This window comes from Cebus imitator, unplaced genomic scaffold, assembly GCF_001604975.1.
Source record: "Cebus imitator isolate Cc_AM_T3 unplaced genomic scaffold, Cebus_imitator-1.0 Scaffold134, whole genome shotgun sequence".
NCBI classification, from domain to species: Eukaryota; Metazoa; Chordata; class Mammalia; order Primates; family Cebidae; genus Cebus; species Cebus imitator.
Window position 1 is genome coordinate 2,725,835 of NW_016107449.1, and position 65,000 is coordinate 2,790,834.

Consider the following 65,000-nt stretch of genomic DNA (forward strand, 5'->3'; position numbering starts at 1 on the left):
AAAAAAAAAAAAAAAAAGAGGAAACATGACATATAATGAGTAGCAGTGCAGGGGTACAGTAGGTGAGCTGAGCCTGGGTGGCAGGAAGGTGACACTTGGGCTGGGACCCAGAGCCAGAAGGAGCCCAGATTACCCACTAATTGCCATGTCATCCCCACTCTCCTTGCTCCCAGGTCACTTCCCCCAACCCTCAGGATACTGGTGGAGGACATGAAGAGGAAAGGCTGGAATTAATCTTCCAACACAGGTTGGCATCATCAGATGAAGCCTAGAAGAAATGGAGATATAGGAGTGAGCACAGGCTGGGTGAAGAGTGGTCGAGAAAGACTCCAAGGAAGTCGTAAATAAGTGAAGAGATGCGAAGACTCTTAAAGAAAACCATCCTTGATTATTAGACTTTCCTGATGGTGTTCTTTTTAGGCTGCCCGAATGTCAATCATACAACTTCACGACTGTGGCTGATTCTAAGGTGACCCCCAATTACTCCCACCTCCAGCCATTTACAACCTTACATAATCCTCTCCCCTTCAGCGTGGGTGAGACTCATGTCTTGCTTCTAACTGGTAGATGGTCAATGTCAAGATTATATACAATTGGAACATCCATCTTGCTGGTCAATTCTCTGATTTGCTGACTTTGGTAAATTAGCAAGGGGTATGTTGGGGGCCATGTTGGGAGGCCCATGTGAAAAGGAACTGAAATGGCCTCACCCAGCTAGGGACAGGTCCTCAATTTAACAGGAGGCAAGGAATTGAATTCTGCTAACAGCCTGCTGAGCCTCCCCTGGCTGAGCCTTGCAATGAGATACCAGCCCCAGACAATACCTTTAATTCAGCTTGTTGTGGGTCCTAAGACAGAGGCCCTACTAAGCTGTGCCAGGATTCCTGACCACAGAAATTGTGACATAAAAAAGCATGTGTTTCAAGCCCCTGAGCTTGTGGTAATTTGTTATACAGCAGTAGAAAATGAATACAATGGCATTCATGAAGGTTGATACGGCAGCTAAAGTGTTCAGAGGACCAGGAGAGCATCACAGAGGTCTGGAGCCCAGGGAATTTCACAGAACATAATACTTTTGATATGACAGGAAAGACCTGAGCACAAGAATGCTAAGAATTAAAACTTCTCCCTAATGCTTAAGAGATTATCAGAGAGACTGAGGTGACCAGGTGGTAAACGAGAAATAGTGTGGATTAATTCAGGAAATATAGAGTCATGGCCACAGATGGATTTTTTGCTTATTAAAAAAAAATAGGCTGGGCACAGTGGCTCATGCCTGTGATCCCAACACTTTGGGAAGCTAAGATGGGCACATTCCTTGAGGTCAGGAGTTCCAGACCAGCCTGGCCAACATGGTGAAACCCCATCTCTACTAAAAATACAAAAATTAGCCAGGCATGGTGGAGGTTGCCTATAATCCCAGCTACTCTGAAGGTTGAGGCAAGATAATAGCTTAAACCCAGGAGGTGGAAGTTGCAGTGAGCCGAGATAGCACTACTGCGCTCCAGCCTGGGTGATGATACATCGAGATTCCATTAAAAAAAAAATTAATAAACAAATAAAAAAAAAAAAAAAAAAAAAAAAAAAAATATAAAAAAAAAAAAAAAAACAAAGTCATACAAAAGGGTATAAAATAAAAAGCAAATTCTCCCTCCTCCCCACACAGATTCTCAGTTCCACGCCTGAAAGATTGCAAGTTGTTATAATTTCTTCTCTATCCCTCCAGAAGTTTTCTACATATATCTATGCATATGTGTGCCTTTGTATACAAAGAGGAGTAAACTATATCTGCCCTTTGCTTTTCTCCTGGCACTGTGTCTTGGAGACCTCTCAATGCCTACATGTTCCAATTAGCCATCCTTTTTCATGGTTGTGTAAAATTCCTTTGCATGAGCACGCTTTATGTAACTAGCCTCCTGCTGATCAGCATGATGTTTCCATGTTTACACTCTTACAATAAATGTGAGATGTAAATCTTTGTTCGCTTCTATAGTTGTAGGATGAAGAATTAGAAGCAGAATTGTGGAGACAAAGCACGGGCTGCCAATTTGTCCACAAAAGCTACACTCATTTTATTCCCACACCATCTACAAGGGCACATTTTTTAGCAAAACTTTGGCCAGCACTGGATGTTAACAAATTTTAGAATCTTTGCCAATTTAGCAGGTAAAACTGGTATCTAGGGTTTTCATTTGTATACCTCTGATGTTTTGAAACTTCTCACAGGTGGGATCTATTCAAAGGATCCAGAATCCAGGATAGAAGCTAGACATTAAGAATGAAGCCCTTGGTCAGGTGCGGTGGCTCATGCCTGCAATCTCAATATTTTATGAGGCCAAGGGTGAAGGGTCACTCAAGACCAGCAGTTTGAGACCAGCCTGGGCAACATAGCAAGACCCTGTTTCTGTGAAAACAAAAACAATTAGCCAGTACTCCCAGCAACTGTACTCCCTGCAACTCAGGAGGCTGAGGTGGGAGGATCCCTCAAGGCCACGAGTTTGAGGCTGCAATAAGCTATGATCACACCACTGCACTTCAGCCTGGGCAACAGAGTGATACTCCAATTCAAAAAACAAAAAATTAAAGAATGAAACCCTTTGGGATAAAGGGAAAGAAGAAACAATGTCATTTCAGAGCATCTACTCAAGGGTCATGTTGTACCCAGCACCCCACAGGTGCTCATCTTGGCAGCCACCTCAGAAAAGCTCAGAAACTTCTTTCTGATCTCAAAATTGCTATACACTTTGCTTAGAGTAAGATTAGTGCCTTATTAAAGAGGCAATATGCATTAGGCACAATTAAAACATATATTCCAGTACTTGATGAGTGTCAGAAATGATTTGTAATCAAAATGTCCTTCTACAGAGTCTTCAGGAAAGAACCTATGATTCTCAGCTGATCATCCTCCCGAGTGTGGCCATACTGGAAGGTTAGAAGAGCCTAGACACTTTCCTTCTATTTTTGTTCTTTCAGCTGAAACGCCATCCAGTGAAAATTGCTTAACGAGGTCCCTCCATATAAACCAATAGATGTTATTTTTTAAAATTCACAGATTTATATAAAAAAGGAAATTCTTAATTCACATGTATTCAATTTCTGTTTTGACTGTTTTCAACAGCTTTTGAAGTAGCCTATGAGCTCACAAAGCCCTCAGCTCAGGGCAACACAAACATACAGCGAAAGCAAAGGGGCTACTCAGGTCTCCTCGTCTCAGAGACACCGTGCCAAAGACTGGATTATTTTTTAAATCTATTTTTGCAGTGAAAGGAAGCCACAGGCATCTGAATACTGGCTCTCTACCTTGACACCTAATTTCTGCCAGGGCATGAAGAGCTCCCTTCTGAAACTGCACCTCTGGAATTTGGGTTGGTTTAAAACGAGATTGGAGCATTTGGGTGGCTTTTGTTTTTGTTTCCTGGTTCTCCTTCAGGCTGGTATTTCTTGCCTCCAAAGGACACTATGTACTCACCACAGGGACTCCTGATTATCCCAAAACACAAATCCTGATTCATTTTTTAAAGACTCATGATTGAGGGCTCATCCTGTATTTTTGTTTTCCCCAGCTATAGTCTACCTGAGCCAACAAAATGAGTGTATTCATTTTATTTTTAAAAACCTCCTGTAAATCTTCAGTGACTCTTTGAGTATAAAATATTCATACCTTGACTCCAAATTACAGTTGGGAGCATAACCACTCAACAAGTACTTTTAGTTCAGATTCATTTTAGATTCATACAAGCAGAAGAAGGAAACTTGGGAAACACAAAGTCTCCTTTGAAGGAAAGAAATCCTGAATGAAGAAACAGGGGGATATAACGCCATCTTAAACCAACCCAAACGCTTCTGCCGCAGTCGCCGAGTTATTTGGGGTGGAGGAGCGGGTTCTGGCAACTAGAGAAGGCGGCCGCAGCATGGGGGCACCCGAATTGGGGAGCTACATGGGCAACAAGCTGATTTGGAGAAAAGGTAAGTCAAGCAAATGTGACTGCATTCCAGCTACATCAACTTTTATCGAAAATGTTCAGCATTTGTGGGAGCTATTCTGAGATCTTAGTCATGTCTACTGCAGACAGCTAGAAAAGTGATTTTACTATGAATTTGGATGCCAAAAAAATATGATCTAGATATTCAAAACCCACTTTTTGGTTTCCGTGAAGCGCTACCTGGCAGGTCTGGTTGCAAATCATTTTGCAAATGCAAATCCCATTCTCAAAAGTTTTAGGAGCTTTTCTTGTTAGTCATCCTCATAATTGTTGTAATCCTGGTGTAGATATTTTTAGAAGGAAAAAAACGAAGCAAATCTCCTGGACTTTTAGAATGGAGACATTCTGCTAATTGGAGATGAGAGGCCTTATTCGACAATGGTCTGAAAGAAATTCTCCACCATTTATGAAGTCTCCTGGGCTATGAGGTCTTTGAAAGGTACAAACACAGTAAAACACAATTCTTTCTGCCACCAAGGTTAGACTTTACTAACATTTTAGCCAACCTAGCTAAAGCGTTCCTGGGAAAGCCACACGTGGATACCTTTCAGGGATCACATAACCAGAAGTCCAGAGGTAGGGAAGCTTTTGAATGTGGTCGATACTGAGGCCCAGTAAGAATGTCAAGCCCTCTGGATTCTGCTTTTCTCATCTTCTTTCTGTGTGGTCAGTGTCACGCAGGGTTCCAAGTGGATCCCAGCAGCTCTCAGGATTACAAGTTCCTTCCACCACCTTCAGGAAGGGAGAGCAGAGGCCACTTTTCGGAAGAGTACTGCAGCTTTTTTTCTAATACCTGCAGCCTGTGTGGCTTACGTGGCATAGAGAGTTCACTCTTGAGTTTATACCTGTGGCCAGGGGGTGAAATTAAATCTATTAGCTCAGGTGTGGACCCAAGACACTTGCCAGAACCAGAAACTTCAGGCAAAGCCTTCTTCTTTGGCAGAAGTCTTCTTCTTTAGGGCTGAGCTAAAAAATCCTAACCAGGACACCCATCCATTCCAGGGCCCAGAGGAAGAACAACAATTTGTAACCATCAAAATCTTCATCAAGAAATTAGAATTTCAGAGTAAGAAGCACAAAAATCCAAGACAGCCAAGACAGCACCCTGGAGGCCCTGTATGAACAGGCTAATATGAAATAGATGGATTCATCTCAAGGGGCTAGGACCAGGTAGACCCCAGGTCCAAGGCCCTATCCCAGCCGGTCCTGGAGAGTCTTAGTTCTCATTCCTCAGAAAGGGCATTCACCTCTCAAGAGCTACAAGACCCAAAGCATAATCTCTGTGCAGTGGAACTTCAGCCAGTGGGAAGACAAAACATATGAGTGCGAATTCAGTTATCCCAACACCATATCCCTTTGTGCCAATGCTGAGAGTAACCAGCATGACAATTGTCACTCACTGTTCCAGTCCTTCCACTGACCCATTGATTTCCCACTAAAAATCACACTCTCCATCTTGATTCTCAAGTGCTCCTATCTGGAACTGAGTTCTAATATAACTATGCTAATGATGCTCATTCAGCAGTACCAGTGAGGTTGGTCCCGGGCAGCCACAGAAAAGGCAGAGAGCCCCAGCTTTTCACTCTCTCAAGCCTGGCAGGTAGCAGCACCATGAAGGGCATCAAGTTATGGGAAAGTATTTTATTTACCTATAAATTAAAAAAAAAAAAGAGGCTGCCAGGTCCCAAGCATCCTCTCTTCTCTGGCTCCCAGATGTCTCCCATTCCGGCCCCCTTCTCAGTTGCCTTCAGTCTGGATTACTGCAAAGTCCATCCATTTTCCTATTTCTAGTGCACCCTCACTCTGCATTCCAGATGTTTCTAGGAGGTTAATCTGCCAGATGTTTCTAGGAGGCTAATCTACCACTTTAATCATGCAACTTTCCAGCTTCGAAAAATTCCATTACTCCTCAATCCCTGTTTAAAAAAAGAATCCAGGATTTTGGGCCTGGCTTTCAAGGCCCAGCACAATCTGGCCAGTGCCTGACCTCCCTGACTGTCTCTCACCCTCCCCTTATGCTCTGCCCATATTCCTGCCCTACTATCCAATCACAATATCTACCTTTCTGCTCCGTATTATTTCTCATGCATTCCTCCCAAATGGGATGTTCTTCTGTCTCTCCCATCCAAACCCAGCTTAAATGCTACTTCGCTGAGCTTCCCGTCTCAAAAGCAATTTGCATTCATGTGTTGGGTGAATTTACAGGTGTACATGTGAGGCAGCAGATCATGTGCACCACAGCTCATCCACAGAAGGTCCCCAATAAATATTCAACAAATGGGTGAGCAAAAATTTACAGTTCTAAGTCATCCCTTATTAAATTACTGCCGAATTCATCATTTCCTATAAAGGGAACATTGACATGTGTATCTAATAGATGTATTACTCTCTGTATTCAATCGCTAGGGCTGCCATAACAAAGTACCATAGACTGGGAGGCTCGAACAACAGAAATGTATTTTCTTACCATTCCGGGGCCACAATTCTGCCATCAAGGTGTCAGCAGGTTGCTTTCTCCTGAAGCCTCTCTCCTTGGCTGGCAGATGGACGCCTTACATGCTCTTCTCTGTGTGTCTGAATCCTAATATTAAATAGGGTCCCTCCATTAAATGACCTCATTTAAATTTAATTACCTCTTTGAAGATTCTATGTATCTCCAAATGCAGTCACCTTCTTGGTTACTGGGGGGTTAGGACTTTAATACATAAATTTTAGGTGAACACAACTTTGCACATAGCAGCATATATATCACATACACAAAGCATATACCCATGAACACATATTTGCCATTTTTCACACTAAACGGTAGCAAGGTTGAATATGCCAAAATAAAAAGTAAGAAATCTAGACAGTATATGGAAATATGTCTAACACAATGTTCAATTTTAAAAGACAATAAAGTCTCCAATTTACTGTCATTGTTATTAGTTAAAATACATAGCATAATGCATATGAATTAAATAATTTAGCATGATAAGACTTAGTTTTGTGTATTGATTAAATGGTGCTATGACAGGACTGACATTCTACACCGTTCCCATGTGCCAAGAACAAATGACTTCTTTTTTTCCTATAATTGGACTCAGCTTTGAGGTGCCTCCCACCTTTTTCCCCCTGATGACTGGGAGAGGCTGTACGAGTCGGCTTGTGGAGAGAAACCGCCTCCTCTGTGTAAGCTGCATCTGCCAGAAGCACCTTCCACCTCAGCTGTTTATCCTTCTTCTGCCTCTTCAAGGTGCTTCCAGGAAATGTATTAGGAGAGGCCTGGTCCCTCTGCAGGGCTCCTGTATTTGTGACTTCCAGGTAAAGGGCATCTCCTCTCCCCTGGTTGAGACATTATCTTCTGGTGCCACTGCAGGGTGACAGTTCTGTCTGGTTCTTTGGGAGCAGCTGTGCGAGCTCCCTTTGCTGAAGTGTCTGTAGAGCATAGGCCTAGATCAGGACTGTGGGGGAAGAGTCCACATACATGGACCCCTCTCACCTTTGGCGGACTTTAGATCCAACCCACAGCAGGCACGATGATCTCACCCCTCAGTGACTACACTCACCCCCGCAGCGCCCACAGTGATGCCCGGCTCCCTTCCTCACCGTGGAGGAGGTGAGGAAAACTCAAAACACAGTGTCAAAGCCCCGCATCCCAATCCCATGCCCATCTTTGCTGTAGAGCTGCTGTGTTGGGGAGTCGGGGGGTCGTGCTGGGGAAGGAAACAGGAGCATGTGTTCAAGTGTCTCTGGAGTCTCAGAAAACACCTCCCAGATGTTTCCACACCCTCCCTCTTCCTGACATTGGCCCTAAGGAAAGCTAGCCAGGGCCCCGCCTACTCCTCTCTGTCTCCCTCTGGCCCTCCTCTCAGAAATCAGGGCATTGTTCCCATCTGCTTCTTGTTGTGTCGGTGCTGTCACGTGGCCTCTTGTAACTTCTCCTTGCCATGGCTCATGGAAAACCTCTAGGGTCTAAGTCTGCCAGTCCTCATTCTTGATATGTAAGGGAAGATTTGGGAGTTTAAAATTTCTTTCTCTCTTTCTCCAAAACCTGATTTTAAAATTATTTCTCTGCTGTGGACTCAAGAAGGAGAGATCCAAGCCTCAAAGTAGGTCAAAGGCATTTTGTTCTTAGCCTTAGACTCTCAAAGAGGGGTCCTTGGAATAGGAGATTAGCCCCGCCTGGGGGTTTGTAGGAAATGCAGGCTCTCAGCTGTCCCTCCTCACCGAAGACCCTCTGAGTTAGAATGTGTAATAAGACCTCCGGGCGGCTCCTGGGCATGGATGCACTGATCTAGGCAAAGCTTCTCAATCTGTCCCTCGTGGATTCACTTTCACCTTCATAGTGGATGAGTTGAAAGAGAATGTGACCGATGAGGCGACAAAGGCACTGGTTTAATATTTTCAGTAATAAAACTTTGCTCTCCTATTCATCATCAACAGATGTGTACCTTTGCAAGAACCAAACCCCTGGGAAGAACCAAGCCCTTTCCCTGCCCAGAGAGGTTTGTGGGTTTTGAGGTGAGCTCTGACACCTGTTCCGTGATCATTTCCCTGTGTCCATGGCCCCCAGGCTGTGGGACAGCCAGAGCCTGGCAAAACTCCTACCCTCCCCCGATCTCACGCCACCTTCACAGCCTGGGCAGCTGGATATGTTCACTCTATTTTAAAAGGTTAAGCTTCTGAGGCTCAGTCAAATTAGCCAACTCACTCAGAGTTATCCAGCTCCCAAGAGACAGAGCTGGGTCAAAGCTGGCTCATTTGAGTCTCGGTCCAATGTCTTTCCCAAGCTGTTGAGAAGGAGAATGCCTAGAGTAAGCCTGTTCCCCCTTTTTTTAAGAAATAACCACTGAAAAAAAAGAAACGCTTGCCTTGAGTCAGAACAATTGGTGTTCTGTGAAAATCAGGATTTTCTGTGGGAGAATATGAGTGCCCTCTAAGATATCAATTTAAAATGTTAGAATTTTCCCTCATATAATAATGGTGATGCTGATGACATAACAACTAGTTAAGCATCCAGTTTTACTGGAGGAAACATTAATCACCTACAAAAGAAATACACCCTTGGCACCTTTTTCTCCTCCTGGAGCAGGCACCTGTGCAGTCAGGTGGGTGGGTGCTCTGGAGTGTCAAGGCAAGGCCTGTAGCTGCCATGGATGACATCTGCTTCATTATCCTCCCTGGGGAGCTTATCAGGCACTACACAGCCTGTGGTATAAGTCAGTACACTTCCAAATCGAGTGAAGATCCATTCAGCGACTCTACACCCTGCAATAGCCAACATACAGAGGAACCATACTGAGAGTTCTGGGTACTGGGTAATGTCTACACCAAGCGCACTCTGAGTCACCACTGTGTGCATTGTAGGCGTGATCTCCATGAGACCTGGAGAAGGAGCAACCATGATCTTATTTAAGGAAGATGAAGAAACTGAGGCTTAGGGAGGCTAAGTACTTGTCCAATGCTACTCAGCTCATAAGTGATGGAATCAGAGACTCAAATCAAGGTCTTGATTCTAAAGATCATGTTCTTTCCCACTACCATCCATCAATTTCTCTCTTCAACCAGTGAATACTGTAGGTTTAGACCACCTGTTAGGCTAAATGAGAAGTCTCAGGGAGGAGCAATTACTAACAGAATCCTGAGGACAAAGAATGCCTAGCAGGGGGCTGATAAGAGACCCTTGGGGATGGAGAGAGAAGCAGAGCTCCCAGACATCAAAGGTACTGACTAACAGAGAAGGTCCTGCCCACTGTTGACACAGTTGCAGGGGAAAGGTGGTGTTGATGAGTAAGACCAAGCTAAAGCAGAGCCGAGGCTTTTCCCAGCCCAGTCCCAGCTCCTTCTCACACAACCCTTTGAGAAACAGTGGTTTCAACATGCAAGACTGGTGTGCCTTCACCTTTTCTTGTCAAATTTTAAGTAAACCCAACCCATAGCCCTCCCAGGTACTCAGAATACACTGCAGTTTTAATAAAGACAGACCTTGGAACGTTGTAATGTAGAATTTCTTACCAATAAGGCGGCCAAAGGTTGCCTTCCCAGTTCAGTTACCTTCACATTTTTCTCACAAGAAAATGTGATGATCCATGCAATTGCCGACTTAAAATCAGGAAATTGGATCCCTCTGGTTTTGGACTCCTAGGAAAGAGGGTGCTCCGTAATAAATTATTTAAGGGAAGGAACCAACTTCATCACCTATTTCTCAACACCTGCACACACCATCTGTCCACCAGTTGGTGCAGTCTGCAAGCCACTCAACCTCCCCTCTTTAACCTCCCAAGTCCAAGCAAGATGGAAGCCTCTGCCCATATACCTTATGATTGGCTGCTGCTGAGCACTGGTGTCCACTCAACATCCCCAGAGAACGCAGACCCCGCCTCAGACATCAGTGGTGGAGATGATTAGCAATTTCTCCATGAAGACCCTTGAGAATTCATTATGTGGGTTGTTCTGAACACCTCTTTAAACATGCAAATCCCTTCAGCACTGCTGTACTCATGATGGAATAGAATATAAATCAAAGGCTCAGCTCTTGTTATGCTCAGATCATAAAGTCTGAAACGTAGCAGGTTTGTGTGGGGGGGTTGGTTTTCAACCAGAGGACATAGTTAAGGCTTTACCTACTTAGTGCTGTCCCAAAGAAGCTTAGGAAAAGGAAAGTAGTCCCTCAGATATTATCCCTTTTTAAAGTTAAAATGATTAATGTCTAGACTATGACACTCAATTATAGAAAAGGCCATTGGGACAATGATAAAAATACAGAGAGGGTGGAATCTGCAGCTAAATTCTAAAGAGTCTTGTGATGGATTTAAGGTTCCATTAACCTCATGGGGATCTAATCAAAGGCTTTTGGTTAAAAGTAAATCTGAGACTCAGGAGTGAGAGTTCTTACAAGGATGGGAGAAATTACACCAGTACTTTGTAGCAATGGTCCTGGAAACTGGATGACTCTTCTCACACATGGTGGGAAGTATCACAGTCCTGGCATTTTGCACAAAAGTGCTTACGGTCACATTGTAAGTGCTTCCTCTGTAGTCTCTTTGAGCCCCCAGGTACAGTCCACTTTCTGGCCTCTGGTGCGCGGGGAACAGCTAGATATCCAGCCCTTCTTTGATGATTTCCCATGGTGGTAGTATCTTATCAGGAGTCCCCATTCGCTACAAGTGAATCACCACACCAGGAAACTCAAAGCAAGGCAATCATTTACCTTCTATTTAATAGGGAACACAGTTCACCATTACTCAACACTCTAGCTGACTCTTTCACCACTGAGCATTGGAAATGCATAGTTGTAGAAAGTTTCACTTCAAACTGGGCATTTCCATCTGCCTTCTTTCAGGTAATTAAAGGAAAAGCCTTGACTGGGCACAGTGGCTCACACCTACAATCTCAGCAGTTTGGGAGGCCGAGGCGGGGGGATTACCTGAGGTCAGGAGTTCGAGACCAGTCTGGCCATCACCGTCAAACTCCATCTGTACTAAAAATACAAAAATTAACTGAGCATCATGGCGAGCCTATAATCCCAGCTACTTGAGAGGCTGAGGCGGAAAATCACTTGAACTCGGGAGGTGGAGATTGCAGTGAGCCGAGATCGTGCTACTGCACTCCAGCCTGGGCGACAGAGAAAAAATCCGTCTCAAAAAAAAAAAGAAAAGTTAAAAAAAAGCCCTGGGCTCAGTGAGCATCAGAGGGAGGAAGGAGGGTGCTCCTTCTGGCATTCAGCTGCTGACCCTCCAGGTGACACTGACCTCGCTGTTCCTAAATATTATCCCTAAAAAATAGGTCAGTAACATTTCTGAATGCTGGGATATCTTTCCTATACCTCATTGAATAAATAGGTCCAGAGGTAGTTGGCAGAATATTGCTTTTGTTAAATGCAGGTGACTCACCACCCATGATTCTGAAGATTCAAATTTGGAAGGTTGTTTCTATCCTAAAGGAGTTGAAGGGGACTTGTGGCCTCCCCACACTTGGGAATGCAGTTTGGAGGTTCAGCGAATGTGATTAATATTATGTGTCTACTTGTCTCTCCTTTCAGCCATTGTTTAAGATATTATTTGACAATTAAATCAAAGTCACATTTAAACCTTACAACAATTAAAAGTCAGGCATCGTTATCCTTGTTTGATGACTAAAGAGCCGCGTGGATGAGGCCTCTAAGCTCTTGTCATCAGGAAATGGAGACAGTAAGGCTTAGATGATAGCCAAGCCCCGGGTGTATCCGCCATGCCCACCTTCCACCTGCCAGCATCTGTGCCTTTGTGGTTCAGCAGAACTGTATCCTACCCACAAAGGACTGGAAGTGCCTGGAGAATTAAACCCCCTGAGTAGCCACTGTCAGTCAGTGACTGATCGGCATTGATGCGTAAATGCCTCAGCTCCCCCGCCCTTGTGAGTGACAGCTCTGAGGCACATGTTCTACTCTGGCTCCCAGAGGTGCCAGCAGAGGTGTAAGTGCCAGTGCCCATGTGTCATTCTCCGCCTGGCAAACTCTTTCTTCTCTTCCAGTGTTTGGCTTAAATATGAGCCCCTCAGGCAAGAAGCACCCCCTCTTCCAGCCGTGTGGTGAGCCCCAGAGCTAGTTCTCAGAGTAGTAACCTGCCTGATGGCGGGCGTCTGCCTGGCTGCCTTCCCTTCCCTCTCTTACCTCCTCACTCCCCTTCCAGCATTTCCTGGCTAACTATCCTGCTTGCACTCAAATCTTTGCATCAGGGTGGATTTCTATGGGATCCAAAACTAAGACCCAGAACTTTTGAGCCCAGGGCTTGTGTGTTCATTTCACCTGATACTTTCTGATCCGTGTGGGTTTGGAGTTTTCTGGAGAAGCCATCAGAGGCCTGATCTACCGGAGAGGTAGATCTCTCCTTCCAGAGCTGAGCTGTCTCCACTGTGTGTGGAAGCTGGGGAGGACATTCCCACACGCATCCTCTCCAACGGAGTTAGTGCTACAGCCTCCTGAGCGGTTGTCTTAGCTGGGCTCCCAAAAGGCGGTCTCTCCGTTGGAGTTTGGCATGTGGTGTGTTTATAGTTAGTGGGATCATTTGGCAGGGGTGGAGGGAACGGAAAGAAGGCAGGAGTGAGCAGATGGAGAATCTGTCCCCAAAGCAGCCTTGGCCAACCGTATGGTGAGCCCCAGAGCTAGCATGGTTCTCAGAGCTGTCTGAGATTGGCTGAGGTGGCCAGGCCCTTGTTGACTCTCAGCCATCAGGACTGGATCTGAATCACCCCGGAAAAGACCACGACCTCAAAGGAAGGGCTCTCTGCAGCTGAGATGACCCCTGAAAGGGCTGACAGTTGAAGGCAGATTGTGGTCTGCACTCCCAGCAGCAGACCAAGCCCGGTGGCACCTCAGCGCCCACTGAGTAGAGTGCTGGTTTCAATCTCACTTTCCCCCACCTTACTGAGAGAGGAGCTGTTGCAAACCCGTCCTGGGCATTTCTCTCCTGCTCAGAACACTCTGACTCTTCATTCCCGAGAGAAGAGGCCAAACTCCCAAGCCTGAAGGCTCCCCAGATCACCTCTCTCTGGTCTCCTAGCTGCTCCCACTGCCCTTCCCAGGAAGCTCCTGCCCTAACACCCACTGCCCAGTTGCTCCCCTGTTTATGTGCCGACACTCGCCTCCCCACCCACAACCCCAGGAGCCCTGTGTTCCTCTCGGTCTGGCAAACTCTTCTCTTCTGGTGTTCGGCTTAACTATCAGCCCCTCAGGCAAGAAGCAACACCCTCATTCCAGCCAAGGAAGAGTGAATTGCTATTATCTCAGAGAAGCACAGCCCTGCTGCTGCAGTGATGAATTTTGTTGAGTTTATACCTATTTCTGATCTACTCCCAGCCATGTGAACTCCTGGAGGACATTCATGGTGCCCCATAAGCTGTGATGTGAGCTCATGAGACATACTAGGGATTTGGTGTTTGTCAAAGGAATATTGGCTGAGCTTCTCTGGGAAACGAATGTGCCTTTAAATGAGAGCTAAGGCCACGATTAGTTCACACCCCTGTCGCAACTGTGGTTGGAATTAGAAAGGAGAGGGCCATCTCCTTTGGGGCTTTCAGCAAGCTTCTGTACCTGCAAGCTCTTCATCAGAGACTGCCTTTGGGGGCCCAGAGCCTCGTGGTATACTCTCATAGACAGCTCCATGTGCCTGGGATGTGTGAGACCCCTGCCCCCAGAAGGGCCCTTAAACCAATGATGGGTGCAGCTCTGAGCCTCACTCACACACCAGAGTCGCCTTCAGGACCTGTCTGAAGCTCCTCTCTGCCGGGCATGGCCTGAGATGGCCCACACTGGGCTTTCCTGCCTTCCCCACTCCCTTACAGACCTCTCTGGGAAGCATACTGCCTTGGTAATTCTCATGCACAGGAGTCCTCTCCTCAGGCTCTGCTTCTGGGGAACTCACCTGAGACACCAATAGTAGCAGACCGACTAAAGAACTATGGAATATACACACTGTTAAAAAGAAGAGGTCATTCTATACATGTGAACCTGGGAAGACCTCAAGTCATGCTTTTGTGTGGAAAAGCAAGTTGAAATCTGATAAGTGAGCTAAAGTACCATTTAAGGAAAAGAAAGTACTGAGTAATAGCATTGTAAAGTTAAGAAGTGCATTCTGCTTCTCAACACCTGCCCCTGTGCTCCCGCCCTGGGCTCTGCACCCCCTGTCCTGTGATCAGCCTTTCTTCTGTGTTTCTCAGTAATGAGCAAACCAGCTACTGATCATGGGGACCTCTGCTCCCACTCCTCAATTAACCAAGTCTCTTGGAAAAGGGAGGAATCGTTTTTATGAACTATGTAGCTATGTTGGTGAGCTTAAAGACTATGACTTTCTTGGTTACCTGCAGTGAATCTAAGTGGCATTTTTTTAGCTAATGGGTGAAACTTGACAATGGTTCCACCGCCAACCCAGGCTGTTCTGAAGCAGCTGGTATGGAAGAGGGTGTCAGACTGGCTCTGGCAACTGAGGGTCCTTCTAGAAAGATGGATGAAGGAAGCTTCTGCCAGATTCGGGTCATCTGGAGAACATCACTTGGATGAAAGATTGCTTTACAGATGGGAGAGGAGGGGAAGTGCAGAGACTGTTATTAAAGGAACAGAAAAGGAAATCAGAAGGGAAAATGGTGAACAGCATATTACTGGGGAGGGTAAAGGGGAAGTTGCAAAAATATTTGGAAGCTGATGCTTCTAGGACCACGAGACCTCAGGAAGAGGGCAGGGAAAATAATGAAGACAGTATTAGCATGTAGTAGAGTTTAGAAAAAATGGGAAATATGGAAAAGTTGAGAATTATTAACAGCAGTAAAAATGAAATGCTGCTTTTAACCTTCAAACAAAGGGAAAGCCACGGAATTGAAGACAAGGCATGGCCCTTGGCTACAGAGAGTCAGAAGTGAGTGGAACACGCTTGCTAATTCTGGAGCTCAGGGCTCAGCACAGCTATTATGTTACGTATAGAGATGAGAAAGAATCTTCTCGAATGTGTGGTGTCATTTTGGGCAAATGTGTTTATTTTTAAGAGGATTGTTTAAAGTAAGAGTTGAGAGGGCAAATTATAAAACATAGTATAATGTGTCTCTCTGTGTTAAATGTCGAGATCTTTCTCAGCTATAATGCTGAGAAGCTGCAAAGGATGCAGGAGAGGAAAAAAAAAAAAAAAACAAAAAAGGAAACATTAAGTGTTCTCACTATGCCAAATGCTGGGCTAAGCTATCACCGTGAGCTCCTCTCAAGTCATTTTTACCCAGTCTGAAGAGATGGCTTCCGCTGTTACCCCCCTTTCCAAATGAGAAATCTAAAGCTTCCTTGCAAAGAGAGCTAATTGGCCTTCAGCCCCCAGTATATACGGTCTCTCAGACTTTCTGGATGAGAACCCACAGTAAGGAATGCATTTTCCATCTTGATGCAGATACACACACGTTTATAACAGAAACAGGTTTTCCAAGACTCTGTTTACTATGTGAGATGCATTGAGAACTTCTATTCCATTCTTTTCTTTTCCAATACTTGTAATGAAGTAAATTGCTGTCGCACACATTAATGGGTCACCAACGGAAATTTGAAAAACTTCCATCTAAGATTTGTTGTTATTTGATTTTATCCCTTCAAAACCAATGCTCACAGGTAAACTGTGGGTTTTTAAATACAAGTAACATAGAATCTGTGTTCTATTCTCCCATCCACCCGACCATTCACTCATACATCTACCCAACCATCCATCCATGCATTCAATAAACATTGATTATCACACAAGACTTATAGTCCAGAATCTTCATTACAGGAACTGATGCTATCTCATCAACGCTCCGCTCCCAAAATAGAAAAACTCAAATCATCAAGCCGTACAAAGAAGTCGGTAAATAGCAGATATACATCCTAAAAACGCCCATTGAGAAATTATAGATAGTTCCAAAGCTAACACCTTTGTGCATCCCCCATCTCTCCATCCCCAGAAAAAGAAACTCTTCCTTCAGACAATCAATAACAAAGACAAAGAAACATGCAAAACATGATGAGTGAAAACAATCACCATAGCACTCCAAGATGTTGGTACTGGAGGTCTCACCCAGCATAAAAAATGAAAACTGAAACCACACATGCCCAAAGTGTGCTCACTTTTTTTGCTTCTGAATGTTTTGTGAGCCCTGCTAACCAAGACCACAGACTGTTTAAAATTACACCATTTGCCTTATTTAATTTTCTTCTGCAGTCATAAATATTAATTAAGTGAAGCCACATAGAGCCTGCATTTCAATCCTTTCACTTCCTGAGGACCATAAGCAATTAAGAGCCACAGCAATTTAAGTGCTAGCTGGTTCTTTAGGTCTGCCCCATGACATCCACTTTTTTTTTTTTTTAATTAAGTCAGATTTATTAAATCGTAGTGGTTTCCTTTTCCTACCTGACCCTTACCGGCCTGTGGGTGTTCCAAATTTAATTTATCTTTTTATAAATAGGAACCATTTTCCTGCAGAGGAGGGGCCTGCTCATCTTCTCTAAAAGATGATGCAGGAAAGCATATGTTTTGATTAACAAGAACCAGAAATATTTCTGTGCAGCATGTCAGCGAGCTGGTGGCCAAGACCACACTTCTCAGTGTTTGTTTAGAATTCTTTTATCACAAAAATGAAAGAGATTACAGTACAATGTAAAAAAGATATAAAGTAAAATGTGGAAATCCTCCTAAGTCCAAAGTTCTAGGTGTATTATTATAGTTTGATGTGTAAACTTTAAATCTTTTCCATGCAGTGACATAGTAAGGGTTTATTCTTATAAAAATTGAATCAAATTACTCATTTCCTGCAACTATTAAGCTCTTTATTATAAAATCATCATACTTTTTATATTATTTCATAGAGATATCACTGCTTGTAATAGCTAGATGATACTCTGTAATAAAATTGGGTTATTGTTTATTTAACTATATTTCACTAGCATTAAGATGTTGAGTATGTTGTAAACACACACACACACACACATATATGCATACACACATGTACAAATGCACATTATTCCAGTAACCTGGAAATGTTACCTCTGAGTATTTTCTTTTCTCCCAGGTTTCTGACAACTTCTTCATCTCACTAAAGGAATGCCTTTTGGGAAAAAAGAGAAAATTATAAAATGAAAACAGGTCAATATTTGGGTCAGAGGGCCTAGGTTGTGATCAGAAGGGTTGGGTGAGGCATCAATGTTTCTCACCCCAGTTTTCCCAGAAACAAAATGAGCTCCTTCATGTAAAAGGCCTGCATGAATTATCAAGTCTGAAGAAAACATTAGCCCCTAACCTGACATCTCTTTATTCTTTAAAGGCTCAGTGATTTGGCGGAGGGGTAGGTAGAGGAAACTCTTGGGTAATGTACATGAGGAAAGAATTCTGTATTTCTAAATAATATGTTAAGAAGGAGAAAAGAATAAAAGAAAACAGGGGAGTAGACACAAAGCAGCCTCTTTTCATTTTCTACCTAGGTATGAGAATGCTGAGAGTGGGTGTCGGGGCAGAGCCCCCGCCCCAAGGGACCCTGACCCGTGTTTCTCAACATTGGCATCTACTTAGCACTTTATTATGAAGAATCAAAAGAATGAATTTACCAGATTTCACACTTAAAGGGCACATCTAAACTCCCAAACTTTTGAAAGGTGTAGACTTATTCATGCAGGTCCTCCAGAGATTATCACGTTACTTACATCGTAATTTTTCATATAACATAGTACAATTCATCCACAGACAGCATCACATAGTCCAACCTTTTAGACTAACACAGGCAGCCTATGGGGTGATTCAGTAGCCAGGTGTGGAAAAGACAACTGAAAATTAGTTGTTTTATATACAGTTATAATAGCTTAATATAATTTTTTACCAGTTTTATTATTCCCAATCCACACTGCCTTAAAAGCACACATTGATTAATTCTTGGTCTAAATTGTTTCGTGTTTCTACATTAATTATTTATGTGCATCTATAAATATGGTAGGAATTTTTTTTTAATTTGCCCACAGAAAGAAATATTTTCCCTCTCTTTTAGTAGTTCATATGTGAAAGAAAGGAACCTTTCCAGAATGAACACTTCATTTAAATTCCCTCAAAGGAAAAAATTATCTTATCACTAATTATGAATGTATATTGCAAATTAAATACGTATTAAGGGAATGGCCCAATTTCAAAACTTCTTCCATCTTTGAGACTCAAATTTTAATTTCTGAGCATTTTCTGTTATATACATTGGAAAAAAATTGGGTGATATGCTAAGGAGAACAGTTGCATTTCTTAACAAAGGGGTTAACTGTGATGTCTATGGACTCAGTTTTAATTTTTCCTAATAATGTTATATTCTCATGCATTGATAGGGAGCACCAAGTCAACGTCAGTCTGTATTTTGTGGAAGAAAAATCCAATTCCCAGTTGCCTTCACCAGAGACTCAGGTCTTTTCCAGGAGGACCATGAAAACCTCATTTGAAACTCAATAAGCAGGAATTTCTTCCTCACTTTCCCGTCTTTTTGATCTTTCTATTTTGTTTCTGAAGTGCATATTGGGATCAAGGAAGAGGTTCAGGGGATGTTTGGGAGAGGTTAGTCCTATGCCTTTTTTCTTTTGACTGGGAAGTCCTGCATAGCCTTCAGGGCCAGCCCAGCCCCAGAGGTGGGCAACAGGGTGCAATCAGCCTGCGTTCTCTGGGGCCTCTTCCTTAAGGAAAACATTTAAAAGAGTCTTGGTGAGTGTTTGCTGATGCAGTGAGATTGCAGCTGACACTACTCGGTCTGGCTTTTTTATATACTTGAAAAATGACTGTTTCCACATTGCAAACTGATCATTGCCACGGGTCCCCTTTCCTACCCAGGCAACCAGGGAGGTCCCTGTCTCCGGAAAACACAGCCTAGGAGGGGGAGTGTGGGGTGAGCTAACAATGCACAGTAGGGGGTATGGGGGGTGGACAGCTCTGCTTTGCGGGAAGATGGCTACGCTGCTTGGGCTATACAGACAGGTCTGACTTCTGTGGGCTGGTGACCATGGACTGTGGCTGCGAGAAGAGTCGTTGTGGCTGTGGCAGCTGAGAGGGGAGGGACATAGACGCGCTAGGGAACCGGCAGAAGTTGAAAAGGAACCTGCACTTCTCATTTTATCAAGTCACGTATCACCACCCAGCTAGGGATAGGCTGCAGGATGCACGAGAGAAACAGGTCCCTAAAGCTGTGCCATTCCACTTGTGGTCCGTGGACCAGACTGACAGCGTCAGCATCCTTTGGAAGCTTGTTAGGAATGCAAAACCTCCAGCCCTTCCCTGGACCTGCGGAATCAGAATCTGCATTTTAATAATATCGCCAGGGGATTCCTATGCACAAAGGGTATGAGGGGCCATCACTGGCCTGGTTAACTCACCCAGTCCTAGTGGGTCACTGTGGCTGTCATAGGGTACCCCCTCCCCGAAGCTTTCCTTTTTGCAGAGAGCTCCGCAATCCTTCCTCTGGAATTACTTTTGAAGCAAAATTAACAAAGAGCTGAATAATACAGAAGGGTGTATTACAAAACTTTAGGAGTTATGTGCAAGCCAGGACAAGGATGCCAAGCAGCATCCACCACGTGCAGCATCACCTCTTGCCGCCTTCATCCTTCTTCCTCCTGGAAGCCAGAAACCCCTAGCATCCCTTTGATAGGAAACTAATATTGCAGAGGAATTGTCAATGGCGACAGGACAGAATCGGGCTATCACAGGGATGCTAGTCTACCTACAGCTGAACCGTTGGTTTTTCTATTGATTCTGGGTCAAAACAGGCACCTCACCTTGGGCTTTAGTCCATCTCTGCCAGTAGCTAGACTAATTTAGAAAGGTGAAATGTATAATTTTCCCTTTGGAATAGAATTTTAGCACATTCCAAGGTCATGATTGGAAGAAGACTTGAAAGTAAGGAGGCTGGGACCTGTGGAAAAGGGGAAAATGAGGAAGTAAAAGAGGAAAACAGACATTCTCTGGAAGCCTATGGCTTTCCCTATTTGCCCACCATCTGGAATATAGTAAGTGCTCATTAAATATTTGCTGAATGAATCCAAAACATATACACTCCCCATCCTTGTCATTGCTTAATATTAGAGCAAGTTATATATAGCTGTTTTGCGTTGATTCAGAGCCTGTGTATCATTTGAGATGGAAATGAGAAGCAAACAACTGCTTCCTAAGCATCAGCCAGGAAACCCAGTACCTACCGGCTTCTTTCTGATCTCCGTGTCTCTCATATGCTTCATTGTTTCGTACTTAATGAAAGCGCATTTGTTTATCCAACTAAGTCATCAGCAGCTCATAGACCTAATGGTCTCACTTCTAAATTACCTCCCTGTATGACACAGAGGGTTCCTAAGAAAGAATGCTTGGGGTTGTTTCCTCCAGGTAGTCTGTGACTGACGCTCCTTGATTTCTGTCCTTCATAAAGCTTACTGCTTGCCTGTTTGGCAGGAATAACTGACATTTCTCCCAAGAATAACATCCAAATGTATGAAATAGCTCCCACGGCCACAACTGCAGATGCATCTAATTTAAGCATCGCTCAAAGGGGAGTTTATTCTCACTCACCTTGGCATGTTGTTATTGCTACTAAAAGTTGTCACTTTTTATTTTTATCTCTTTCAATTATTTTAATTACCTGCTATAATAGTCCCACATACCAGAAGTGTGCTAAAAACGCAAGAATGGTGAACAGAATGTCAAGTATACACCAGAAATATTTGTCAAACCATGGCCCGGAATGGGCAGAGCAGTGGCTTTCTTTGCAGACCTATGCACAGATGGGAGCGGAATTCTCAATTGCTCAATCCATCCACTGAAAAATCCCATAAAGATGGTGAATCCATAACTTAAACCCTACCTTCTGCACAACGGTCAAATTCTACATGCATAAAGCAAGAGACCTGTGTGCCAGATCCATCTCAACGTCACCCCAGCCAGAGGACAGAGTCCGTCTCCTTCCCCTAAACAATGCACAGCGACCACCCTGATAAGTCTATACCTGTGGTTGACAGGAATATTTCTTCTCTTCCTCTCTCAATGGAGGGAAGATCACAGTTCATCCCCTGATACCGGTAAGACAAAATAGTACTGATTTGCTTTTCAGAACTCAAACCAGTCAGTCGTCAGTTTGGATGGTGGCTTCTCTGATCTCCTTTCAAGGATAGAACTGAATGGATGTTTGTACAAGTTGTTTTGCCAAAGTTTCCTTAACATCAGATCCAACATCCTTATTACATATTTCACTATAAGATAGTAAAAGAAAATGTAATAATAAAGTAATGATATAAAATGATACAACCCATACTACAAAAAATGTAGACTGAAGATATAATGCCAACCACCCACACATAATCAAGGTTACTAACATTTTATTTTGTCATTTAAAAAATGTATGTTTCATCTTTTCCTGTGGATCTTGCCGGTGGAGAGTAGATTACACACAGGTGCACAGAGTATTAAACTTAAAAATGTTGCACCTTGTCTCCCCCTTTCTCAGCATTTTCTTGAACTTTTGCTGAAGACTGCAACATGCTGAATCTTTACTATTTTACATAAATAACCTCTGATAACATGTTCTTAGCTAATCACCTTTTCAATTGCCCTCTCCATAAACAACTGGTGTTTTGACCATCCAAGAACTATGAAAGCCAACATAAGTGTTTGAAGGTGTGCTCAGTACCAACTAGACAAATTTTGATGATCTGATTTTACAATACATTTCAGAAATAACAACCCACCCACAGAAAGTTATTTAACTTTGATACATGATATGCCTTTTCTTCATTGAGCCTTGAGAGTCATCCAGAGAATGAATAAGGGGCGTTTGAACATTTGATATTTTTTCAGTTAAAAAGCTTATAAGAAAGTAAAAATGTATATTTTTCCAAGACTCTGTTGTCACTTTTCCATCCCCTCTGCCTTCATGTCGCCTACATATCTGGCTTATGTTGCCCTAAATTCATTGGGGAACTTGGAGCAAGGCTTTACCTGGGCATTTATTCTCTGAAAGATTTTAGGAATCGGAGTATTGATCAGTCCAATGGGGCTTTTATTGTTTTTCTCCTTAGGTATTTCACGAGTTCTCACTTAGGAAAATTGAGTTCTGTTCAGTGATGCCCCTTCTGCACTGGTTAGTTTCATGTGACAAAGAGAGTTCTAGGGAGGAATTTTGCTAGGGGAACGCAGGATTGTTCCAGCAAGGTGAAGGCTTAGAAAATCTGGATGGCCTGGGTGTTTTCTTCCCAGGGAGTGCAGAGGAGGCCTGGATTTGAACTTAAGTCTCATGAGTTTGCCACTGAGGCAATATCCAGAATAAAAATAGCGTGCTAACCCCAAGCACAGACCCCAGTTACAAAGCAGTTTTACTGTAGAAGCCGGCGGTGACCTAACAAAATGGAAAGGAAAGGGCTTTGTAGGTCTCAGCCCTATGTGAAGGTAGACTAAAGAGGAATCGGGCGAGACGTCTGCAGCCCGAGTTCCCCGCGAACTTTTTCCTGGAGAGAAACTCCGGGAGCAATTTTCAGCATTCAAGCGTGAGCCAGAACTCTGGATAACCCTTTAGAAATCGGAGCTCAGGGAAGGAGGAGCTCCAAAGAGCGCTGAGCTGGAAGGGCACGCGGACCCCAGCCTGCCTGAACGCCCCTCCTTTCCTCGCAGCCCGTGGGTGTCCGGCTCCCCGCTGCGTAAAGCGCACCGCAGACGCAGCTCGCCTTCCTTAAAGCGGGGCGCAGGGAGGGTGCGGGAGCGGCTGCTCCGAGGCTCCAGGCGGCGTCACCCAGCCCGACCCTACCGGAGCTCCCTCCCAGAGCCTCACCAGGGTGCAGGAAGCAGGCTAGGGTTTGCGCAGAACTTAGGGGTTGGGGGTCCAAAAAGGCCGAGTGCCCCCTCCCGCGTTGCGTTTTCGGAGCGACTGGGAGAGGCGGGAGCAGGTGCTCGGGCGCTGGAGGGGCAGGGCTGGGAGCGCAGGGGGGAGTGAGGACTCGCGTCGGTCCCGCGGGCCGACAGGGGGCGCCCCGTCACTGCGGAAGCCCCCGCCGAGCGCTGTCTAGTGTCCCTGGCCCCGGCCACCAATAGGGCTGGGGTGGAGGTGGGGGCTTGCAAAGTTCCCTCCTTGGGAGGGTAGCGCCCCATCCTCCCGCGGCCCTCCAGGCTCGCTCCTGAAATAATTTATGGTACCAAATTTTCAACCAGGAGCAAAAACAGAAGGAGCAACAGTAGAAGGGAGTGGGCACGCACACGAGTTCACACTCACACAGCACACGCACAGACTAGGTTAACCATAACATTATTTTCAGTTTTGAGTTTTGGTGTGTGTGTGTGTGTGTGTGTGTGTGTGTGTGTGTGTGTGTGTGTGTGTGTGTGTCTGCCCTGGCCTGCGGAGAAAGCTTTCAAAAACTGCTCATTCTTTGAGCTCCAATGCATGCTCCTCTTTCCCTCACCCTCGGTGGAGCATTGAAGTTGCTCCCATCCACACGCTAGGTGGGACCCAATGGGAAATGGATCTAGCCCCTGTGACTCCGCTGCGCACACCTCCACGTTCACTACGTGGCCCTATACACCATCAAGCCCCTTCCCTGGCGCACCGGGCTGGCCTGCCCCTCGTGGGAGTCTTCAGCACTCTGGGGTCCGAAGGGCACGGCTTCCACGCAGAAGCAGATCCCTGACTTTGTGGGGGGGGGAATCCCGCCCTGACATTCAGCGGCCTGATTAGTGTCCTCTCTATGAATTGTCCAAATCATCTGCATTTCAGCAAGGCGTCTGCCTCTTGGGTCCCATACGGCGCAGACCTGACAGGCCTGGGGTTGGGGAGGCCGTTCCCCTGTGCCTACTACTCCCTCCTCGCTTGGCTTCCAGCCTCACCCTCACTCAATCTTCAATGCGAAGCTCCGTGTCTGCCATCTCGCTTGTCTTCCGCCGCCATCGCCCCCAATTTTGGACAGGTGGGCTGGATGCCCACCAGTTCCTATGCTTTCTCTGTCTCTGATTGGGTGGGTACAGGGCTGGATCCCTCAGGGTCCAGCCAGGTTTTTAGAACCAAGAAAGAGCCTCCACATCCAAACACCTGCAATACTCCCCTACTCCAAATCTCTGCTCACAGATGTCTTGGTGGCTAACACAGTGCAGAAGACAATTTTTGAACCCAGGAGCTGCAGAGGAAATAAAAGTATACGATTGCTGGAGTTTCTACTTTCTATAAAGCAGTCCCTCTGGAAGGCAGAGAGGACAGAGACCCTCTTAAAGTCAACTCTATATGCCCCATCATTGATTCCTGGATTTTTCTCTCCTCATCCCTCCCTCCCCACCTCTTGCCCTGTTTGTTTTAGTTACGAAATGCTGTGGGCACCTCGGTTGTGACTGAAAAGTAACCTTGAAACACGCCGGCCTGAATGTCAGAGACAAATCTCAGCCTCCCAATCGTCGGCCGCTGCTAGAGGGGTTGAGTGCACCAGGAGCCAGCCGCCCCGCTGCGGGTCGCGGGCGGCGGGGCTCGTGGGAAGCGGAGAGCCGAGGCTGCAGGACCGTGCGCTCCGCGCGTTTCCCCCGGGCCGCTCAGGGTCTGAACTGTAACAGGGAGGACCCTCGCAGGAGCAGCGGCTGGCGAGTTAAAGGTGTGTACACTAAATACGACAGCGCTTTGTAAATTGGCTCTGTCATTCGCTTGTTTTGACAGGGAATGAGCACTGAGAACCAAGAAACCCGGTATAAATAAAACTGGCTTTCCTAGGGTTCTGCCAGGCACGGAAGCTGGGCCGGCCCTCGGACAGGCGCACCGAGCTCCCCGCGCGATGGGACGGGGCGGAGGCTGGAGCCTGGAGCCGCCCCCGAGGGTGGTCTCCTCCCAGGTCCCTCCTTCCTCAGGGGACTCGCCGCGTACCCGGGAGGAAAGGGGGCTAGACCTGGGATCCCCCGTGCCGGATCGCCCGCCTGGCCCGCTCTCCAGGCCAGCTCAGGAGTGCCGGGCGCTGCGGCAGCGGGGCGGGCGGCAGGCGCCGAGGGGCAGGTGCGGGGCGCCCGCGGCAGCTCCCTCTCACCTAGGTGTGAGCTGATTATTCAAATGGGCTGCCCGGGGTCTGGGGATTGGAGGCCCGCGCCAGCGCGCCGCGCTATATCACCAGCCGCCCACGTCACTGCGGCACTTGTCCGCTCCGAGGTCCACACCTCCTCCTCCTCCTCCACCTCCTCCTCCTCCTCTTCCTCCTCCTCCTTCTCCTCCTCCTCCACCTCCTCCTCCTTCCTCCTCCTCCTCGTACCCCCCCACCAGCCCCCGCGCCGCGCGCTTCCCGCCGCCTCGGGGCAGCTCGGCACTGCCAAACTCAGCCGCCACCCGGCAGCCCGTGAGCGCGGCGGCGGCGGAGGGCGCTCCCTACCGCGGGGCGCTGGCCCGGGCCTCCTCCGCTTCTCGCCGCCCCCCCCCCTCCCGCCCACTTCCAACTACAGTCCCTGACCGGCCCAGGGAGAGAGAGGGAGTGGAGCCCAGGGAGAGGGAGTGCGAGAGAGGGAGGGAGGAGGGGACGGTGCCTCGGCTGACTTTTTTTAAAAGAGGGTGGGGGTGGGGGTGACTGCTGGTCGTTTGTTGTGGCTGTTAAATTTTAAACTGCCATGCACTCGGCTTCCAGTATGCTGGGAGCGGTGAAGATGGAAGGGCACGAGCCGTCCGACTGGAGCAGCTACTATGCCGAGCCCGAGGTAAGCGCTTGCCTTTTCCAGGGGGAAGTGGCGCGGCGGCGCTAGCTCCTTCCCCAACCTCAGGACCGCTTCCCTCGCTGGTACCCCCCTCCCCACCCCAGCCTTTCTGGGCAGCCGCCTTTTCCGCCCTCCTTCGACTCAAATGGGTCTCTTTTTTATACGACACACTGTTAGCCTTGAGATAATATTAACTTTGTGATCAAATATTGACTTGCGGCGCCTCCAAATCCTCTTCGTGGCCGAGCCACGCACTATCCTAACAGAGTTATGTTTGGCAGCGCGCGGCTGGGGAGGGGTGGGAGGTCGGCCGGCGAGGGGGTGGGGAGCTGAGGAGGAGAAGATGGGTAGGAGTTGGGGGCCGAGGTGGAGGCAGAGTCAAAGACCAGCGGACAAAGAGAAAGAAAGTTTGTGCCGGCAAAGCTCAGCCGCCTGTAGTTCGGATCTCGGTTTCTTCCCTATTGCCCCATTCAGTGCCTCCCGCCGACCCTGCACTCCGCACAGGCTCTGCCTTTCAGTCCCCCTGAGACAAGGGAGGGGGTCCCGGGAGGGAGGTCGGACAGAAGGGGCCCGAAACAGTCTTCGCTGGAGGCAGCCCGAGGCACCCCGCGCGGTGTCCCGCAGGTTGCTTGCTGAGACTGGGAGGTGGCGTCCGGGGACTTCGGGCCTCGGAGCCACCTCAGTATGCTGGTAGGAGAGTTTGGGGAGACTCTGGGATAGGAGAATGCGTTTGGGGTTCTGGCTTGGGAGTACTCCATGGGACCCCTGTTCTAGAACCTGGGCGAGGTGGAGAAGGGCTAAGAACGGGCCATATGCCCAGGCAGCCTTCCCAGGGCAGTCGATCGTGGCTCTCCTTGGATGAAACAGACTCGGAGTCCGGAGACTGGGCCACAGGGGAGGAAAGGGCTCCGGAGGCGGAGGCCTGGGCGGCGGGTGGGAGGTCTGGGCACCCTCGAGCCGCGGTGCTAACGCTGTCGCCTCCCTCCCGGGGCTCTGTCCGCAGGGCTACTCCTCCGTGAGCAACATGAACGCTGGCCTGGGGATGAACGGCATGAACACGTACATGAGCATGTCGGCGGCCGCCATGGGCAGCGGCTCCGGCAACATGAGCGCGGGCTCCATGAACATGTCGTCGTATGTGGGCGCGGGCATGAGCCCGTCCCTGGCAGGCATGTCCCCCGGCGCGGGCGCCATGGCGGGCATGGGTGGCTCCGCCGGGGCGGCTGGCGTGGCGGGCATGGGGCCGCACCTGAGTCCCAGCCTGAGCCCGCTCGGGGGACAGGCGGCCGGGGCCATGGGCGGCCTGGCCCCCTACGCCAACATGAACTCCATGAGCCCCATGTACGGGCAGGCGGGCCTGAGCCGCGCGCGCGACCCCAAGACCTACCGGCGCAGCTACACGCACGCCAAGCCGCCCTACTCGTACATCTCGCTCATCACCATGGCCATCCAGCAGAGCCCCAACAAGATGCTGACTCTGAGCGAGATCTACCAGTGGATCATGGACCTCTTCCCCTTCTACCGGCAGAACCAGCAGCGCTGGCAGAACTCCATCCGCCACTCGCTCTCCTTCAACGACTGCTTCCTGAAGGTGCCCCGCTCCCCCGACAAGCCGGGCAAGGGCTCCTTCTGGACCCTGCACCCTGACTCGGGCAACATGTTCGAGAACGGCTGCTACCTGCGCCGGCAGAAGCGCTTCAAGTGCGAGAAGCAGCTGGCGCTGAAGGAGGCCGCGGGCGCCGCGGGTGGCGGCAAGAAGGCGGCCGCCGGGGCCCAGGCCTCGCAGGCGCAGCTGGGAGATGCCGCCGGGCCGGCCTCCGAGACTCCGGCGGGCACCGAGTCGCCTCACTCGAGCGCCTCCCCGTGCCAGGAGCACAAGCGAGGGGGCCTGGGGGAGCTGAAGGCGACGCCGGCGGCGGCGCTGAGTCCCCCGGAGCCGGCGCCCTCTCCTGGGCAGCAGCAGCAGGCCGCGGCGCACCTGCTGGGCCCGCCCCACCACCCGGGCCTGCCGCCCGAGGCCCACCTGAAGCCGGAGCACCACTACGCCTTCAACCACCCCTTCTCCATCAACAACCTCATGTCCTCGGAGCAGCAGCACCACCACAGCCACCACCACCACCAGACCCACAAAATGGACCTCAAGGCCTACGAACAGGTGATGCACTACCCCGGCTACGGCTCCCCCATGCCTGGCAGCCTGGCCATGGGCCCCGTCACGAACAAAACGGGCCTGGACGCCTCACCCCTGGCCGCAGATACCTCCTACTACCAGGGGGTGTACTCCCGGCCCATTATGAACTCTTCTTAAGAAGACGACGGCTTCAGGCCCAGCTAACTCTGGCAGCCCGGATCGAGGATAAGTGAGCGAGCAAGTGGAGTCGAGACTTTGGGGAGGCGGTGTTGTTGCAGAGACGCAAGGGAGAAGACACCCATCACACCCCACCCCAACCCCCCGAGACAGCAGTCTCCCCTCACCCGCTGCAGCCCTTCCGTCCCAAACAGAGGGCCACATTGATATCCCGCGTTCTGTATAAGGAGGAAAACGGAAAAAAATATGAAGTAAAAAAAAAAAAAAAAAAAAAAAAAAGAGCCTCCTGTTTCCACTACTGTGTAGACTCCTGCTTCCTGAAGCACCTGCAGATTCTGATTTTTTTGTGTTGTTCTCCTCCATCGCTGTTGTTGCAGGGAAGTCTTACTTTAAAAAAAAAAAAAAAAAAAAAAAACTTTTGTGAGTGACTTGGTGTAAAACCATGTAGTTTTAACAGAACCAGAGGGTTGTACTATTGTTTAAAAACATAAAAAAAAAAAATGATGTAAGGGTCTGTTGTAAATGACCAAGAAAAAAAAAAAAAAAAAAAAAAAAAAGCATTCCCAATCTTGACACGGTGAAATCCAGGTCTCGGGTCTGATTAATTTATGGTTTCTGCGTGCTTTATTTATGGCTTATAAATGTGTATTCTGGCTGCAAGGGCCAGAGTTCCACAATCTATATTAAAGTGTTATTCCCGGTTTTATCCTTTGAATCTTTTCTTCCAGATTCGTTTTTCTTTACTTGGCTTAAAAAATAAACAGGCTTGGAAATTATTTCAAGAAGGAGGGAGGCATACTCTGACTGGTTGCAGGTGGTATTTTATTTTGGGCCTGGGAGTGTTGCTGTTTTCTCAGTATATCATTATTGAAATTTCCAGACCTACCAAAATTGAATGAATTTTACAGTAAGCACGCATGGACCTGCAGAAATTCTGCAATTAACATTTCATTATACTTGCTTTATCACATACTTGTCCATCTATCCGCGCCTCCATTGGTCAACCCAACTTATTTCTCTAAATTCACTTCAAATTTGCAGATGCCAGTACACAGCTTCCTAAACACTAAAGCAAGCACATCATTAAATGGAGCTCAATATTGTCTATGGTTACTTTTTGAATTTTGGGGTTAACTGTACACACAATAAAATACACAGATCCCAGGCAGACCATTCCAGCAGGTTTGTTTTTAAAGCCAGTAGAAAATCACCCTCCTCATAATCGCAATTTTCCTTCCACCTTGGCTGTTTGAATGAGCCCTGGTGCTGTGCTCCCTTGGGCCCCACAGCTGGCCTCTCTGGGGGGAAGCCCCGATGTCACATGTTTTTGCTGTACTTATGATCTTTAGTCTCCCTTCAAGTCAATGAGCCTAGAGCAAACTTGCAAATTTGTGGTGCAGCAATTTGCCTGTTGACCACTGTGAACAGTGGTGGAATTGGGACTCTGCCTGGATCCTCCAGCCTCCTCTGTGTACAGGCCACCACACTCTACCGCCCTTCTCCCTCAAGCAGATATTTTGCACAACCATGGCCGACCTTGCTAACCCAGAAATGGCGAGACACTTGGTGTAGGGAAACATTTAGAAGATCTCCTGGAATTGGTTTGGAAAGGATAAATCAAGGTAACAATCCAAGTCTGTTTTTTTAAAAATAGGGTATATTTGGAAGTGAGAAGGAGGTGACGGGTTTCTAGCCAATTGACAATGACAGTGGTGGAGATGACACTGTCTGCAAATTTGCACCCATCTTTCTCCAAAACTCAAGGCGCTTGCAAAGCCTCCTGTAAGTTAGATAATGTTGGCAATCCAGGTTTGCAGGGCCCAGGGGATATGCGGGTATTTTGTGAGCCTTCAAGGACACTCTAAAAGTATAAAGAAAAACCCAGAGTGAATTCTTATACATCGTGCTGCCTCTCCCCACAGACGACCTTGCTGGCCTCAAAGGCGGCCAACCGCAGTGGAAACCAAGCCCAAGAGCGCAAAGGGGAGTCTGGCCCGTTGGTTTTGCCCGGGACTTTTACTGGCTGGGAGAGGGCAGAATCAGCGTCGTCTAGGGTCCGGCAGACTCCGGAGCCGCTCCCGTGCGCAGTTAGCTTGCGGTGGGTAAAAACACTCTGAAAGCCTCGAGGCCTGGACTTTTTGCTTCAGGTTTCTAAGCTCAGGCTCCTTTTTCCAAGATTAGATCTTTGGGCTTCTAGATCATCCAAACCAGGAGTGTCCCAGCTACGCCCCAGACCTGGAGACTGCCTTCACGTGCTACCTTGAGGGGGTGGGGGGAGTCTCTGCCACCCCATCCCCCACCCCGCCGCCATCCCCAACAAGCCTGGCCTTCCCAGGAGCTTGAGGGGGGTTTGGCGTCGCCTCCGCCTTCCATCCTCCCCACTGTCCCCCTCCCGCCTCCAAATCCCTTTCTTAACTGGCCACATTGTCCCGAAGAACACAGGGAAGAGAAATTGGGGAGGGGGGATCCGGAGGCTACAGCCAGCAATCAGGCCGTCTCTCCCCCTGGCAAGGACACACACGTCGTGAGCCTGGCCTGAAATGTGTTTCATTATCACATAAAAGGCTCCCGTGGCGAAGGAGCCGAGAGGCAGGGCCGGGGCCGAGTGGGGGACAATGGAGGCTGAAAGCGCTGCCCTAACCTGCTATGTTTCGTATGGCACGCCCATTGTGTGAGGGTCGTTTTAAACTACTTAGCGCGCCCCCCTTCACTGATCCGGGCCGATAAGATATAGTTCTGCCCGAATACATAAAAAGGATGTCGGGGAGCAGGCGCTTTCGGAGGCTTTTCTGTGCTTCTTGGGTCTTTCATGCCCCCCTCCCGCTTAACTCCCTCTCCTAGCCCGAGTTCAGAGCCTACGAGTTCACAAATCGCCTCCGCCCGCTTTCCCCAACTCTACGCATTGTGGGGTGCAGCGGTTCTCCCCCCTCCTTTTTTTCCTTTTTTCCCCACGCCTCCCTCACGCCGGTTTAAGCAACCGTGATCTGTGAATAAACAAAGTCTGTAAACAACAGAAAAAAACATTCTAGATCCGAATTCCAGGAGGGTAAACTTTCCATGACACGTCACACTTCAGCAAATTTGCACAGATATTATATTGCCTCCCCCCTCCTTTATTATTCTTTTTTTTTTTTTTTTTTTTGCCAGGATCCCATTGTACTTAACTGAATTTTATAACGCTGATCGATATCTTGGTAAAATATTCATTTTTAAACTAGCGGGCAGTGAAATCTTTGCTTTGTGTGCTAAAGTCAACAGTCGCTTGGTTTGAGCTCAAATAAATGCGGGGATGCCTCGGCTCGGAGCAGTCGGCCGCCTCCTTCCGCTCGCTGGACGCTCCGCCACCCTCCGGTCCGACTGCCCGCCGGCTGCCGCAGGTAGGGAGAGCGCCCACTCGGGGGCCGCTTGGAGCTCCCCTCCGCAGCGTCCGCACCCCACTCCCTCCGCGCGCCGCCCCTCCCCCAGCCAGTGCGTCTCCTTTTCAGGGCTCAGACGCCCGGGAGGGCTTGGCGCGTGGTAAGCTTAGCTGACAGAGACTCAGGGGGCTGGGATTTTTGTTTTGTTTTGTTTTGTTTTTGTTTTTCCTGAGGTTCGGAAAGTGCAGGACTTGGAAGGATGAGGGATCGCAGAGTTGCAAACTCAGGCTCTGAGCTTAGTTAGAGGAGGTTGGTAGGGCCCGGAGGAAGTCACACGGGCCCCTGGTGCAGGTCGGGTCTGGGGGTTCCATCTGAGAGCAGCGTGTTTCCGGGGGACAGTGGAGGGTGGGGTGTGGGGAAAGCCCTTGGCCTCAGAATCTAGGGCGGGGGTAGGTAGGAAACGATGTACGTGGTGCAGGGGAGTCTGGAGAGGCCGAGGCCCAAGCGAGGTGACGCACTCCCCTTGGCGCGCGGCGGTTCGAGTCCAGCCTCGACGCTTTCTCGGAGGCAAGCAGGTCAAAAAGGCGGTGGGAGTAGGCGTCCAGCAGGACCAGGGGAGGGGCTGCGCCTTTCCAAGAGGCGAGTGAACCTTAGCTCTGGCTGCAGGAAGCGCCTGTGATTGGCGGCAGGCAGGTTGGGGGGCCTCTGGGGTTATGAGCTAGGTCCGGGAGAGAAAGTCAGAAACCAGACTAGGGGCCATTTATCATCCCATTCTCCCTGCAACCCAGTCGCCAAATTCCCACTTCCACGGCTGGCCCTAGGCAGGAGCGCGCTTGGGCATGCCGGGCTTGAGCTCAACAGTTCAGGAGGACCCAACAGAACCAGCCAAGTCTTTCCGTAGCCTGCGGAAAGGCGTGGACCTCGGAAAAATAGTAGTTCTGCTGCTGCCCCTTGAAACCTCAGGACTCTCGGTTTTCGAGGGTAGGGTATGATAAAGGTGTATTTCCGCAGGTGTCTACCAGGTCACCCCCCCCCATCCCCACCCCCGCGACAGATCCACATTCTCCCTGGGGTATTTGCCTTAAACACCTGGGTAGCAGGCACTGTGAGAGGCCCGTGCCAGGATCTATTACTGTGGGTCTTTGGCCTGACGCGACCGGGAATTGGCACATTGAAATTGCCCGCTACCCGCTACTGGAAAGCTTTTCCCATCTGCGCCGCAGTAACTAGACTTCGAACCCAAGGTGGGCAGAAATCGGTTTCGTTCTTTAGCCCGGTCAGTGTTATGTGGTCATGTTCCTGTGTGGGGAACCTGAGTGGCCCCTCCTTTTCTTCCCCGGTGCCTTGGGCTGTGCGCCCGTGTCCACCGCACCCGAAGCCTGCTGGGGAGCGCGCCCGCAGCCCTCCGAGTCACGGCTCGCCTCGCGTGGCTGGTTATCTTCCCTGAACAAGATGGAACGCCTGCAGGACACACGGCAAGGCTAATCGTTTTTAAATAATTAATGCCTCCCGTTCCGCTGGTAATGCGCGGCGTCGAATCCGTCAATTACTCGTCATTAGACGGGTGTCTCCCCACGGCCTTCCCTCGGGCCTCTGATGGCTCCGGGTCCCCTCTCCCAGGCCACTCCACGGCCGAGTTAAAAGGTGCCTTGCCTTTGAAAGCTGTGTACAGAGTAGCCACGACCCTCAATTCAATGCGAGTTTTGAAAGAAAGACCCTCGCTGAAGAGATGTAATCTTCCAAATGGCCAATTTAAACGCCTGATCTTTATCGCCCACCTTCTCCCTGGCTTCATAAAGAGAAGCCGCTCCTCAATGCTTTAGGGGCCTTTTAACGTGGGAGTCGGGAGGAGAGAAGCGAGAGATAAGGCTCAACAGGGTGTAGCCGAAGGCGTTAGCCCGAGGAGGTACCTTAAGTTACCTGGGGGGAACGCGTTTTCTTAGGGGGAGTGCAGACTACTACACACTTGTGGTGGCCCTGGCTTGGAGGGAGGGGTGGCCGAGATGAGATCTGGAATGTGCAGACACCAGGAATGTTTCAGGAAAGCAGCAAGGCCTTTTCTAACTATGCACCTTCACCTTGCAAGAGACGGCAGGAAAGGAAACATTTTCCCCCCAAACACCATGGCCCTGGAGTTGCCAGGAGTTGGTTTTGGCTAATGTCTGCAAAGTTGTAGGCATCAAGTCCTCACATACAGAATAGATCACCTCCACCCCCATGCACACCGTAGTGCCATTAGACCCAATTTGCTGTCCCAAGGTTTCAGACCTGAAATGCTTTGCTGGGTCAGGGACAGCGAGGACACCAGCCCTGGCAACAGCACCATGGCAACCAGGCCAGCCAGGGCTTGGGGAGTAAAATGTAAAACTTGAAAACACACAAACAGAAGAAAAAAAAAAATCAAATCCCCAAAGTTTGCAACTTGACTTAATTACACTTCTTGCTGTTTCCTTCCCCAGTTAAATGTTCTTTTTTACGGTAAATAAAGATTCAAGGGTCTGGGGATCTTATCTGTTCCCTTCTGAGCGAAAACAATGCATTGTATCTTCTACCTTCGCTAAATGCAAAGATATCTCCACTCTGGGCTTTATACCCAACTTCAAATAAGAAATTTACTGTAGCCTCTGTCCCTAGGACTGGCTTTCCTCTAAGCAAAGGTAAAAGGAGGTGGGGGATGGAGGGACAAGATAGTGAGAAACTATTTTAACAATAGATTAAAAAAAGGATGAAGACCTGTGACCAGCACCCTGCCTCCCCCCCACCCCGCCCCCTGTCCCGGGTCCTGGGCTGTTCTTTAGGTCTTCAGCTCCACACACACAGCCTTTCTAGAGCAAATCATCCTGATTGGGATTTTTTGAAAAATTCTTTTTTGATGAGAGGCACCGGATGTGGGCAGGATGTTACAGGCACCCCCAGAGACAAGCAAACAAAAATAGTGTAGAATGGATGAATGTCCCCAGCGGAGCTCAGCAGGGTCCCCAGCTCTGGGCAGGCCTCTTCTCCCTTTAACAAAACTCCCAGAGAGTCCCCTACCCTGGAGCACTCCAGGGGGTGCTTCGGAAGCCTAAATCCTGGGCCACCTTCCCCATTCTGTTCACAGCCTTCCTGCCCACTCTCTTATCCCTTTTCTCCTTTCTTCTCTAAAACAATCATGTGTGTCCCCCTTCACCCCCTCCCGCCATTGTATTTGTTGATGACCTAACACGCTCACACCAAAAGCCACACACAGAAAACCAACAACGTGGGATGGGAGGAGAGACCAATTATGACTGAGGCTAACAAGCGGGGAACACCCAAGTTGAGGCCGGCTGTCTCCTGGGAGACTGATGGAGGCTTATTTTACAAGCTGTAATTCCGTGGCCGTCCCTCTTGCTAGACTGGAGGTGATGCCCGTTCTCCCCTCCCCCTCAGCCCCTGCACCCTTGGGGCCTATTCCAGGTCATTTGTATCCTCTGCAGAAGAAGCTGCCACCTTGTGCTAAAAGTACCACTCATGAAAGCGTAGAGAGGACAGGAATGCTTTTACAAGCATACTTTCACAAAACGTGCTTATTTTTTACATTAGTTGCTGTTTGTCAGAGCTCTGAGCTCACTGCCAACATTCGCAGGGAGGGGTCAGATGTCATTGTCACCACTCCCCCCCCACCAGGTTCACATTAAAAAACATTGACTTACTTGTCTTCTCTCTCTCTCCAAAGGAGGGGTGATATTTCACTGTAAGATAACACAAATGATGGCTAGGAGTGCGAAAAGAAGCAACAAATTAAGTTACATTCATTCATGCAAAACTAGAGGTCTCACTTCCCACCAGGGCCAGCACCTGGGGTTTAAAGCTGTCTTGTTAATTAGAAACAGCAATATTCCCTGCAGTTTCAGGAGATGATGCTGGCAATACTATACTTTCTTGACTTAAATATCATTAAATTTATTGAGAGAGAAAACTTCAGCATCACAAACGGATGTGCAAGGGAAAAATACTGGCGTGCAATGCACATTATAGTTTTGTAATGTGAATTATTTGCTGTTTTTCAGTTCTACTTGTTTATGTGGCTCAATCTCTGCTTCCTTAAATGGCTGGGTCCTTATTTTTTTAAATAAGGAAATCAGCTTTCCCATTGTTTCATTTATCTGAAAAGAATAAAACACAGGTCCAGAAATAAGCAGGGATGTTTTTGAACTAGTTTTGGTAATGATCTGAGCAAATAAAAATAAGATTACATGCATGTGAATTTTGACTTGATATTTCGTGGAAAATATAATCTCAATTCATTATTTCTTCTATTTTTACAAAGCAGAAGTAATTATATATTGAATTCTGTTGGGAAATCTTTGCTTACTGAAAGGAAAGCATGTATATAACTCCTAACTTTAATTCATGGATGTTAAAAGTGCTTTACTTGAAAACATAGAACAATTTTGGAAGTATTTGGAGGAGACAGCTTGGAGGACACTAAGGCCTGAGGTAGACAGCTGGAGAATTGAGGACTGACGATGATTACATGATGTTTTCTGTGAAGGAATGGGGTGAGGTGTCAGCCAGGGCAGGAGCTGGCTTATAGAGAGCTTCGTATGGAAGTCAGAAGAATCTTTAGCGAAAAAGTCAGGATGTCAACATGTGCACCCTTCGGTATAAAATATACAGCTCTGCTTAAGCGTTTTGCTTGCATTACCTCCAAAAATTCCCTCTAAATTTCAAATAAAGGAGATCAATTTCACTATATATTTTTCATTTGTTCTGTGATTCTAAGCTACATTAATCAGGGCAGTTCACACCAAGAAATAAGTTGTAACTTCAAAAAATCTATGCCCTGCTAGCTGAGAAAATTCTCTCTCTAGAAAAGATAGAATTTTTCTCCAGAAAAGTGAGTCAATTTGTTGGCAGAAATTGTTTTTTTTTGTTTGTTTGTTTTACCATTTTAGTGTTTTAAGGGGCCTTCCCAAGTCCTGCCCTCTCTTATTTTGAATGGAAACTATTCCATCCAATCACCATTGAGTGGGATTCTTCTAGGTGCTAGGAACCATTCAAGGGATCCTCATAAATAGGATCTCTTTTAAGCTTCCCCTTGACCTGCTGGTGGAAATCAAAATTTACAGGTATTGTCTTGGGGCTGAGAGAAGTTAGGGAACTTGCTCCGATTTCACAGCCCAGCTTTAAGCTCGTGTCCTTCAACTCATATTCCCTCAGCTTATTCTGTCTTCTCAGGACGCTGGGGCACAGACAATTCCCATTTCAGTCAAGTAGGAGGGCTGCCTTCATCAGAACTCCAGAGTCTGGAAAGTGAGCTGCTGCTGGTATTAGGGACAACTGAAGTGTTAGGGGGAGGCTGGAAAGATGCTGGAAGATCTCAGAAGAGCCAGCTTCAGCACCCCCGAAGGTTGGCGCAGACCCCACTAGAAGAGGTGAGGGTGAGTGATGTCTGGGATCAGGCTGGATTCTCATGTTCTCTTCTGGGGTAACACAGTTAGAATTCTTATGCGGCCATGGTCCCTCAAAGTTGGCCAGAAGTTCATTCAGAGCTGGACCACGATTTTCTCCTCACTGAAGCTTCCAGGGCCAGCTAGCCAGTAGTGGAAAGTGGGAGGCATCGAGCAGGCTCCTGCATTGTGATTAGAAGGAAAAAAAAAATGCCAGAGAAGAGAGAAATGTCAGGTGCAGAGACCAAGGGCTGACATATAAGGTTGAAATAATCCACATAGCCAATTGATGAGCTACAGCCTTCTGCCTTATTCCCTACCAGGGGATTCTGGGAGCAGGGGCTAGGAATGTCCTGAGAGGCTCTTGCCTCTGACCTCCCCCTGACCTGCACCTGGTGGCCTGATAACACAGGTGACAGCATAGCTGGAATGCATACGCCACCCACAGCTGGTCCCCAGCAAGCCCTGGCACCCAGCCCCCATGACACGCCTCCCCCTGCCACCCCTCACATATGTATCCATGCAGATCTCCATAAACACCTGCCTCTGGGATTTGCCCCTGAATAGGATGCTGGCCTAGGCAGATCAGCCTGCAGCCCTCAGGGAGGGAGGACTTGGCCCAGCACCCAGTAGGCCTGTAGTCTAAGAGAAGAGCACCACTCCAGCAGAGTGCATCTGAGTGTTCGTGGAACAGTGGCTGAGTATCTGCTCGTGCCAGGTTCTGGGGACACAGGGTGGAACTCAGCACTGGCCCTCCTCAAATCAGGGCTCAGGCTTGGCATGGATGTCTTCTTTAGTTTTCAATATCTGGGAAGTTTAGTTACCTGGCCTGTCTGTTTTTAGTGGTGTGGGATTCCCTGCAGATTTAGCATCTTCTATTTCGGCATTTCAGAGACACTAAGACAATTGGATTTTAAGGCCAGCTCCTCATGCTGTTGGCATGTGGATGGCCAACTCTTCGAAGTGAACAGGGTTCAAGATAAAATCGTATTCTCTCTCCAAACTGGATAACTGAGTGTTAGACTAAGGTGGGGCCAGAGAACGACACAGCTACCCACAACCAGGTTGTGTACTGAGCCTGGTAAAGATGGTCAGAGCAGAGGAGAATACAATTTTGGGGACTGTTTATGGGGGCGAGACAGAGGGGGAAGGGGTAGCCAATCTGTATTTTGTCCTCTTCCCATTTTAATTACTACCTCTCCCCATCAGCAGAGGTTACCAATTAAAGGGCAATCTCTCTTGATTTCTTTGCTTTAAAGGACATTTCGATTCACCCAGGCAGACAATTAAATCCCCCTCATGCCTCTCCCTTCCCAGAGCTCACGAACAAACATGTCCCTATCTCTTCCCAGCATGGAGCAGTGGGAGGGAGTTGATCTCAGGTGTTCACCTGCAGTTATCAGAATGCCAGGCTCATTTAGGGAGCTCAACTCTGGAAACCGAGGCGATCCCTTCATTGATTGCAGCAAGCGCTGTTTAGATTTTGCCCTTGCTCAGTAAACAACTAAAAGTAACTGCACAATTTCTCCTTTGCATTCAGCAATCTCTCTCCTCCCTCCCTCCTCTCTCTCTCTTTCTCACACCACACACACACACACACACACACACACACACTCCCCCTCCCTTCCTCAGGCCCAGGCCTCTGGGCTCCTGCTCATCATGGAAGAACAGGCAGATCACTGTCCCTGTATGACACTCTTAGCAAATTGTCTCCCCACGCCCAGCTGCTGGGCGCCTTGCAGGGGTAAAGGTGGGTGCTGTGCCTTCTTCCCAGGATTCATGACTCTCCCAAGGTGCATACCCTCCCAAGTTCCCAAGCCCCAACCCTGCCACATCTGGAAGTCCCACCTGGCTAGAATGCTTTCCAGAGACTTCCCCAACCATTCCTCCCTTGCCTCCCTTCCTCCACACCAGCCCCTCTCCTCGTGGTAGCTCAGAGCCGTTGGAATAAAGTTGAAGGTGGAGGGAGAGCAGATTCTGTCTGTGATGCAGCAGCTCTGCTTCTGGCTGAGGCAGCCCTGTCTCAATATAGATCTGTTTTGGAGGTGAAAGCAAATTAAAATGGCAAACTCGCTCACTGATGATCAAACTTCTAAGGTCCTTACAAGATCCCCATTTACTCCTCAATTACTAATAGAAAAAGGGAAAGATGTACTCCATTGTCCCCAGTCTGCATTCTCTGAATAGATTGTGTGTTATAATTAGCCCCCCTCATTAGCTCTGTCTGTAAGAACGGGTTTGCTGTGAAGCAATTGTGTGGATCGTGCGTACTCTTCCATCTATTTGTGTAAAATAAAGTAGGCATAATTGCCAGTCTTCCAAAACAACAGAAGAGCTTAGTGCAAATCCTAAACAATAGTAACTTAAATTAAATAACGCTTTTTTTTTTTAAGCCAAATGATAAAGAATAGTTTTCCTGAAGACATTGGACAGTCAGCCTGCCAAGAACGTGTTTTTTTTGTTTGTTTGTTTGTTTGTTTGTTTGTTTTTTTAAATTAAGGGACTTTCTCTTTCAAAGTCTGTTGTATTTCAAATGGAATTCTTTTCTTGTTTGCCTAAATGCCTTTCACTTGATAAAAGATATCTTTCAAATTAGATCACCTCAACTAAAAATACAGTTACCTGTTATCTGCTAGACTGGAGCCTAAAGCCTTTTAAGAAGTCTCACAGATCTATTTTATTTTTTAGGATTTAGAAGTTTCACAGATCTGTTTCATTTTTTAGGATTTTTAAAATAAAACAAGCATTGTAATTTGCAAATTCTTAGGATTTAAGATAGAAATGTTGTATCTAGGTTTTCTATTGTATTTCTATTTAAGATAGAAATATTGTATCTAATGTAGAAATACAGTATCGAGTGTTCCACGTTAGTCTATAGCAAGCAGATATATATCTCTCTATATATATGTCTAAATGAAGGGTAGCTCTGGAAATTAGACAGCCATTTTATTTTATAAAGTATTCTTGGACAAACCAAAAAAGCGTGTCCTTGCCTTTTCCAGCACAGTTTTGTAAAGAGAGTATAAAACGTATTTGGAGTTTTGCTTCATTTATTAGGTGCCAAGTATTTCTTCGTGAAATGCCTAGCTTGTGTCCTGAGGATGAAACACCGTGTCATATTCTCGCACTACAGTTTTGTCCTGACTTCTCACAGGCAGGTCACATCACCCTACTTCCATAGTCATTGGCAGTGCTAGTCTGTTGAATATCAGTTTCGATAGGACTAACGCTTATTTCCAAATTTCGCCTTGCATTTTCTTCTACATTTTACGTTTGATAAAAGAGCTTAATAGTGGCAATTAAACCTCTCCTTATAAAGATGATCTCTTTATATTTCTCAATGTTTGTCTTTCTAGCAATGAAATCCACATTAAAAACATTTCTGGGAGAAGATAATTTATTTGTTATTTTTGGATTGTTTAAAACTATTAATACAATATGGAAAAATAATTCTGGGTAAAAATGAAGTGATTCTGTATCAAATAGGGATTTGTTTCCTTTACTGCCTTTGTTTTTCAGGGTCTGTGCAGGCCTTCCCACACCTTGGCCACTTTAGTAGTTTACATCTATTTCAGTTCGCCACCTCTGAAGCTCAGGCAACTTGCCAGGCTAAGTTTTGAAAAATAATTTCAGAGAAACTTGCAGATATTTTGAGGACGCGGGGTGAAACCTCCCGTGGCACCGAGACAAGCGAAATTCTGTTTGGTGCAACGGACGAAAAACACGACCTAACGGTGTTTACATGTGTATTCAGCCATGAAATTGAATATTATCAAAGTTGAAAAAATGCAAATCAAATTAAAACCAGGGAAAATTGTCTTTGGAATTACAGCGGCCTGAAGACCCCAAGTGTTTGCTTAAATTGAATCATTTAGAAAAGGAAAAACATCTAAACTGCCCCCTGACTGTTCTCCCCGCCCCCATCCGAGGCACGAACCTCGTTCTTTAATTCAAGTAGGAAATTTACCAAAGTTGAGGCACAAATCATTCTCCCTAGGACAGATCACGTTGGAATGTGTGTGTGTGTGTGTGTGTGTGAATGTGTGTGTGTGTGTGTGTAAAAGTTAAATGCCTCCCTCCTCTAGGTGTTCACCGAGTCCGACCTGCTTCCGAAATAAAGCAGCACCCCCTTTCCTAAGTCCTGGGTGAGCCTTAGCCGCAGGCTGACGGCCTGGCTCGGGCTCCCCGCGAGTGGCCCGGGGACCTTCGGAGCAGCCTCCCTCGGGTTCGTGCTGCTGGAGCGGGAGCCGCAGCGGGTGCTCCGGCTCCGGGAAGGCGGCGGGTGCCGGGATCCCCGGGGACAGGCAGCCGGGGCCGCTCGGGCGCACCCGTGCGCTGGTCGGGCCCGGGGTCCGCAGAGCAGCCGGCCGAGCCCCCGGGTCCCGGCCGGTCCGTCGGGCTTTCCCGGCCTGGCGAGCTCCGGCTGGCGAGTTGCTCGGAACGCGGAACCGGGGTTGGCCCTCCGGGGGCTTCTCCTTGCTCCCCTCAACGCTCGTTTAGCTGACATGGGACTTCCAAGGGTCTTAGTGGAGGAGGACACGAAAGGAAAACGCCTGCTAAATGTCACTTGTGGGTGACGGGAGGTCGCAAAGAGCGCGAGGCAGAGGGACGGTCATTCTTGCTTTTCCCCACAAGTTCCAGAGCGCAGGGAACCGACTCTAGGCAGCCGACCTAGCGGGACCCGGCCAGTCCCACCTTGTCGCGGTGGGCTCTGTCAGCTGTATTGCTCTCTCGCCCTCCCCATCGCTCTCCAGCCTCCCGGAGCACAGGCGAGGCCCGGTTTCTCCAGCAGGTGCCAAGGTCGGCCCCGTCCGGGAGAGCCCGCGGGGCGAACAGGCAGACGCCCTCGGGTCAAGGCTGGGAGCGCGACCCCGCTGCGGTGGGGGACCGACCCAGGCGGCCACGCCCACCAGTCCTTAGCGGGGGACAGCCGAGGGGCCTAGGATGCGGGGCGGGACGCTGGGGATGCCAGCCGAGGGTAGGACGTGCTGGCACGGCCCTGGCGACATTTCCTTGTCATTCAGTGACCTCAGGATTTTCGTTTTGCTCCCCCAGCCTGCACTTTATCCTCTTCGAACCCTCGTCCATCCCGCTGCAGCCCGAGCGGCACCATCTCCGACCCGAGATCTCAAAAGGAGCTCGGACTCTTTTTCCTCTGGAGAGGAGAAAGAATGGGTGGCCTTGGCGTCATTCTGTCTTCCCTTCCTCCTCCTCAGTCCTGATAGAATCGAAGGGCTGCCCTCCGTTCTAGAAGCATAATAACTGCACTCCAGCTGACTCCGATGGGGGCGGGGAGCGGAGTAGTGGACGCCCATTTTTATTTGAAATCTGTCCCTGTATTTTCCTTTCCAGGAACCTCTGGATAAAGACCAGCTCAACCATGGCTGAGAAAACAGACCCAGGCTCCCCAGAGCGGTTAACCCGCCTGCCTCTGGGCAGAGACTGTAAGTTCGGGTCGTGTTTGGGAGACTCGGGACCCTATTTCCAAGGAGAGCTGTGGGGGACGTGTTTATGCTTGTTTTCAAAATCAAGCAACGGAAACAACCGGTGATTAAAATGAAATATTTTTATTCCCCTCACACGTCGTCAGTGATTTGCCCACAGGGATTCACAATTTTCCCAAGCCTGTTAAAGGGTGACAATGAGTGAGTGCCTCCTGTAATTTAATTTTCTTGTCACACTAAATAGAGCTACATTGTAAACCTTAGATCTACTCTTACTGATAGGATCGCCTTGTTTTGCCATTTGCACCATAAAGACCCCCAAAAGGGACACTGTATTGTGACCTCCACTCTTGAATTATTCAAGAACTTAATGACATTTTCCATTTTAAAAAAGGAACTAATTGCCATTGATGCAAAGCATGTGACCTTCTCCGAGTACCCAGTATGAGAATGTAACCATCTGTGCGCGCATGCAGGGCTGCAGAAGGCCGGTACAAATAGGAAAAACACATGCAATCATAATGAGCTCGAAATGGACACTGGAGTCAAGCGTAGGGTTTAATTTCACCCCAAACCATAACACATAGTTCCACAAAATTACCTTCACCAGACCTAAAGTCTGTATAAAACCTCACATCAATTCAGGCTCATTTTGGGGGACATGACAAGACCTTCTAGCTAAGACTGGAACATTAAACATTTTGAAAGCCAGTATGCCTTTATAAATGTAAAATTACCTTGATGACAAGCAAAATATCTAATAATTTGTCTCCCTTTTTTGTGGCTTTTTAAAATTATTTATTTACTCAAAAAGAAAAAGAAAACCTCACAACTGGGATGGAACCGCATCTCAGTATTTGCTGTTCGAGTCAGTCTGGAGTTTCTAGGAAAGCTGCCATTGAAATTCTTCACTAACTAGAATGATCTCGCTTCAAATTATTTGGAAATGGATGCTTATCCTTTTTTTTCAAAGAAAAGAAAAGCAACACTAAAAGAAAACAACTGCAAACAACTCCCAGCATGTCTCCTACTGACCTTTTTTTTCTCGGAGGAAAGCAAAGGGAGAGAAATGGGCTTCACCAGTATTCTTTGGCTTCATCAATTCACAGGTCAGTGTGCAGAGATTCTGGGATGCTGTTTCTGGTTTATTAAAAATGGTCGATACTTAGCAAGTACTGATCACTTTTAAAGTGCGAGTGGCATTGGGAGGTTCAGAGCAAAGCACTTTTTAGTGCTGGGCTGCACATGCTCCTTCTGAACTTTAAGTGATGCCTGGGACAAGGCATGGTCATTTCTGCAGGGAACAGACAGTTCCTTTTAGAAGGACCCTCTCATAACCTGCGACCCCCGCACCCTGCAATCCTTTCTGTGTTTGGTTGTGAATTTACATCTCTATCTTGCAGAATTTCTGGAAAAAGAAAATAAAGTACATTTGAACACCTAACTCGACTTTTAGGTGTCCCACGTTGTATCAACATGTATGACACAGCTGGTGCTGCTGCAGCCGGGAGTCATACAACACAGAACGTCTGACACTCCCTCTGTTGAAGCATGTCAAATGCTATTTTAAAGGAAATTACCGTAATATTGTTATAACCCCCGTTATGAAATGGAGCAACTGTTTTCATATTTCTTTAAAAGCAATGTTTCCCTCCCTGACATTATGTACTCTTGAGTTCCATAACCCGGTAGGAGAAAAGGAGTAAGAGTCCATATTTCTTACTGTTAAATAATGAAAACATATTTAAGAAATACATTTGAGACATTTTTAAGTTAAGAAAAACAGGGATATGTATGAAAGGAGGGGCCAGCCACCTTCTTACATTCCCCTAAGCAATGCCTTATAAGTCAAATGTTAATTTAGTTTTAGAGATGTTTCATTTAGTTTTCCACATTTAAAACATTTTATAACAAGTTGAGATAGACTGTAAGACAGAATAAATCATATGTGTTTCTCATAGCATTCTGTAGTGTTATAATCCAGAAACTTTTCTGCAGTGACAGCATGCTTTCAAAATAAAATTTTAATTCACTCTTCAAGTTGTCACCATGGATAAATGACAGTCGTGTTTCTTTCCATTTAAAAAAAAACAACTATCTTAATCAGGGACCACTTGAAGGACATGTTAAGTACTGTGGAGTTTGTGGTGTCTTTAGGGAAGAGCAAAGTCCTCTTCTGGCCCCATTCCGAGATCTCATCCTCTTCTGAGTGGATATCTGTGTTGGCAATCCAGAAAGCCCAGGGCAGGGATTTTACCATCACTAAGTTCCAGCGAATGCTTCTAGAAGAGTGGCAAGAGATTCTGACTGAGCACCATGTTTCGCCCAATTCCCATTCCCACTCCTTCCCTCCAATATCAAAACAATGTTGGAAAGCATTCCCATCTGGTCTGATAAAAGGTTAAATGGAATACCTATCTCACTTTAGTCCACCTGTAAAATGGGTTTCTCGGTTCTCCATCAAGCCTGATGTGAAGGAACACATTGGACTTTGAATTGTTTGAAACCCTTTATCTCTTTTTGTAAAGATCTGAACTGTTGATGCACAGTTTTTAAAATGAAAAAGTTGGTAACTTTCTGTCAGATTGTATTTATTGTAACATGTGCATCTACATAAATTTACCGGACTTCTTACTGTCCATTTTTCCTCCCCTTGGAAATGGCATCAAGATAATTCAAGTAAGTAATGGTCATTAAAAATGTTATAATAATACCTTTTTGAAAAACTCACTTTCTTCTGTTTAGTAAATATGTATTTCATCAACATGGGCTGTGTGCCACTGTGTCGGGATTCTGCCTGGGCTTGGAACACTGTTCTAGCCTGAAAAGATGGTTCTGAGGCCTCTTACCAAGACATTTTCCACCCTGAGCAGGTTTCTCTGTGGAAATAACACCCTGTTCTGGTATGTTGTCTTTCCTCAGGGAACCACGGGGCACAAAGCTCCTTCACGCTGGCTGAAGCTCTTATGTCACTGTACCAGTTCCCTATGATGCAGAATTGAATCACAGAGTAATTAAAACATGGATCAAATAAGCCTGGAGTTCACCAAGGCTGAAAACTGTAGCCGTTCCAGGCATTATTTGTCATGAGAACATAAGGCCCTTTTAAAACATGCCTTCAGAATGGTGTTCTCTTTTTAAACAAAAATCTAATGACTGCATAACTCTTCTTGACCACATTCTTACATTTTCTCTAGATTTGCTTATTGACAGCTACTGGAACGAAAAGATGAGATGAATTAAGCACACTAATTGTCCAAAGGGTCTCCTGTGTCTAAAAGCATGTGAGCTGCTCCCAAAGGCCATGACACGGCATCGGATTGCTCCTGGACACTTTCCTCAGAGTTTTCAACAAATATAAACTCAGGAATAGAACACAGCACCAGACTTGCTAATCAAGAGGCAATAGTCACAGCCCAGATGGGTGCTGTGCATGGATATAGAGCGCAGGAGATGGGAAGCGGGTACATGAACATTGGGAATTGCAAAATTGCGCTGGAGCGATAGACCAATGGCCATTAACATTTGTCAATGCAAAGATCCTAGAATATACAAGTGTGGATTTGTCCTGCCGTCAGAACTGCAGCTGTGACAGTCACACTGCCAAGGTAGATATCTAAGCTTCCCTGAGGTCGCTGAAGCTTGCAATGAATTAACAATGAAGAGTAGATAATTTTTGGAAATCTCTTTCTATGACCAGAAAATACCCACAAACTCAGAGTGATTCTTTGGAGTGAAAGAGGGTCCCATGCCTTGTGGGCCTCTCTTGGCTGATCTATACAACATTGGGAATGAACTCCTGCCTTACAGGAAGGTGACTAGCAACCAAAATGAGCCCACCCCGGGAGGGTAGAGTGGGTGAACTGTCTTCAAAGAGCCCTGAACACAACAGGACACACAAACAGCCAGGGCACCCTCAACAATGCCCCACCATTTGCCCACCAGGTCACACAGATTCACACAGATTCGGTGACATATTCCACAATAAAGGGAACTAGGGAGGACCCATGACATGGCCGGTGTGGAGAGAGTCTTACTACTTTTAGTGCCATTGCTAATTATTGGAGCAAAGAAGGTCATACAAGGAATGGAAACCAACCTGTTTAAAGTAATAAATGTCAACCCTAAAGTGCATGGAGCCATCTCTCCTTCCCTTTTGAGGGCTCTGTGCTTCACAAGCTGGGCATTTGCTGCATGGGGTTTTCTAATATAATGTGAATTTTCAATGTGCTTTATCTCTGTAGAGTGGCTTTAAAAAGCCCTTGAAGTCCTCAGCTTTAAATCCATGCTAATAGGGGAAGTCATTTTTTTTTTTTTTTTTTTTTTTTTTTTGGAGGTTGGGAGCTTTGGTTGGGAGAAACATTGACCCAGACTGCACTCTGGGTAAACTAGGGCAAAAGACCTGATATCGTCTGCAGGGTACTTATTAACCACTGTTCATTTGCAGGATCAATATTTCCAGCAAAGGAGTCAACACTCAAGATACACTGCTCCGTCTCGCTTTTTCCTTGACACAACAATTTATTTTATAAATGCATCTGCTGGAGAGGAAAAGGCAGCACCAAGAATTGTGTCTTTTATCTCCAGGATATGCAAAGCGCATTTATTTTCAGCTTTTATCTCTGGAATTGTATGTTGATCCCATACATATAGATTGATTTTGTTCAGGTAGATAATGAAAAGTCAAGTGGAAAATTACACAATGGCACTCACGATCCTAGTCTTATATCGGTATATAAATTGGTTTATTATTTCATTCTATTAAAGAGGCTTTTTTTTTTTTTTTTGGTACCAGGAAAACTTCAAAATGCATTGTGTTGTCAGCCTCACTGAATTTTCTTTTGGAGGAGGAGATGGGGCGGAGAAGCTGAAGCTTCCATTTCTCCTGCTCCTTTTGCTAATTGTATTGGTTAAATGAACTTTCACAGAGGGGGGTCCTGGCTGCTTTTTTTGTCCCCCAGCCCTCTTGTGGGTTGCACGCGGGGCTTCTGTAACTCTTTCTGGGTCAAGTCAAAGATATCTGCCATGCACATCCTGTGACATAGGTGGATATTTATTTCACCCCAGGCAATTCTAAATTTTGTCACGATGACTGAAAGAGACAACCCCCCTCCTTAGCACTAAGAGGCCAGGGGTGAGAGGGTGGCACCGCCTCACAGAAAAGCTGCCACCCCGAGACAGCTTGGAGCCACAGTCCTGGAGGAGATGTTATTAATAAACATCTTTTGGACATTTGGTAGCCCACGGAGCTTGCTCCAGCTTAAAGCAATTAATTCAGGACACTGACATAAACTCTCCAGATCTTTGACAGCTTGGAGCCGAAATAAAAATGCTAGTTCTCCGGGGAAGAGAAGAGGATGGCTAGCCCTTTTCTGGACTGTTTGCTTATAGGCCCAGAGAGCAACCTTCCTTGCAGAATGAAATGCAAGGGCACAAACAATGTACCAGGGAGAGAATAGAAGATGGGAATGAACAGTTTGAACTATTTGCTCAGCAGAAGGGCACCACAATGCTGGGGTAGTGGTTTTCCCATGCGTCCACCGTCCCTTCTTTAGGATCTTTTGTTGTCCCCTGTCTCCTTTGGCCAGATAAGAGCACAGCTGCAGCATTGCAGCTAACAAGTAAGACCGTGCTTATCCCCCTAAATCTCGGGGTGCCTTTACTGTAACAAATTATGCTTGGCTTTCTTTTATTTTATAAAAGGTTAGTGAGGGAGAGAATGAAAGAACAGATGGGGCAGGCATATAGGATATTGTCATTGCCTATGTCTGATTTGTGGTTTCTTTCTTCTTTCTTTTCTCCTCCCTTCCTTCCTTCCTTCCTTCCTTCCTTCCTTCCTTCCTTCCTTCCTTCCTCCCTCCCTCCTTCCTTCCTTCATTTCTCTTTCTTTCCTGCTTGCTTTCTTTCTTGCTTTCTCTTTTTCTCTCTCTTTCTTTCTCTTTCTTTTCTTTTCTTTTCACAAGCTGTGATCAGATGCAATTTTTGTTGGGCATTTAAATGGAAGAGTTCAGTGATGTGTATTGGTTGCCAAGCCAAAATGTTGCCTTTAGAGGAAAAGGGGGAGAGGTGTTCATGGAGTGCAGGGAAAGGGGGTTTTGGGGCAGAGATTTTGCTTTAAATTATCAGACTTCTTCTGGCTGCTGAAAAGAGGCAAAAGTTTTAAATTGTCAATTTTAAAATTGTGTTCAGCTCTGATTTGCCACTTCTGAATATCATTTTGGATTTCTCCTTTCCACACTTATTTTGTTCAGAATCCTGATGAATAAAGGTTGCTGGACTCAGAGCAAAAGCAGGTTGAGCTGGAGATGGGACATACCAGGTACTTTTATAATTGCCTTAGATTACACCTACAATAGAAATAAATGTCAACACATAATCGAAATATCTTTACATCTGCTTTTTAAAAATTAGAGCCTGTTTTAAGCATAAGAGAAAGTAGATGTGATAATGATATAAACTACATTTACATTAAGTTGATATGAAAGTCAAAAGCTGACACAGGCTTGCACTGTTGGTGAGCGTTCTGACTCAATGGGTTTTTCCACTGATGCTGATTTTGGGAACCAGGCTACAATGCTTAATTCTATTGTAATGTGGTCATTTAGCTTGAATTGTTTTATAAGGTGAAAAGGCAAAAAGGTTAATTCCAAAGAAAACTAATGGTTTACTATGAATGCATTAAACGTTTCAGAAGCCCACCTGTGGGAAATACAAAGTTTAAATGCTGTGTGTGTGTGGTTTTGTTTTTTTTTTTTTTTTTTTTTTTTTTTTTTTTTTTTTTTTTTTTTTTTTTGGTTTTTGTATTTTATCTTACTGACAAAACTGGCAGGGGAAAAAAAACAAAACAAAACACTTTCACATATTTTTCCTGCTGGGTGGTCAGAAGGGAAGGCCACGAAGCTAAAGGCGTCCCATTGAGACACTGCTCTGCAAAGACGGACCTCACGTGCCACCGCCAGAGAAGAGAGCACCTGTTCATCTCGGCTCACTGTGAGGCTGAGCTCAGTGCTGGCAGGCGAGGGACCGCAAGTGTCCGCCACAGCCACAGAGATGGCTTCCCTGCAGGGAAATCACATCCGATGTGCCTGTGCCCACACCAGACTTAAGACAGCCTCGAACATGTCCACGAAGCCATTGTCCAGTAGAGCTGTTAGTTTTAACACCAGTGAGTATTATCTTTGATTAAAAGGATGAATGTATATAGGGGTGTGTGTGCGTGTGTGTGTGTGTGTTTGGACTTGTGTGTGATGCAGGGAAAAGGTGTGGAGAATGAAGAAAGGGTTCCATTTAGGCATTTGCAAATATTCGATAGCACCATGAAAAGACAAAAAAAAATCCTATAAAGCATGTCAACTTTTGCTATGATTTTGTGTGTACATGTAATAAAATTGTTAAGTATAAATTGTTCTGTATTTCTTTTGCAAGCATAAATTCTAAAATTTTGTATTTAATACAGAATAATTCATATCACATAGTAAGGGAACTAATATATTTTTTTCCTAATTGGGTGCTTAGACTAAATGTATATTTTTTTGGGGGTGGAACTGAGGCCAAGATGGAAATTGTAGTCTGCCTGGGTAAATGTAATTCTTTTATCTAATTCTCCATGTAGAGAAGAACTTGCCCAGGGAAATTTTTCCATTGTGGAATTTTGCACGAATCTGCAAATCATGGGGAACCACTGTGCATAACTCAGGGAAATAGGTGGAACTCTTCTTCCATTAAAAGAATTTCCTGCCTTTGAGGCTATGCATTTCCACAACATGGGGAAATGGGTTTTCATTTCCAATTCCTAAAAAGAGTACACATGCAACTGGTATCCACGCAAAGCCCCACGTGTTGGGAGGCCACTGAAGAAGGAGCTGCCACGGGGGCAAATGCACAGATAACAAATCAAGTTTAAAGACCATGCTCAAATGCAAGGAGCAAATGATACTGATCTTATATGTGAGGGGCTTGGACATCACACCAGCTGCCATGGACTTTGATTAATGAGGCATTAAGGAGATGGAGTGACACTTACAGCTAGTTACTTATGGTGCTAATTTCAAAACACTTTGCAATAGACAAAGAGACTCTGCTCATAATGCAAAGTAATTTGTGGTGTGTTCCTGGTGAATGCATTTAGCGAAGCAAATATAGTTATGTGGAATTTAAATTAAGGTTGACACTAATGTAAACAGAGCCCAAGAACCACTGTCCAATAATTTGATGAGGACACAGGTTTTAATCAAGCCTCTTCCACTAAAATAGCAATTTAAATCCCCTTCGTTTAAACTGGATAAAATACTTAAGCCGTAAAGGTTGGGGGGAAAATAAAAACTTACTTGAAAAGAAAAAACACAGTATCTCTGGGGGAAACCTTGACTATGTTTTGACCCAACTGGGATACATGTCGATTTAAATGCCAGGTTGATTTCAAGGCCAGATTCCAGGTATTTGAAGACATTTGCTTTGTATCTTTTCTGTTGTTGTAAAGTCATGGTTGGACACATTCTGGTTGTCTTGATCTCAGAGTAACAATGCTCCTAGTAATGAGAAAGTGGAGATTCCGATTCTGAGACCCCAGAATCATTTTTGTGTTAAAGGAAAAAATCTACCCGCTGTCCCCTGCCCCTCATTACCCCTGCAAATGATTTCTATTTGAACTAAAAAATTCAAAATTGGGGGATCTGGGGAAGGAGTGTGGGCCTGGTTAGAGAGCCGGCCAGCAGTCGGAGAGGTCAGCTTTTCCAGAGGGTACCATTCCACACATTGCTTTGTTCAGTCGGAGTTTGCCCATTTATTTCCCTTACTCAGACTCAGCAGGGTGGGGGTCAGCCCAGTGATTAACATTAATTAAAATGCCAGCAGCCTCGGTTCCAGGGCCTGGGAGGCCTTGTATATGGGAAACAAAACCAAACAAGATAGCAATTTATTCTGCCCTGCTCTTGGAGGGAAAAGCAAGGGGTAGTTTGGAAGACTTCCTGGGGCTCCGGACTTGACAGCAAAAGAGCTGGAAGGTAAGGAAAATCAACCGTGAATTCTCTGAATTATGACCCTGCCTTCTCCAACCACATTCATGATGTAACCTCTGCGGAAAGGAATGTGTCCAATGAGATGTTTTTAATATCTATTCTGAAGAAAGGGCCGAGCACTATTTGGGAAGGAAAAAGCGCTTTACATGTAAAGTGCTCTGAAAATGCTCCTGGCAGCAATATTAATGCTCACCCAATTTAAGGACTTAGAGTGAGATGGAAGGGAAATGGGAAGTTGGAGACTTTCACATTTGGGGGATGAAGGCGAGTTCACCACGAACTGAGCACTGATTATGAACCAGGAACCACAGGCACAATTAGGAAAAGGGTCTCAATCACAATCGAATGGAACCCAAGGAGATTAAATCACGGTCCTTAGGGCACGCAGGCTTTGCGGGCGCTCTGATTGGCTCAGTCCCTGAGGGACGCTGCCTCTTAGGAAAGACACCCTGTTCTCTCAGTCCCTGTCGTCATGTGGTCTTTAAGTGGGCACATCCTGTTGCTTTGGGAAGCCTCCACTCCACCTCTAGCAGGTAAACATCATCTGAAACTCCCATCCGGCACACATGCAAAAGAGGGAAAAGGCATTGCTACTCCAGCCCTTGGAAATTAGAGGAAATGAATGGAAAGGCATCAATGTTACAGCTGCAAGGACAGCAATCCCCAAAACAGTGATTCTGCATGGCTCTTTGCAACTATAAAAAGTAAGATCTTTGACATCTGAACATCGGGCCTTATAGGCAGAGGGGAGAGGAGCCTGGCCGGAGCTGCTTCAGGAGACACAACTGGCAGGCAGGTTCCTGCTCCCTTGCGCTGGACAGGAAGCAGCAAAGAGGATGGACCATGGTAGGGATGGGAGGGCCAGTGGGAGAACAGAGTGTGCAGGCCAAACTTGGAATGTCAGGGCATCTTCCAGAATGATGAGTATGTGTGTTTTTAAGAAGAAAGAAAAGATTTGTTGGGTGATGACTTTGGGGGCCCCCAGGTTTAGGTTCCTCTTGTCTCACCTGCCATCCCTGCTGTGGCCATGGGGAATGATACCCTTGGCTGAGAAGCACTTGGCATTGACACAGAATTTTGATTTCGGCTCTTGGGAGGCACCACGTGTGTGTGCAAGCCACAGTGACACAAAGTCACTGCTCAGGGCAAGTCCCAAGCCCTGAGGGCAGGGTACGTGCTTTCCCCACTTGTGCTCCCCTTGGGATGCTTCTGGCTGGCATTCCACTTGGCTTCTCATGGGATGCTGGCCGGCTGGAGCCCCTGATGCTTGCTTGTGGCCATGACCAGCCTAATAACGCTTCCCAAAGTTGACTTTTCCTTCTTGTCAGCCTCAACTTCCCCAGGGCCTCACTCCTACTTTCTGAGGTCACTTGCCTGAGGCTACACACACAGGCCCTTCCAGTTTCCAGCTGAGAGAATTGTCCTGTGAGTGTCTGTCTCCCCAGGGCTGCAGTGCTGTCCAGGAAGCCCATATTGGAGGAGCTGCATAGCAGAGGCCTTTGGCTGTTTCCTTCATTTAATTGTGCAAACCAGATCTCATGACTCAGACCACTTGTCTCGGACTCTCAAAAGCGTCTTATTCTTTCTTGTGCTGATACACTGATACAGAATTGACTTGAGGTGTGGGTGCATTTTCATCTTCTTGGCCCCAGACGTGCGTGAAAGGCTTGGAAATGCCAACTCATCTTTTGGCCTCAGTTTCTCTCCTCCATCAGAGAATAAACAAAACAAACACTGTCACAGACCCTTGTGAAACAGTTTGTTCTGGAAAACATTTTGGATGTGAATGATGCTGGAGATGCATTTTGGCCTCATTTCCTATTATAGAAGCGCTGGGTGGAATAGGTGTGAGCAGAGCCGATGAGCAGGCAGCGGCCAGCTCTTGACTTTGACCAGGAATCCTCACATTCTTTCACACACTCTGTGAAAGAAATCCAAACCCGTTTCACTTGCCCAGACTCTTGATTTGGAATCTCAGTGTAAACCTCAACACCAACAAAGTTGCTATGGATTTTTATGATTATCTTAAGAATTTGTCTCAAGTGAGGCTCGAGTACCCTCAGGAGAAGGGCTGGGATCCTGATCTGCTCTCCTGACACTCTCTGCGGAGCTCACGTCACCCTCTTCCCTCCCTCCGGTCTCTGCATTGCTAACGCCTCCTTCTCTGGTGCAAAGCCTACTTTCTTACAAGAACCAACATCTTTTTCCATGTAACTCTGGGCCCAAGGACTTCCACTGACTTCCTCTTAAACAGGGGAGAGATGACTAAATTCTTATCATTCATCAAGCACTCCTTCTTTATAGGAAATATTGACCCCTTCCACACCAGACCACAGACCCTCTTGGACAGAGCGTGAGGTCTCAGGACAGTGGCTTGGCCACTCTGAGGGCCCTGGGGTGTCCGGGAAGGCTCTTTCCAGGCCCCAGCTCTTCTGCACAGTTATTCCAATGAAGACCTAATTTGCATGCCCATGTGAGCCGTCTCTGGTCCAATGCCAGCCTTTGTGGTTGAAACTCAAGCCCCCTTCCTGCTGGATGAGTAACAACAAGTTGGTAAGGGCCGGTGGGGGTGGGGGTGATTCTCCATTGAAATCTTAAACTGAAACGATGAGATTTAGACCTTTTGTTCGAATGTGGGCCTTCTAGCAAGCATTTCTGGGGCTAGCTCCAAGATTGGGTTGTTTCTCCCAGAACTTTATTTTCAGGTTTCGCCTCCTCCCTTCCTTTGCTTTATTTCTCACCTGCAGGGCTAAAAGGGTTTTCTGGTATGCCCCTTGTCTCTTTGTCAGATCTTAGGCTCCCAGCTTATTATGGTCTGCTGGTGCTGATCACAGTTTTTACCTTCTACGAGATTCTCTGTATGTGCAGGGGTATTGGCAGCTCTCCCAACCCCAGAGTGTTAGTATAACCATTTCATTAAGCAGAGTCTGACGTGTTTGTTGTTTTATTCCAAATAAATAGATAGATTTCTGTTTTGCTTTAAGATGCCATTTGGCCCATGACTCTGCTTTATAGACTACCTCCAAGCAATGGGTCTACTTGTTATTTGTGAGTAGCGTTATAAAAAATATTTAGAGACGAGGAGTGGATTCTGATGGCTTAGGGAAATTTCTGGGGTTATGTAACCGACCATGCTAGTTATCCATGAGGTCAGGATTTTTAAAAAATGTTTTTATGAAACTTCCAATTCACATTCTTTCGTTACTTAAGAGTTAGTTGGTCAAGGTATTGATGATATCTCAAGTCTCTCTTTTTAAAATTATTTACCAAATCCTTTCAATTCTTTTTCCATTTTTTCAAAAATGAAAGCAATGTTCAGAATGTGATCTGTCAATGAAATGGAAATAATAGATATGGGATAGCTGAAAAAAAATATATAGTTAGTTTTCCATTCTCTCTGACGGCATCTAGTGCAGGCGCTTTGTGATGAGGAAAATCTCCACATTAGTTACTGTCAGCAGCCTCCAGCCTCAGCTCCTGGTACCTCCTGTGTTGTTAGCAATAGTCTGTGTCCACAAGAGTCTGCTAACATCCTCCTAGAGGGGTGGCTTTTGTAAGCTGCTCCCCCCACATTCCATACCTTTTTTCTATTTTTCCAGAGACAGCATTTCCTCCTGTCCCCCAGGCCGAAGAACAGTGGTGTGATCATAGCTTACTGCAGCCTCCAATTCTGAGGCTCAGGCCTGGGCCTCCTGAGTAACTGGGAATATAGGCATTTGTCGCCATTCCTGGCTGAATATCTGTTTTTTTTTTGTTTGTTTGTTTTTGTTTTTTATGAGATATTCCTTACCAATTATTTCCATTTCATTGACAGACCACATTGTGAACATTGCTTTCATTTTTGAAAATTGACTATAGTTCATCATGGAAATTATATATTTTTTAAATTTAAGACATTGGTGTTTTATATGTCTTGATCCACTGAATGTAGAGTCTTGAATTTTCTGCTGATCAAAATGGATTAGATTTTTTTTTTGTAGGAAAGTAAGAACTTACAGTTTCCTGCCAACATAGTAAAAGAATTGGGAATTAACAGTGAATTAATTGAACAGATGGTCTCTGAACCCACACATCCCTTTGAACATCACAAAAAAAGAGACCATGAGACACTTGTACCTACTTATGTGATGCATTAGGAAACACACAACATTTCTTGACAAAAAATCAAACGTGGTCGGCAGCAAGCTGACAGAACATACAGGGGACAGAGGAACCTGTTAAATGGCACCATGTGGATGATAACAGTGAAACTGACATGGTGAGAAACTCTACAGGACATATTACCTTGTTTCTTCAACAAATAAGCATCAAGAAGAAAGAGAGAGAGAGGAAAAAAAAAACTTATAGATGTAAAAGAGAAACACATGTTAGCCAAATGTCATGTGTGGACCATATAGACGTTTGGATCTTCATTTTAGTAGGGCAAATGTGCCTTACCCTCAAATAGTGTGAGAGAAATGGGGAACTTTGAACACTTATGTGCTATTCAGGAATTACTGTTAACTTTTTAGATGTGGTAATGGTATGTGGCTATACTTATAAATGACTGTACCTTTTGGAAAAGAATTCAAAAGATTATTTAAGGAAGAAGTGATTTCATACCTGAAATGAACTTGCAAGTAAACCAGTGGGAGGACAAAGTGGGTGGATTAGTGATGAATCAGGATTGGCAAGGGCTGGTATTGTGGGAGCTGTGTGATGTGATATACTATTCTCTTTAATCCAAAATATTTGAAAAAATGAAAAAATGGAGGCTCACATTCATGAAGATATTTGCCCTGAATCTCTCAGGAGTTTAATGTTAGAGATAGACTGAAGTCTAGAATGGCCATTTTCTGATTCACTGGGGCCACATGCTCTTCTAGACTCTCCTTAATCTCCCTCTTCGTGTGACTGTGGACCTAGTTGAAGAAGTCCTCTGTACAGGACGCTGCTACTGCCTTGATACCATCCAAATTCCTTTCTCAAATCTCTACCATTTTGTCTGCTAAAAGGGCCCTGAAAAATGTTGAACTCTGAATGACGAACCCAGTGGCCATCTCTCTAGTGGCATCATCTGTGACTGTAGCAGTAGCGGATATGGTGGATCAGCCCTTCCTTCTTGAAGCTGTCTTGCCCCCACACTGATGCTGCAGCTGCTGGTATTTTTCTGAAGCTGCAGTCACATCCTTAACAAATTGCTCAGTCGTCTTCCATCCATGCATGGGGAGCAGCTGTGGGCCCAGGTTCACCCCATGCTCTTCTTTCTTGACACCTCCATCTTGAGCAGATAAGCTTCCTCTGCTCTCTCTGCAGTCGTCAGCTCTGTGCAGGAGCCACTCTCATTTCCAGCCTTCCTCCTGTCTTCAGCTGCTCGCCACACCTCCCTACCTGGAGACTCCATCATCCTCTCAGACACAGCGTCTCTAAAAAATGGATCCTTCCCTCAGCTGCCCCTTCCTGTCTCTTGAGGCTCCGTATGTATTGTCAGCTCTTCTTTTGTAACATTTACTTTGTCATGTCGATCTCCTTAACCATCTTTACCTAAAACGTTCATGTTCAGTACCTTGACTCACTTGTATGAGGGGTTTCCCCAGCAAGAAGTTCTAAACTTCAGCCTGGGCAACATGGAGAGACTCTGTCTCAATAAAGAAAAATTATCCAAGCATGGCAAGCATGGTGGCAAGTGTCTGTAGTACCAGCTCCTCGGGAGACTGAGGATGCAATAAGCTGTGATCATGTCCCTGCACTCCAGCCTAGGTGGCACAGCAGGAAAAATAATAAAAGGAAGGAAGGGAGGGAAGGGAGGGTGGAAAGAAGGAAGAAAGGAAGGAAGGAAAGAGAAAGAAAGAAATAAAGACAGAAAGAAAGATGAAAGAAAGAAAGAAAAAGAAAGAAAGAAAGAAAGAGAGAGAAAGAAAGAAAGAAAAGAAGAAGAAGAAGAAGAAGAAGAAGAAGAAGAAGAAGAAGAAGAAGAAGAAGAAGAAGAAGAAGAGGAGGAAGAAGAAGAAGAGGCGGCAGCGGCGGCGGCAGTGGCAGCGGCAGCGGCAGCGGCAGAAGAAGAAGGAGAAGAAGAAAGGAGGGAAGGAAGGAAGGAAGGGAGGAAGGAAGGAAAAAAAGAAAGAAAGAAAGAAAAAGAAAGAAAGGAAGGAAGGAAGGAAGAAAGAAAGAAAGAAAGAAAGAAAGAAAGAAAGAAAGAAAGAAAGAAAGAAAGAAAGAAAAAACAAAAGAAAGAAAGAAAGAAGAAAGAAAGAAAGAAAGAAAGAAAGAAAGAAAGAAAGAAAGAAAGAAAGAAAGAAAGAAAGAAAGAAAGAGAAATTCTAAACTTATTTCTCCACCATCCTCCATGATCTCAAACATGGAGGATAGCCTCATTCCTCACTGCACAAATCCCATGCTGACCTCCTCGCTGATGACACCTTCCCTGAAGGTTCTGCATTTTTCTATTTCTGTTCTCCTGGTAGCACAGCCCTACTTAGATTACAATACCCAGCTCACTGGAAGTCATAGATGGGGATTCTACTGTCACCCTTGCTTATTTGACCTTAGCTTAGCATGCAGTGATAAGTTGTCTGTGAACCATCCTCAAACCAGCGCTAAACCTCTCTTACTCATTTTATTTTATTTTAACTATTTATTTATTTATTTTTGAGATAGGGTCTCTCTCTATTGCCCAGACTGGAGTGCAGTGGCGCGACCTCAGCTCACTGGAACCTCTGTCTCCCAGGCTCATGTGATTCTCCCACCTCAGCCTCCTGTGTAGCCCGGACAAGAGGCCTGGGCCACCATGCCGGGCTAATTTTCGTGGGTTTTTTTGTAGAGATAGGGTTTCACCATGTTGCCCAGGGTTCTTGTCCATTTTAAAATGAAAATAAACCCAACTCAATCCCCACTATGCTGGAAACAGCTGGCACTGTGCCAGGTCCACTGGGGTGTATGCCATTAACGTGTTAATGACATAATGCAGGGGCTTGGTACCCGGCATCCCAGATGCCCCAGTCGACTACCCTTCAGTTCTCAGGCCTCAGCACAGTGTGGGGTAGCAATGAATGTTCAATAAAGACTGTGAGTAAATGTACCTTTTGCTATCTTCTTCCCCTCACTCAGTCCTAAACTCAACCCCCAACCCAGGTCACAGGTGTAAAGATAACTGCATGCGCATATCCACACATCATCTGAGAGACAACCACTTTCAAATACGTTGCTATTTTTTTCCCAGAAAGTACACTTCTCAGATGCTATACCTGCATTTCTTGGATTGAAAATTGTCACCGACTGGGTGCCACTTTTGGCTTGCATGAACTGGGACTTCCTGGATGAAGTCCCTCACTGGCCTAGGCAACATGGGGTGGGTGTAGGGCCCTGGAGAAGTACTGGGCTGTGGGAGCTGGAGAGATGTGGGGCTCACTGCAATAAATCACCCATCTGACCCCTACTATGCCCAGCTCCCCATTTCTCTAGCACATCTCACATAAGCTGCCTTTTCTCTTTAAAAATCTGCTCTGAAGATCATTTCTCAACTTACTTTATTATTATTATTACTATTATTATTATGAGACAGGGTCTTCCTCCATTGCTCAGGCTGGATAAAGTGCAGTGGCATGATCACAGGTCTCTGCAGCCTTGACCTCCTGGGCTCAAGCAATCCTCCCACCTCAGCCTCCTGAGTGTAGCTGAGACCACAGAAGCATGCCACCACCCCATTTTTTTTTTTCAGAGATGAGGTCTCACTATGTTGCCCATACTGGTCTTGAACTCCTGGGCTCAAGTGATCTTTCCACCTCAGTCTCCTGGTATTACCTGTGTGAGCCACCGCACCCAGCCCACTTTGAACATGCTGTATTTGGTTTTCCATTCTTGAGTCACTTCACTTAGAATAATGACCTGCAGTTTCATCCAAGTGGCTGCAAAATACATTATTTCATTATTTTTTTATGGCTGACTAGTATTCCATGATGTATAGATACCACATTTTCTTTATCCACTCGTCAGGTTATCACCTGACACTTAGGTTGATTTCTTATCTTTGTAATTGTGAATTGCGCAGTGACAAACATATACATGAAAGTGTCTTTTTGATATAATGATTTCTTTTCCTTTGGGTAGATAACCCAGTAGTGGGATTGCTGGATCGAATGGTAGTTCTAGTTCTTTGAGAAATCTCCATGCTGTTTACCATAGAGGTTGTACTAACTTACATTCTCACCAGTAGCGTATAGGTGTTCTCTCTTCACCACATCCACACCAACATCTATTGTTTTTTGACTTTTTAACGTGGCCATTCTGGCTGGGGTAAGGTGGTATTTCATTGTGATTTCAATTTGCTTTCCCCTGATGACTAGTGATGCTGAGCATTTTTTCATGTTTCAAAATGTTTATCGCCCATTTGTATATCTTCTTTTAAAAAATGTCTATTCATGTCATTTGCTCATTTTCTAATGGTATTATTTGCATTCCTCAATTTTTAAATATGATCCTAACAACATTACAAATTTTTCACTACTCTAACATTAAAACAACTTATCAAACATATTTTGGACACTTGCCCATGTCAGCAACTCTGCTATAAACTAGAAGTGCAAGGGAGAAAATGGTATCACTCCCTGAAGTGTCTCTGACTCAATGGAGAGACAGACTGGCCACAGAAGTGAAGTCACATTTTGTGGGACCACGTGTAAGCAGTGGACAAGAACATCTTTGGAAATAAAGTGTGTTAACTTTCTAAAGCTGCAATAATAAAGTACCACAAACTGGACAGCTTAAAATAATAAAAAAATATTATCTCTCAGCTCTGGAGGCTAAAAGTCTAAAATCAAGCTGTTGGCAAGGGCTGGTTCCTCCTGAGGCTGTGAGAAACAGTCCATGCCCTTCCCCTAGCTTGTGGGGGTTTGTTGGCAATTTTTGCTGGGAGAAGCATGACTCCAGCCTGTCATATCATGTGACTTTCTTTGTGTGTCTCTGTCTCTTCACATTATGTTGTCTCTGACTTGTGTATACATTTTGCTCTTTCATAAAAATACCAGTCCTGTATTGTATTGGGCTTGCCCTAAAGACATCATTTTAATTTGGTTATCTCTAAAATAGACCCTGTTTTTGAGGTCCTGACACTGAGAACTTTAACATATCCTTTTTTGTTTTTTTTTTTAAGGGATTGTCTCACTGGAGTGCAGTGGCAGGATCATAGCTCAATGAAACCTCGAATTTCTGGGCTCAAGTGGTCCTCCCACCTCAGCTTCCCAAGTAGCTACAGGCACAGGCCACTATGCCCACCTAACTTATATTTTTATTTTTGTAGAGATAGAATCTCACTATGTTGTCCAGGCTGGTCTAAACTCCTGGCCTCAATAGATCCTCCCGCCTCCCCAAATCCTGGGATTACAGGCATGAGCCACCATGCCTGGGCCAAGCATGTCATTTTTAGGGGCACTCTTCAACCCATAACACAAAAGAGAAAAAAAAACACCTAATTTCAGTACTGTACTATGCTGTGTGACCCTGAGCATCTCCCTAACATCTCTGGATCTATTTTATAAAGTATAAAATTAGAACGTCAACATCCTCTTGCAGGTTGCTGGGATGACCAATTTAGTTAAAACGATGGTGCCCTTAGCATCTTTCCTGGCACACAGCATATTTTCAATAAATATTAGCTGCTACTGTCATAATAGCTACTTGCTAAATATACATATTTGAGCACTTGAATCAACTCAACAATTTATTTTAACTTAATTTTATCTGTATTAAAATGTTATGGCTGAGGATATGGAATGATTTATTTGGAACAAGATGGAAATGTATACATTTTATTTATTCTCTATGTGTGTGTTTCTGCATGGTTTTAAAAATTATTATTAACAATGCATAGGGTGCCCATCGATGGAAAATAAATTGGGAATTGTAATAGCTTTATCTCTCTCTCTGACTGTCCGTCTCTCTGTGTCCCTCAATACAAGTCAAGTTGTTCCATAACAGAGATACCAAGATGAGTCAGACACATTTCCTCACCTTTTTGGAGTTTAGATTGTGAAGGGAAGGTTTAGATATAGAAACAGATAGTGTCAGTCATAAAATGGACAGTGCTGTGCTAATGGGGTGATCAGGTACCTAAGAAAACCAAAGGGAAGCATTTAGGTGAAGCTGGAGGGCCTGGAAGCTTGCCCTCTTCAGAGTTCTGATGATGAGGCCCCTGCCAGGTGAGGGGTGGCACCAAGCATGGCTCAGGTATGTAAGTGGCAGTGCCATGCAGGGTTCCCAAGCAATTCAATAGCTCCAGCACCAGCCCTAAGAGCGATCATGTGCTGACCACTCGGCACTTTCCAGGCAGTATTCTGAATCCTTTACAAGTCAGTTTTCTACTTATTCTTCACAAATGCCTCAAAGGAATCAACATTTCCACTTTACAGAAGAGGGAGCTGAAGTGTGAGTTGCCTGCATGGCTTGCCTAAGGCAACATGGCAGAGCCCAGTTTTTAAGCATCTCCTGGACTGAGTGCCAGGCTGAGGGAAGAGCCAAGAAGACAGAGATTTGACTTCAGAGTGAGTGAGGGGTAAGGGTAGGCATGGTGGGAGGGGAGGTGAAAGGTGTGAGGCTGGGAGTAATGCGTGCAAATGCTTCTATGTGGTGCATGAAGGAAGGGGATAGCATGGAGTGAGGAAATCAAGCAGGAGCCTTCTCAAGTGGTCCTGACAGCCTCCTGCCCTTCCAGGTCTTGAGTGCTCCTCCAGAGAGGGTCTGCAAGAAGCCATCAGAGGTGCCTGAAATGGTTTGGCTGTGTCCCCACCCAAATCTCATCTTGAATTCCCACATGTTGTGGGAGAGACCCAGTGGGTGGTGATTGAATCATGGGGGCAAGTCTTTCCCATGCGGTTCTCATGATAGTGAATAAATCTCATGAGATCTGATGGTTTTTAAAAGAGGAATTCCCCTGCACAAGCTCTCTCTCTTCTCTTGTCTGCCACCATGTGAGACATGCCTTTCACCTTGTGCCATGACTGTGATGTGTCCCCAGCCACATGGAACTGTAAGTCCATTAAGCCTATTTTTTTCCACTTTCAGGTATGTCTTCTCAGCAGCATGAAAACTAATATAGTAAATTGACACCAATAGAGTAGGGCGCTGCTGAAAAGATGCCCCAAAATGTGGAAACAACGTTAGAACTGGGTAACAGGCAGAGGTTGAAACAGTTTGGAGGGCTCAGAAGAAGACAGGAAAATGTGGGAAAGTTTGGAACTCCCTAGAGTCTTGTTGAGTGGCTTTGACAGAAATGCTCATAGTGATATGAACAATGAGGTCCAGGCTGAGGTGGTCTCAGATGGAGATGAGGAACTTGTTGAAAACTAGAGCAAAGGTGACTCTTGTTATGTTTTAACAAAGAGACTGGCGGCATTTTGCCCTTGCCCTAGAGATTTGTGGAACTTTGAATTTGAGAGAGATGATTTAGGGTATCTGGTGGAAGAAATTTCTAAGCAGCAAAGCATTCAATAAGTGACTTGGGTGCTGTTAAAAGCATTCAGTTTTATAAAAGAAGCAGAGCATTTAAGTTTGGAAAATTTGCAGCCTGAAAATGTGATAGAAAATAAAATATCTTTTTCTGAGGAGAAATTCAAGCCAGCTACAGAAATTTGCATAAGTAACGAGCAGCTTAATGTCAATCCCCAAAACAATAAGGAAAATGTCTCCAGGGCATGTCAGAGGTCTTCACAGCAGCCCTTTCCCGTCAGAAGCCCAGAGGTCTAGGAAGAAAAAGTGGTTCTGTGGGCCAGGGCCAGATTCATGCTGTGTGCGGCCCAGGGACTTGTTGAAGACCTGGGCTGGGAATCAATGCTCCCACTGGCTTTGAGCATGTCTGAAATTTTCCCTGTAATCCAGGAACAAATACTCAGTTTTAAAATTATTTTTAATTTTTAATTTGTGCTCCTCCCCAACCACACCTGTTTTCCTCTCATGAAGAGTTTCTTTAAGACAGCTGCAGGTTCTGGGGTAAAGTATTTGTGATGGCTGGGAACTGATTCCGGAAGGCTAGATGCAAACCATGATTGGGAAAGAAGCAGGATGGGCCCACCCCCACCCCCACTGTCCACACCCCCACCTCCACTGTCCACACCCCCACCCCTGCTGTCCACACCCCCACCCCTGCTGTCCACACCCCCACCACCCGGCTGGAACCGCTTCCTTTCCTCTTCACATACACCCAATAGCCTGCAGGTTATTGTTGTCATCACAGTGTTTTTCAACTTCAAAAATGCCCTTTCTATTCATGTAAATCCTATTTGACCCACGTAAAAGCACACCACTTATTAAATTCCTGAAATGGGCCAGGAGCTTTGTATTTATTTAATTCTCCCAGGAACTCCAGAGTCAGGTTTTCTTCTTCCTCTTTAACAGATAAAAATAAGCTGAAGCTCTATAGCATTGAGACCCTTGACCAAGGCCTTGAGGCTCAGGTAGAAAAGCCTCAATTCCAACTCAAGTCAGCTTGACCCCAAGGGCTGTGCTGATTGCCCGTGTGCCCTGGACCCACACACACCTGCTCCTTTAGTCCAGTGAGTGTGAATTGTGAGACAGGACAAGTAACACCCAGCAAGCCAGAGATTACATGCATGGGCATCATGCTGCATAACACGCCCGCAGGATTCCATCTGGGGTGAGGATGAGAAGGTGGGTGATGAGTAGGTTCCTCTGTGTATCCAAACTGTTATGACAAATAATGAGTTTTAACCCTGATAAACTGATGAAAGTTTGCAGATTTTTGACTTACTAAGGTTTGACCTCATGGTTTAAACAAAACCTCCAAGAGACTTTGCACAAGCTACTATGATCGCAAAAGCTTTTCTTACCCAGGAAAAACTAATGGTCTCTCAAGGGAAGGGCCAGAGGAGTGAGTAAAGTGCAATGGAAGAATCAGGGACAAGTATTCAAGCTGGGGAGTTGAGGTGGTTTTAAGGGATGAGTAGGAGTTTTCTAGGTAAAAAAGAGAAGAGGAAGAATATTTCAGGCAGAGAAAAACTAATGTGCAATCTCTTAGTCCTGAATTTCCTGCTTGTGCTTCTCTTATGGAACCCAGGTGGAAAGAGAGACTGTGCTTTTCTTGTCTTGATTCCTTCTGTCTCTTGTGCTGGCACAATATGATCCCTTGATAAATCCTTGTGATGTTGAACAAGTGGCATCCCGCATGCCCAGGAGTGACTGGTTGTAGAAAAAGCCATCCTTCTTGGTTCTTTCTTGGTTCTCACACTGTCAGCATGTTGACACACCCTTTTGTTCCATTTCTGCCCCCTGCAACCCTTTATAGGGTCTTGTTACTGAAACTAGATCAGTAGTCCTATAAATAATCACTCCA

General features: G+C 46.1%; 1 protein-coding gene across 10 annotated transcripts; it reads left to right on the forward strand.

Annotated features, from left to right (window-relative positions):
* Positions 1 to 24,835: 24,835 nt before the first annotated feature.
* FOXA2 (forkhead box A2) lies at positions 24,836 to 50,067 on the forward strand. 10 transcript variants are annotated; one of them, XR_005202312.1, is made up of 6 exons: positions 26,083 to 26,146; positions 42,574 to 42,665; positions 43,480 to 43,774; positions 45,863 to 45,949; positions 47,113 to 47,295; positions 48,917 to 49,416. XR_005202312.1 is itself a non-coding variant. In XM_017541482.2 (3 exons), exons 2-3 carry the CDS (start codon positions 26,078 to 26,080, stop codon positions 28,449 to 28,451), a joined length of 1,374 nt encoding a protein of 457 aa, XP_017396971.1. In that variant the 5' UTR covers positions 24,836 to 25,068; position 26,077; the 3' UTR covers positions 28,452 to 29,166. The 10 variants fall into 10 exon arrangements, 2 of the variants coding, with proteins under 2 accessions (XP_017396971.1, XP_017396970.1); XR_005202313.1 differs by lacking the exon at positions 26,083 to 26,146 and adding an exon at positions 30,379 to 30,549; XR_005202307.1 differs by lacking the exon at positions 26,083 to 26,146 and adding an exon at positions 31,704 to 31,828.
* Positions 50,068 to 65,000: the final 14,933 nt, after the last annotated feature.

Excerpts from the sequence above, each read along its gene's own strand:
- FOXA2 (XM_017541481.2), top strand. The coding sequence starts at position 26,060 with ATGCACTCGGCTTCCAGTATGCTGGGAGCGGTGAAGATGGAAGGGCAC. Across the intron at positions 26,147-27,146 it reads GCTACTATGCCGAGCCCGAG|GGCTACTCCTCCGTGAGCAA; the intron begins GTAAGCGCTTGC and ends CTCTGTCCGCAG.